This window comes from Pleurodeles waltl, chromosome 7 (genome assembly GCF_031143425.1).
Source record: "Pleurodeles waltl isolate 20211129_DDA chromosome 7, aPleWal1.hap1.20221129, whole genome shotgun sequence".
NCBI lineage: Eukaryota > Metazoa > Chordata > Amphibia > Caudata > Salamandridae > Pleurodeles > Pleurodeles waltl.
In genome coordinates this window covers 224,338,171-224,410,259 of record NC_090446.1, presented here as the reverse complement: position 1 = coordinate 224,410,259, position 72,089 = coordinate 224,338,171, and the positions used below count along the sequence as shown (strand labels likewise).

At 42.2% G+C, this 72,089-nt stretch overlaps 1 long non-coding RNA gene across 1 annotated transcript; it reads left to right on the top strand.

Annotated features, from left to right (window-relative positions):
- The first annotated feature begins 21,614 nt into the window (after nt 1-21,614).
- LOC138303983 (uncharacterized) lies at nt 21,615-46,065 on the top strand. The gene is made up of 2 exons (XR_011205479.1): nt 21,615-21,721; nt 43,135-46,065. It is a non-coding gene; the product is annotated as an uncharacterized lncRNA (long non-coding RNA).
- The last annotated feature ends 26,024 nt before the right edge of the window (nt 46,066-72,089 follow it).

Genomic DNA, 72,089 nt, shown 5'->3' with positions numbered 1-72,089 from the left:
CTTGCTCTTTCAACTTCTCTCCTCTCTCTCTCTCTCTCTCTCTATATATATATATATATATATATATACATATACATATATATATATATACATATATATATATGTATATGTATATATAAATATATATATATATATATATATATATATATATATACATATATATATCCAAAAGAATTATTCACTGCACTCCAAAAAATCCAATTATAGCGTTTTTTATTCAAACAGTCAGCAACCACCAACGTGTTTCAACTCCAAATAGAGAAGATTATATGAAACCAGATTACTTCTCAGTATCTTCCAATATCTCTTAAAGATGTTCACAACCATTTTACTTTCTTTACTGTATGTTATTATCAATCGTGGGCCACCATTTTCTTCCTTTATTTCTCCTTGAGGAGAGTTAGATGTATTATTAACTAGAGTTTGCTGAGGAGTTCTACTTCTTTACTCCAAGTTCAATATGTGCCTTTGGATATCCTCTCCGAAGGAATCTCTGTTTGACATCCACGAACTGTGTCTCCATTTCATTATCATTTGAAGAATTTCTTCTTGTTCTTAGGAATCCTCCAAATGGAATACTTTTTAATAATGGTTTAGGATGAAAACTTGCTCCAAGTAAAATGCTACGACAACTTCAGAGCAAATACATTATTAAACTTCGCACCAAGATACCGTACAGGTTGAACATGGACGAGGAACTGTTTGTACATTTATAAAGAGGATGAACTACATGATCAAGAAAATACATGTGAATATATGTTTAACTGACTGTGAACAATCTTCTCATATGGTTAGATAATTGCATTGAAATGTGAACAGTCTTGATAATTTTGGAGTCATTGTTATTATTAACTAGGTTTTATTCCATATCTGCAGAGCCATTTATCGCATTATTTATTTTGGGCACTTAGCCAGTATTGCTGTTATAAGAGTAGAGGTATAGATTATAGAATTTATTTCTCATATGAATTCAAGTATTGAATGACTGAGGCACTTAGCCAATATTAGGAAGAAATTGCAAATAATGGCACCTAAAGAATGATATTCTCACTGAATAATCTGGTTTCACATAATCTTCTCTTTTTCTTTTGCTTAAGATTGTATAAAATCATTGATATATATTGTCCTCATAAAATATGTTTATAATCTAATTAATATGATTCCAATTTGTTAGCCCATGTAACAATTTAATATTTAGAGATAATTGGTCTATCTGAAAAAAATGCACATTACTTGTTTTGCCCCTTTTTATTTAGTTTTTTCTTATTGCTTTTATGCCTTCTTTGTTTGTCCCCCTTTTGGTTATGTTTGGTTAAACTATTATACCCAGAATGCATTAGTATGGGGAGGATAGAATTTTACTATTGAAGGGCAAGAATAATAGGATTCACTGACCGTGAACAAGACTCAAGTGGAGTTGAAACGCGTTGGTGGTTGCTGATTGTTTGAGTAAAAAATGCTATAATTGGATTCTTTGAAGTGCAGTGAATAATTCTTTTGGACATAGAATTATTCCGAGGGTGGTCTCCTCTGTCACCAGCACCGGCAGCTGAGTGCGCCGCCGAGATCTTGATTCTAACCTTTTGCTTGGCAATATATATAAAATGTATATATATATATATATATATATATATATATATATATGTATATATATATATATATATATATATATATACATATGTGTGTGTGTGTTTGTATATGTATAAAACCATAGAAATTCAACAATTATAGTTATCTCAAGGAACTATAACTTGTGCCCAAACGTAACTTTAACTCATGCTCCTACCATGCAGTCTTAAAATCACTAATTTATTGCGAATCTTGCACTTATATTTATTAATTATGTCATACAAGATAGCTTTACTGATGTAATATGTGGGTTAATTAGCAGTGCATAGTGAGGGTGCGGGTTATAGTTACCTCAGGGCACATGTTTTAGTTTCTTGAGATAACTATACCTATTGAACTTCTATAGTTTTGTGTGCGTGAAATGTGAACCTAATTATTGTATAATGTCCCTCTAACCTTTGTTTTTTTAGTAGATTTCTAAGTTTTTTTTAAATTCTATTTGCTAACTATAACGTCCCTGTAAACTTTGTTTTTTTCAGTGGTCCCTGTAACCTATGCTTTTTTAACATTAAGTAATATTTAACAACCTTATGTTAATCCATCCTCCGCCTTGCATGGCCTTCAGCTGTGCAGTTTGGGGGTTGGCTGCAGGGCTTTGCCAGCGGCCTGACCCTTCACTCAAGCACAGCTGTCGGCCAAGTCCTGAGAGCAACCCCCGTAGGCACTCAACCCTGCACCATGCACACCTTTTGCCATGCGCAGTGTGGGTTGGCCGCAGGGTATGGACTGCGGCCAGGGGCTGCAGCCAACCCCCTGCAGACACCCAACCACACACCTTGATTGGCCTCAGGGTATGCTCAGAAGGGGGCTGTCCAACCCCATTTTTGGGCAAACCAGGAGGAGGGCATGCAGCCCCCTCCTTTGGCCAATTACAGCCAGAGGGGCAACTCAACCTGGGCCATTTTCGGGGTAGGGACCCCATCACCATGGCCCAGCCCATTACTAAAAGGGCAGTGGAGCCACCCTGCTCATCCCCAGGGGCCACTGTATTACTAAAAAGGGAGAGGGCTGCACAGCAACTTCACCTTGGATCGATTTTGCCCCTGGGGACCCCATCCCACAGGTCCTCGCCAATCAATGAATGCGAGCTACATAGCCCCCCTACCCTGGGCTGATTTTGGCCCTGGGGACCCCCTTGCTTGGGGTCTGGCCAATTAATTCGAGGGGAGGGTGTCCACATGGGAGCCGGCATTCCTCTTGCATTCAGGGAGCATCAAAAAATGCTTGACAGCAGGCAGTAAAACAGCTAAAAAGTCCACTCCCAGTGGGTGGGAGCAGTTTTCCTGCTCCAACCTGCTGGGATCAGACTTATTGTTTGCTCTCACTTGGTGGGAGCTGTTAAAGCCACCGCCAAGCTATAGCAAACAATTCTGACCCTGGGGGGTGGCAGTCCCCAGAGCCATTAGTAGTTCCAAGAGGGGGGCCACAAGTGCCCTCTTCCTTTGTTTTTAACGGGCTGCCCCAGGATGATGGTGGTCCCGTGGCCAAAAATGGCTTAGGAGGGGGGCTGCATGGCCGTTTTCTAATTTGAGCTTGCCCCGGGGAGGTGATTTGTCCCCAGGGCCATAAGAGGTTCTAGAGGGGTGTGCTCTGCCCCCTTCCACTTACTTTGGCCTTGCCTAAGGGAGGAGGCAGTCCCTAGGGCCTGTAAACAGCTTGGGGTGAGGGGCCACATGGCCCCCCTCCTCTTCATTTAAGGTTGACCTGGCCCCAAGCAGGGTATAGACCCCAGGACCAATATTGGTCATGGGGAGGGGTCACGTGCTCCCCCCTCCTCAAAATAAACAATTACATATGCCCCTGGACCTGGCCCACCCAGGGGTTCAACTATAAAAAAGCAGGAGATAGCAGGTTTTTTTTTTCCTAAGGTCTACAGACCCTGCATGATTTTTGTTGGAAAATGTTTTTAAAAATGCTTATTGGCTTCGGCAGGGTCCCTGGGGGACCCCACCACCAGGCCTAGGAGGTCAGGATATTAATACCCTGCACCCATCTCTTTTATTTTTTACTTTTATGCATGACTCAGCTGAGTCGGAGTCCCAAAATAGATGCCAAAACTTCCTGGTTGAAGTGTTGGCGGCCAATCAGATCATAGCATGAGATCTGTGCGATCTGCAGAGGACGTGTGTCCCTAGATATCTAGATATCTATATTTCTTTTCCTTTAATATTTCAAAAACTACTAAACTGATTTGCACCAAATCACAAAAAGAGATCTTTCTAGACCACCAAGATCTAACTTTCTGCAAAATTTGGTGAAATTCCGTCCAGCGGTTCAGGCTGTAGCCATCAAGATCCCAATGTGAAATTGCATGGGGAAAATGCATTTTGGGACTCCACATTTTTCTCGGCTCCCCACTTAACGAATCACCAGAAACTTTCAAGGCATCAGCTGAAGTAATTAGCATACAGGTTTTGAAAATTTTATGAAGATTTGTCAAACTGTACCAAAGTTATTGACAAAACAAAACATGCTTTGTCTATGGGACTTAGGTCTTAACTATAAGCACCTACTGGCAACTGCTAACCACCATTGCAAAATACAGTTAGGAGGAGATGCTTCTTTCTGGTCTTCACCTATTTGTGATAATGGGTCGCAGAACCTCTTTTGAGAATCCGAAAGATTTTTCCGACTTGTAAAACTGGATTTGTCTAGTGTCATGAAAAAGGATGCTAGTCGGGTGGGGGAGGCGTAGGGGGAACAAGGATGGCCATAGTCTGGTTGGAGGCAAAAAAAAAGCCTCGAACCCGACTAGTGTCATTTTCTGACGTACAACCCCCATGGACATGACTCCTGTCTTAGTAAAGACAGGGGTCATGCCCACCACCCCAATATCCATGCCCAGGGGACATATGTCCCTTGGACATGGCCATTGGGCCCAGTGCCATGTAGGGGGGCCCAAGTTAGCCCCCCCATGGCACTAGTTAAAATAACTAAAAAAAACTACCTGTACTTACCTTACTTACCAGGGATGGGGTCCCCCCATCCTCTTGTGTCCCTCTGGGGCTAGGGAAGGGCACATGAGGGCCCATTCCATGGTCTCTGACCATGGAAACAGACCCACAGGTCCCTAATGCGTGCCCTGACCCAGGCGTTAAATAATGGCGCTAGGCAAGCTTAGCGCCATTATTTAAGGCCCCCTTCCCCGGTGCGCAGGGGATAATAATGGCTCTAAGGCCATACCAGCACTTTTTGCACAGGAACGTCTACCTTGCATCTCGTTGACGCAAGGTAGTTTTCCACAAGCAAAAAATGACTTTACCTCCAAAACTTTGGCGCTAGATGGGTCTAGAACCAAAGTATTAATATGGAGTTAGGTTTGCGCCGAATTTGCGTCAAAACAATTACACAACATTTGCGAAAACAGAGTATAAATCTGGACCTTAGCATCTCAGTTTTTGTTTTGCAGAATGTGGAGCTTAGGAGATAGAGCAAAGATATTTTGGGTGTGGAAATGGGTCAGTGTGGTGGGAGAGGTTATTGGTCCTCAAATACATTTATGGTCTGGGTCCTACCAAAAACTATCAGTGCACAGTAGCTGTGGGACTTGAAAGGATTGTTTAAGCGTCTTACAAAGTTTTTAAAGCTCCTATCTGGGATTTCCAAAGGAAATATTTTTGATACTGAAACTGAAAGGGAGACCATGCATAAGTGTTGCGCTTTCATGTTTATGTGGTATTGATGTTTTCAGGGACATTGCCACTCTCAGCTATGACCTTTGAGCAAGGCAAAAAAGAGTTACATGAGGAAGACAGTTGGAAAACACCTGCATTCTTACAGAGTGCTTAAACAAAAAGAGAAATATAGAGCCTGTATAAATGACATTGAAGAGGATACAATAATGTGAGCATGCTCCAATAGAAGGACAAACATAAGAAATAGAATGGAAACCCACACACTACAAAGAACAAGAAGCAAGTAAATCAGATTGACAGTGAAGCCAACCAATGGACGCGCTTCAAGCCCACTGCAAGTTAACAATATGTCGCTCAACAGACAACAAATGTTCTGTATTAGGTGAGAACTAAAACCTTGTATGTTTGTGGGTATTCACATATTCCTTTAGGGAAGTTTCACACCCTGGAAAATCTCACATGTTCATTTCTGTCAAGGTCATATATTTAACAGCAGTGCAGGTAAAAGGTTATCCGCAAGGCAATGGGAAATAGGCCCAGATTTATGGACTTTGTGGTGCAGGACAGAAATTTGCACTGTGTTGCCTTACTCCATATTTTTGCAGCCATTCAAAGCAATGCAAAGTGGCTTTGTGTGGCTTAAAAAATGTGACTGAGTAGTTTGAGGCATTCATGTTCCACGCAACGTGGTGCAAGCATGGCGCAAACCCCTTATAAACATGCCCCTTAGGTCCCATGTGGATGATTATACACCAGATTTGTGTCACACTTACATATGAATATTTTTTTACTGAGTGGCATTGCTGCATTCACCACATTACACAGAGCTCTTCAGATGTTTTAGCTGTCATCATTTTCTATTATTGCTCCAGGGATTCTTAGTGGGTACTTAAAATGTCAACAGTTTACCCCAGATGTAAGATTAGTTGTACAGGACTGGATTTCAATTTATTATTGCTAACTTTTGCATATCTGATTGTCCAATAGGTGACATGACAGATGCATACATTTTTTAAATTTTTGCAGCATTCCCTGCTCAGTCCCAATTCAGGAGAGACCACTTTATTGAAGACTGCACCTTTTGTGGTATGGTGATGCAGTCTACTGTTGAATAGTAGTCATTCACTTCAGTGCTAGCTTTATAGAGTCATGTCTATGAAAGACTTCACAGTGGCTTCCAGTCAAACACCATATTCATTTTAAGCCATATTGCCTTATGCATAAGATCTATTATAACTTTGAAAAACCCTGCTCTCAACTAATTTCTCCTCCTGATTTACTAGAAGACAAGTTTATTTAAAAACCCAATTGTTGTTTATTGATCCTAGATTCCAACGCACAGGAATTAGAGGCCGACCCTTATCTTCTCTTGAAGTTGAAAAGGGGACTGCACAAAGAGACTGCAGGCGTCAGAATGAAGTTCGTAGTGGGGAAACCCATGATGGACTTTGTCTCTGGAGGGGCTGGAGACCAGCTTGGCACCATTGGCCCAAGGCACCATGGGCTGGGAGGCTTGGGTGCAGTGGTGCTCTCCGGCAGAGGTTTTGGCAGTCCAGAATTCTCTTCTTGGGTGCCTGCATGGATCCAGGGGAGCAGCTCCGCTACAGCATAGGAGTTCCTTGTGCTGGGGTGAAGGCTGGGAGTCTTCCTGGGCTTTTGGAAGTTTCAGCAGCTGGAGGATGAGATGTCTTTCTCGCAATTGACAGAAGTCCATAGACAGGCTGGCAGGGTTGACATCAAGTCCATCATGGATCTTCAGTTCTTGCCTTTTGCATCTCTAGGGTGTCTGGCAGATCTTCTTCTCTGGTGCAGGGGCTCCCCTAAATTTTGAATTTAGGGGCATTAGGAGTATGCAGGGTAGTAGCCAATGGGCTACTGACCCTTGGGGTCACCGCTCCCCCTATATGACCACCTCCTGTAGGAAGTGGGAATAAACCTGTGGCATCTCAAAGATGGCTACCTCTGAAAAATCCTGTCCACCTCACCGTAGCCTACCTTGGGGGTGGTACTAGTCTGGAGATGGCACGCCTACCTGACTAGCTAATTTTCCTACTTGGCCAGGTGCCAAATGGGCTCCGGGCGGTGGAGAGGCTTCCTCTCCTATGAGGGGAAGCCAGATTTGCATTTAAAAGGTGGAGGCCCTTTGAGGCTTGCCGCTTTAGGAAGGCTAATCAGCAGGTCATCCTGTGTTGGGGGGGGGTGTTAAATCCACTTTCCAGACAGGCTTTAGTTCTGGGACTCGTGAGAGCAGGAAGCTCTCACCCTGAGTCCAGAATGGTGTTACAGTTGGCAGGCTGGCAGAAACAGGTCAGTGAGCACACCGGAGGATGAAGGGTTTCAGGGGGAACCTAAAATGTGCCCTTTGGGTGAATGTATTGGTAAATCCAACACTGGCATCAGAGTGGGTTCACCAATATGAGTAGTTGATACCAAACATCCCTATATTCAGTGAAGCCATCATGTAGCTGTGAAACTCTTATTTACCAATGTCCAGCACATGCATTTAAACTGGCTTCCCTGATCACTTACTATGTCTGAGAACTGGAAAACCCACAGCAGGGGCATAGCTGCTGGTGCAGTTAGGCCCTCACATGTAATAAAATGCACCCTTCCCTAGGGCTGAAAGGCCTGCTAGAGGGGTGACTTACATATATTTCATGTAGTGTTAGGGGACATGGCACACAGGTTGTGTGCCATGTCATGTTTTCACTTTTGCCTACACCAAGACACGCAGCCTGCAATGGCACTCTTTCAAGTGCTTTTTGTGCTTGGTGAGGGGTCAGCTTAAGGTGACACAATTCATGCTGAAGCTCTTAGGGACCCTCCCTAGTACCCCAGGGTTGTATGACAGAACTACGCATGTAACTACCAGGCATGCCTTTACAAAGGGGTCACTACAATGCATGCGTCATTACGATGCATGAATTTACAATGAAAGTTTTTACCACATGTATGACTTTACCACGCATGCCTTTATATATAAATATATATTTAAATATATATGTATTTATATATATATATATATATATATATATATATATATATATATATATATATATATATATATAGTTTCATCAATTTCGATTTCCTTCATCAATCACCGATATTGCGATATTCCTAAATGGAACAAAAAATAAATACCCAATGTGCACTAATAACAACAAACACAAACAATGGACAGCAATATGCTAAAACACTCATAGTGGCAGTGCGGCTGCCATCTTTGCCTGGACCTGCATAATACCACATCATACTTATCATATTATACACATTATATTGATACCCATCCTTATTATATGATTCAATTTCTCACAATTTGTGAAAATAAACAATAGTAAGAAGAAAATAACGTTACATTAAAAAACCTGGTTATTACTTGTTATTCAAGCCCTAGTGGGCTAATTGACCAAATTCCAAATATAATAAATACATTTTTACTACTCAATTTCTCACAAATCGGGATAGGAAATATTCCTTTTACATGATTATTGAATTTTAACTGAACATAATTTCAGTGTGCCTATCATGGTCACGTGGGCATGCTGTTATATCACATACAATAAGGAACCTGTAATCCTCAAAGTATCCTTTTAAGACCCAACCAATAAAGGATATAATAGCTCTTTTGCAAGAAAGATCTTAATCTCATTCTTGCTGCCAGTTCCTTGCTTAACTGGAACTACTCGCCATCTATCATCATCTAAAAAACAAAAGTGAAACCCACACCAGATTTAAATCATTAACCGTTAAAAACATATTTTATTTTAGCATTCACCCCAGATATACTTCCAATACATCTTCCAAATTCAACCTAACAGGGTACAATGTATTGTACCCAGTAATAATCTTAGATTCCAGTTTTTGCAATTCCAAAGTCCTGTTGCCTCCCTTTTCACTCAGTGGGATCCTATCCAACACCATAAACTAGCTTTTCTACCTTTTTTTTCATCAAACTGTTTGAAATGCCTGGCTACCAGGTATGTTATATCCTCATGGAATATAGCCCTCATGTGTTTCAGTATACATTTTTTGCCACATGTATAGTACTACCTACATAATATTTATTACTAGGGGATCTCAGGGCGTAAACACTGTAGTCATAATTGGACGTCAAGTGCTTCGTAATGTGAAAAGCTTTAGGTGCTGTTGGGAATTCCACCTCACAACTATTCTTGCTATATTTATAAGCCCTACATTTCCCACACACATAGAATCCCTGGACTGGCGTTTTCTTACTTGGTTGTGGAACTAAGCTCTGACTCAATGCATCTTTCAAAGAAGGACTCTTTCTACAGGTAATCATAGGGTGATCAGTAAGAATTTAGGAAAATGTAGCATTAGTTTTAAGTAACGACCAGTACTTCTGCAAGATCTTTTTCACTTCCCCTGCTTGACTATTAAATGTTGTGACAAATCTTAGAGAACTACTGTCTTCCAGTTGTTTCTTCTTAGGTACCAACAAATCCTCCCTTCTTATCAATTTGACTCTTTCCAGTGCTTTCTTAATATCGTTTTTTCATATTTCCTTTCCTCAAACCTTTGGGTCATGACTTCAACCTCAGCATAAAAAGCCATGTCAGAGATAAAATTATGTCTTGCCCTTATCAGTTCTCCATAAGGGATACTACTGATTAATCTTCTTTGATGACAACTACTTGCATGGAGTAGGCTGCACTTTGCCGTTTCCTTTCTTTACAGCCTACATTCCAAACTATTATTCTCAACCATGATTTGTACAACCAAAAATTCAATGACTTTAACATTTAAATGGCATGAAAATTTCTGATTTAAATCATTCACCTTTAGAATCTTACCATACTTTTGGCCTGACTTGCGATTCCCCTTCCAAATGCAAAATATATCATCAAATTAACGAACCCGGACGACTACATGCTCCTCCATGAGTCTGATGTTACAGTCAACTTGTTCCTCCCACTAGCTGAGGTATGACCCTTCATAACTTGGGGTGAAGCAAGTGGCAGTCGCAGTTCCCTGGGTCTGGTGAAAGATCTCCTTCTTAAAGATGAAAAAATTATTGGTCAAGCATATACTAATCATATCTAAAAGCATTTTGGTTTGTAACAAATAGGACAAAGACCTTGTTCTGAGAAAATGTCACACTGCTTTTAAATCCAAATCATGTGGTATACATGTATATAGATTGTTCACATTCGAATACATCAATAGGTAATTCCTCTCCCATGATATATCATTAATGCGTCTTAGAAAACCGTCAGTATCACAAATGTAACATGTTAAGGCTTCAACAAAGAGGTATATTTAAAAGCCAACGTACTTCGAGGTATTTTCAAGGAGACTACCTTTTGATGAAACAGTGCATCTATCTGGACGATTCTCTGCATTTTTTCTATGCAATTTGGGCAGAAAATAAAGCACTGGCAACTTGAAGAATTCACATTTCAAGTACTGAAACTCCTCCCATTCAATTAAATCCTGCTATCAACAATTCAATAACCTGTCATAATATGTCTGATTAATTCTTAATACCATCTCCCTGTTAGATTTCCCATAGTTCTTACCATCATACAATTGTATGTATCCTTCCTGTAGATACATATCACATGGCCAAATGACTACATTACCTCCTTTATCAGATTTTTTGTTACTATCTCCTTATTTTCCTTCAGGGAAACAATAGCCTCTCTATGTCTTGCTTCCAGGTTGTCCAATCTAGTCTTCCTATTATACCTCAATTTTTTCAGATCTTATATCACTCCTTTTTCAAATACAGTGCTCACAGAATTCGCTACTGGTGGCAAAAAACAAATTTAATTTTAGAATTATTGGGACACCATAAACCAATTTCAAAATCTGCATCCAATAGATATAACTAGGGATCAGGGGCTGCCTCAATTACTACATCTAACTCACATAGAGTATGGAGTACATCAATGTCACTGATTGTCACTACTGAAGGTTGGCTTACATCTTCAACAAAATGATCACTCAATTTAGTCGCAAACCATTTTCTCAATTTTATTACAAAATGGTATAAATCAATCCTGCTCTGAATATAATTAGATTTGGCAGTAGGACAAAAAGAATCCCAAAGAGACAACTTTCATTTCAGACTCAGTCAAAGGAACACTTGAAAGATTAACTACCATCTTTTTATCCATCATTGTAATCCACTTCTGCCCCTTGTCTAGACATTCATTGGGCTGTTGTTGTAACCCCTTCCTAATCTTCCTTTGTAGCTGCCTTTTCTTCCTCAACCTCTATGATTTACTATCTTTTCTTGCTGTATCGCGAACCTTCCTTAGGCCAATAGGTCAAATTCCTTTAAAATTCATTTTTTTCTCCAACTGGTTCTGATTATACTTTCTGATCACTTTCACTATTCTCCCTCTCCTCATTTCGTCGACCCTTCTCAGCTATTATTTCCTTAATTGACTCTGCCAAGTTTTTTTCAGGATTTGCAGTGGCCACAGTTCTCCCCCCTACATTCCTCTGTTCTTTTCTCATTTGATCATATTTCTTTGCATATGTCAACAGTTTGTCCTCTTTTGTGATAATATGGTTCTCGTACAAGGTTCCGATGCTTCTTCGCCTTTAATTCCTCCTTTGATTTTTTCCACAACTTAGTATCAATCCTAGTCATTTCTTTTTCCAACTCCTCTTTAGTACACTTTTCTTTCAGGAGTGCAGTCATTTTCTCAATCTCAGATAGTAAAGACTATTGTCCCTTCCATGCATATTTGATGAGTTTTTTTAACATATTCAAGGAGCATTGATGATTATTAGTTGCCCCTTCATCTAACATATGGGGATCTGGAATGATGCAAGTGGGTATTACAAAAATCCCCAGTCTTCTTGGAATTCTTTCACAGTCTACATACTTCTGGAAGGTTACAGCCTCCCACCATTTGGATTGGTCCCTTTTAGATTTCAGCCATAAATAATCCAAGAGTTGTCTTTTATTTCTACCCTGATTCTCAGATCCCCCTTCACATTGCTTAAGGGCGGCAGCTTCATTAAAATCTGATTGTACAAACAACTTCTCAGCTGCCTTGCATCTTATTAGCTCCCTAGCTGGGTGTATCCGCTCCCCCTGCTTCCATTTTGATAACACAACACGTTAGCTTACTTACATTCACTCACTTGCAGCCAGCTCCTGAGTACTCCACTCGCCTTCTGACCAGTGTGTTCTCATTGCACCCGGTCCAAGGGTGTTTTCAGCATTCCATTTGCATCTGTCGTTCCTTCATGTTTATCGATGTCATCAGGGGTGGGGTCAGGGTTTAATCATGATTCAAAGCAACAACTACCGCTACAACCCCACAGTCAACAAAGCTGCAGGTCATGACGGGTAATGACTCCTCATATACCCATCAATTTTGCTTCCCTTCAGCGTTCAACAATATCATGTTGTTCCCACATGGAAAAACAGTCACATCCATTCTCATCTGATGCAACTTGTGTTTATTTTCTTAATAGTGCTGCAACAACCCAACTCGTTTCAGAGGACTTGTCTCCTTGATCACTGGTAAACTTCTACTTGTGTAACAAACAAATTAAATAACCAATGTGCACCATATGTAATAAACACAAACAAAGGACTGCAATATGCAAAAACACTCATAGTGGCAGCGAGAGGGCCTTCTTTGCCTGAATGAGCATAATACCACATCATGCTTATTTTCATATTTAACACATTATATTGATACACCTCCTTATTATATGATTCAATTTCTCACAATTTGGAGCCAAGCCACAGCAAACAGCTATGTTCCGGGGGTGGGCATGTTGGAACATGGCAGGAGCCAGCCCTGGGGGGGTGGCAGTCCCCAGGGCCATCAGAGGCTCCTAGAGGGGGGCTGCACGGCCCTGCTCCAACTAGAACTTAGTCGTGGGGTGGTGGCCCCTGGGGCCCTTTATTTTCCCCCAGGGAGCGGGTGGCCATGAGGCCCCCCGCTCCAATTACAGTCTTGCCTCGGGGGTTGGTGGTCCCCAGGGCAGTGGTGGGGGCCACCAGGCCCCCCACTTCAGTTATAAGATCGCCCCAGGGAGGTGGTGGTTCCTGGTTCAGCAGGAGGGGGCCAGGCGGCTCCCTCCCTATATTACAATAATGTCCTGGGGAGCTGGCGGTCCCAGGGCAGGGAGGGGCCACAGGCTCCCCACATTAACAAAAAAAGAGCCCGGGAAAGTGGTGGTCCCCAGGGCAGCAGGAGGGGGACAGAAGCCCCCCCACTTTTTCTTTTTTTTTCAAAAAGCCCCTGGGACTTGGCCCACCCGGGGGCATTACACTAATAAAGCGCAGGATTCCGCGCTTAGTTTTTTGCGATTTTGCGAGATATATATTTCATCTTGCCACCCAAAAAACCCTACCCATCCAAAACCCTAAAAATGGCCTTAGTACCCTAAAAGCCACAACCCACCATAAACCCTAAAAACCCATTTGCACCCAATAACCCATATCCACCCTAAAACCTAAAAATGCTCTTACCACCCAAAAACCAGTATCCGCCCTAACCCCTTAAAACCATATATATATAAACTACTTAAACGACTTAAAACACTTAATACTTACCTGTATAAACTTTACCACACATTTCCCTTTACCATTCATGCCTTTGCAAAATTAAAAAAATAATACTTACCTTTAAAACTTTTACCACACAGATGCCTTTACCATTCATGCCTTTAGAACGCAATTTGTTCTAAAGGTATTCGTGGTAAAGACATGCTTGGTAAAGGCATATGCATGGTAATGGCTTTGTGGTAACAGTCATGCGTTGTCATGACCGGGTTGTACTGGCTGTTTCCCGTGCCCTAGGGTCCAAGGGTACCATTTACTAGGGACTTACATAGAGTGCTAAAGCTTGCCAATTGGGGAGCTGGTTAGCAGGAACCCATTACAGTTTCAGTTGAAATCACATCAGAAACTAGGCAAAAAGTATGGGTGTAATCATGTCAAAAAGTGGCAATTTCCTAGAACCACCATCACAGCCTGCTGTGCACAACCCATCACTACAGCTCTCGCCTGTTCATGCTATTCTGAGCCATCTGAGGGTTCATTATGCTCCTAAACGGGATGAATTCAATGAAGACCAATACTCAATCCCACCTGCAAGGCCGTTTCGTGGGATTCATGTAACACAGACACACCTGATAAGAAAGATCTGGATCTATATCTGGCTAAACATCCCCCCGATGATACAACAACTTATGATGATTTAATAAGTAGAGCGGCTACATTCCATAACATACCACTACATACTGAGGCCATATTTATACTTTTTGACGCAAAACTGCACAAATGCAATTTGCATCAAAAAGTATAGCGCCGGCTTGCGTCATTCTGGAGCGACAGCCGGGTGCCAAATTTATGGAACCCCGCAAGCCAGCGCAAAGGGTGGGATAGCGTCTGGGAAAATTACGTTAGCCAGGTCGGGGTGGCGGTATGTAGTAAGGGGGTTTTGCATCAAAAAATTGCAGTAGGCCGTTTAGAGTAAAAAAAAAGGCTTTAACCAGCCTAGTGTCATTTCCTGACACAAAACCATCCATACCACATGACTCCTGTCTTATAGAAGACAGGAGTCATGCCCACCACTCCAAAGGCCAGCACAGGGGACAGGGGTCCCTTGGGCATGGCCATTGCACCCTGTGCCATGGAGGGCCCCCAATGGCACTTTGAAGAAATCTTTAAAATACTTACATCTACTTACTGGGATGGGGTCCCCCCATCCTCTGGTGTCCTTCTGTTGAGGGTGGGGGTGTTCCTGGGGATTGGAGTTGGCACCTGTGGGCTCTTTCCTTGGTGTTTGACCATGGAAATGGGTCCACAGGTCCCCTAATGCCTGTCGTGACTTAGGCTTTAAATAATAGCGATAAGCAGCATTAGCGTCATTATTTAGGCCCACCTCCCCAGTGCACCTTTTTTGCATTGGTGGATAAATGAGGGGCTAAGGGCTTAGAATCATTTTTTGGACGGGAACACCTACCTTGCATCTCATTGACACACTGTGGTTTCACGCATCTAAAAAATGACTATAGCTCCAATATTTAGATGGGTCTAGCGTCAAAATATAAATATGGAGTTAAGTTTATGCTGCATTTTCATAACAAAATGGATGCTAATTCAGCGCAAAGAAAGTATAAATTTGCCCCTGAGTCTACAGAGGACAATTGATTATTTGCCACCCTCACGTCCAATCAGTGCTCTGCAAAATATTTGCCAATGCTTAAGGGTTTGCTTAGGCACACTCAAGACATTTTCAACTACCTCGTTAGGCTATAGTTATCACTCCCAGAGGAAAAATTTAAACAATCTCTAAGTGACCCTACATCCATTATGGGACAGCTTACACCTGACTCCCTAGTGCTGGCTACAGCTCATAAAAGGGCAGACTCTCAGACATCTGTTGATGCCCTCCACCAGATAAGGAGCGCAAGAAAATTGACGCTGCGGGTAAGAGAGTGGCTGCACAAGCTACCATTAATTGGAGCCTTGCAAACTCTTGGTTTCTTTTTGTGCTATGATAGGGCTCTCTGGGACGAGATGAATGTGATTCTCCAGCATCTTCCTGAAAAGCACAAATAAAGAGCGAACTTATATAAAATACAACTATGCTTTGTACCCTTAATGCAGCTGACACAACAGGTAGGGGCATTTATTCAAGCTTTCTCCTTAGAAGACATGACTGGCTAAGGGTATCAGCTTTTAAACCTGAGGTTCTACAGAACTTAGTAGCTCTCTCCTTTGATAGAGAACATGTTTTTAGACCACGTGATGGCTAAGGCTATAGGAGCGTGCAATCAGCATCTCATCATGGCTTCTTTCACTGCTCCTTTTATTGTGTAGAATCCAAAACAATCTTCCCTGAAACCTCCACATAATACCATAAAACACAAATCCAAACACCCTCTCCAAGGGGATATTACAGGGGTACATACAGAGGAAACAATTCCAAAGGCGAAGGCGAAGGCAAAGGCTGTTTTACCAAACCCTTCAACCTCCCTACCAAACCTTGACTTGCCGATCACCACCCGGTCACATCACACCTGCTGGGGCGGGGGAGACAACAACAGTTCTTTCCGGCATGGCGGAACATCACCTCCGATCAGTGGGTGTTGGATATTATCCAACATGGTTATTGTCTGGTGTTTACTTCACACCTCCAAACATCTCACCTCACATACACACTCTAAACTATCTACAGAACATCAACAGTTGCTCAAAGAGGAAGTTCAGGCACATCTCAAATGAGGTGCCAGAGAACCAGTACATATACACCAACAAGGCACAGGATTTTATTCACTCTACTTCTTTATGCCCAAAAAGGACTGTTCCTTAAGGCCAATCTTGGACCTCAGACCCCTTAACAAATACATCCTCTAAGAGCATTTTCACATGCTCACTCTTCAAGATGTCATTCCATTACTATAACAAGGTGACTTCATTGCAGCACTCGATCTGAAAGACGACTAAGTCCACATTTCCAGTCACTGAGTGTATCGCCGATACCTCAAGTTCATAATAAACAACCAACAGAAAGAGCAGGATTCCTACTGAACAAGAGAAAAAAAGAGGTAAAAGAAAAATCACTCTCTTCAATGCACTACTCTATCTCAGCCTATACCTCTAACAATCTATTCTCTATCCCCACTCTCTGACTCATCCCAAACCTCATTTTACTACTATGATCTCCAAAATAACTCTTCCTTCCTCTATCCCTCCTGGCTCACCCCAAACCTCAGTTTACTACTATTATCACCCAAACAACCGTATTAAATTCTCCCTCATGTATCTTTCCTTTGACTCATCCCAAACCTCATTTTACTATTATGATCTCCCTAAGACCTTTCTACAGACTCTTCCATCCTCCATCTCTTGTTTACTCATCCCAAACCTCATCTTACTACTATGATCCCCCAATTAACACTTTCTGGATTCTTCCCTCTTCTATCCCTCCATTTTTCTATTCAATCCAGGTAAGAGACTCACATGCCCACTGCTCAAATGAACTCATATTTCCCTATAATAATACTATACTTATATTTACCTATACTAATCCCACTAATCCTTTTTTGGTTCTGGAATAGCGTGCTACTCACAGAAAAGAGCTTTGATGTCTTGTCAGGGGTAGTAAGTGCTATATAAATACGATTACAATTACAATTGATGCGTGTACAGTACTTTTGAGTGAACCAGAAGTCTGGAAAACATTAAAAAATATGTGTATAAATTGCTTGTTCTACTAGTAGATTGCTGAGACAAAGAAGTGGATAAATAGCATCTTCTGCTTTCAAAAAAATATACAATTAGAAAGAGTGTACTAGAGCCAGCCTGCTTATTATCTGAGGGTGAGATTTCATCAGAGTAGACTATTCAATGAATGAGTCATTAGAAAAAGAGGATTGTTTATACAGTAAACATAATGTGCCCAATTCAAAAAGGTAAACTAAAGGGCATTTATGAGTAGTATCTTTACGTCCGCACTCAGGGTGGAGATTCCACTCCTAGTGCAGCGAGTACAATCTGAGTGCAGAGAGTACATTCTGGGTGCAGATAGTACACTCCGCACCCAGAGTGGAATCTCTGCCCTAGTGCGGATGTATAGATACTACTTGTAAATGCCCTTTGTGAATATCGAAAGTTGTAATGTTAGACTTTTGTTCTAAGTTTAGATTAGAAGTCTAAGTTTACCTTTGTGAATCCGGGCCCTAGTTTAAAGCGCGCAATCAGCATTCCTTGTGCAAACATCCGTGCACAGAGGTTTTAGGAATCACATCTAAGACCATGACTAATGCTTTTACAGCTGCATCAGAACACAAGTGCCAGCACTTAGCTACCAAGCTGACATAAACAGCGCCATTTCATAGGCTACTTTTGCTCGTCATTCTGAGTGCACACATTCCTACCTACCCTAAGGAGACAGAGCCCATCTCCAGCAGCGTAGCCCTTTAAACTGTGGCGCTTTGTTCTGCTAACGAGCCTGGGCGTCTTAGCTGATAAACTTCTAAAGAGTTCTTTTAAATCAGTGTTTATTGGGAACATGTATGTCTTGGAAGCTATTAAGAAGAGAAGCGGGATCCTGTCTCTCTTTCTCTATCTCTGCTTGGCTAGCGCATTTGATTTAATCTGCCTCAGCATTAGCAGTGCAAATATATCCCCTCAGCCACTAAGCCACACCAAGGCGTGTGGAAGGGTGATGCAGATGAGTTCAGTATCCTGACATCAAGGTCATGGTGGGGGAAGAAACATTGATCACATCTTGAAATGCATATTTATCTTCAAGGTAGTGTCATTAAGTCTCTTACCACTGAAGAAAACATTTCACGGTCAAGCTGCACTTGAAACACTGTATGGTATATGGTCTTGGCAATCCCAAAGTACCACTTTGAGCTTCACAGCCTCGAAGGTTGGGTATACTCAGATTCAGGACCACACCATTATCCTATTTCTTCTCTGTGGTAAATTAAAGAGGTCTTTAACTGTGTGGACACTGTGTGTAAGGACCTATGTGGTCTTTCCCCTTTCTCTGACCCAACCCAGCCATTAACCTACTCTAGCCCTTTTTAGTGATTTGTTTTATGTGTACTGAAAAGTGTGGGGTAAATGTGCTAGTTGTGGCTTTTATGGTGATGATCTTGTGTTGTTTTCTTGCAATATTTCAGTCAAGGAGTCAGGATTTTGTCGGATTTTGTGTGTCCTGTTCATAATATGCATCAAAGGGCATTGTGCTACTTCAGTGCAATGAAAGTAGTTGAATCTAACTGAAACATAGGAATGAAAAGATGTGGCAAGTCCCTAGGCAAGAGAAACCCACACTACTGAATTTGGATAGAGACAAAGGTATGCTATAGATTAGTGGGCCCCAACCTTTTGATGTCTATGGACCCACACTTTATCATTACTGGAGCCCAAGGACTAAACATTGTTGATAATTTGAACAGCAAAATAATACACATAAAATACAGAAACAAGCATTCTATCAAACACATACACAAATGACAACATATTGTATTTAATTTGAAAACAAATATAAATAAAATGTTAATTTGAATAGGAACATTGGAACTTTTCTAAGTTCAATTCAAGCCATACATCATCCGTACTATATTGTGTTTGATGCACGTGCACTGCTTCCATGAATCAACCTCAGGATACTAATTTATTTTTTATCCTCCAATTTCAAATGAACTGACATTTGCAGTACGTTGGAATGTTTTCAATTGTACATTTAGAAACTTTATTTATGTACACTTCATTTATCTGTTTATATTAGATAATTGTCTAGCAGTTGTGGACCCCCGAAACAGGCTTCGTGGACCCCCAGGGGTCCCCGGATCACAGGTTGGGAACCACTGCTATAGGATGTTACCGATGGCAACTGTCATTTAGGGATGCAGTGCAGAAAATGGGATTGTGAGGGCTGAAAACAACATTCAGACCCACATTTAAAGGAAAAAGACGGAGAGCGACGCTGCGCCAAAATTGCTAGTGCCGCGCTCTGTCATTTTCACAATGCAGGAATGTGCCGTATTTGAATACAGCACACCCCTGTGTCGTCCCCTGTACTGGCGCTAAATTGAGCTGGCTAGCACAAAGGCAGACATCCTTGCATCATCATGCAAGTGTGTCTGCGTTGAGGAATTTGATTGTTTATGTGTGGGAAGTTGTCCGTTCCTGCACATAAACAATAACTAATGGCGATTTGGCACTTCTGTGTGTGCTGCAAAATACAGCACATACAGAAGTGCCAAAGCGTCATTTTGAAATGATTGTTTATGTGCAGTAAGGGACACCTTCCCGCACACAAACAATCATGTCTGGTATTTTTCTTCTTCTATGCATGCTGCAGAATGCAACACACAGAAAAAACAAAAAACGAGGAGGAATAAAAGTATTCCTCCTTGTTGCGCCTTGCTAACGCCACCCTATTTTTTTGCGCTGCCTCAAGTTTACGAAAACTCACAGCAACACCCAGCAACACCCATTGCACACCCCTTCCACGCAAAGGGCTGCATGTAAAGGGGTCATATTTACCATGTGCCATTAAGCCAAATAAAGTGGCTTAACGTCACCTTGTAAATATGGCGCAAGGCATTGCGCCACTGGAGCGTCACAAAAAGTGATGCTCCAGTGGCTCTAGGGGCTCATAAATATGCCCCTCCGTGTCTGTCCAATTAGAGCTTTAGAAATCAAAATTATGAGGAATAGCATGGAGCATAAAAACCTTAGGTGCAACCATCAACCTGTGTTCTTTGCCTGGTTTCTTCGAGGGGCGTGATTTTTTAGCCAGGACCGTACCTGTGCACTTCCCTTGTGCCCAGAGGTGCCCCTTTAACTGCTCTGACAAAGACTTGATACCAGAATATTGTTCTCAGAATATCATCAGACATAAATATTGTGACAAAAATGTACAAAAGCATCACACCAATTGAGTTAATAGAAAATCCTTTATCAGTGTGTTGATTTTTTGGTAAAAGACATTTAGGGCATAATGCATATATCAAGTGATATTTTTGTATATGCTAGTGTGACGTACAGCCAAGGCAAAACCAGTGCTAGTGGTCACCACCGGAGTGGTGACTCACCCCTGGGCAAGTTTCACGGTATCCCTATAAATGTTTCCCTTGTCAGCTCGAGTGCTACATAGCCCCCGACCCGTGAGGTGACAGAGTAGAAATGCCTGGCCAGCTCACTTGACAAGGATAATTTTTGCTGGTAAATCAATATTTCAAAAAGCACTAATAGAGAGAGCGCGGGGCTTAAATCACTGCTTGCAGTTCTTCAGCGCTATAATGAACCTCAGCACTACAGAATGATTGGCAGAGCAAAGTCTGTATTGAAGTCGATAACCATGAGGCTGAAACCTCTGAAAGGCGGGAGTACTTGGCATTTAGTGATGGTAGCCATCATCACTAGTATTATGGTGACCACAGCAAGAAAGTGTTACTTTTTGGCACTTGATGGGCAAACAGATGTATGGACATCAAACATGTAATTACTAAAAAAGAATATCTTGTATTTTCAGATTAAATATAGTTCTTCAATGAAAATCGTAAATTCTATCTTTGGGTAACAGTTCGGTTTTCTAAAACGAAAATCTTGTATGTGTGCATTTTTAGAAACTAACAAGTTGATGCTTGTAGCCAAAATATTTCAATTTGCAAATATATATTTAAAGCTACTTACTCAATGCTCATTGTTGCTGTATGAAATTGTATCCTGTGACATTGGTGTGACCCGTCTACTGTTCAAATTTCATCACAATTTAAGAATTAGCTTAATGAGGCTGTAAGCTCTGCCTCTTTCAGTTTAAGGGCAGAGATTGTGAGGTTTGTGTGTTTTCTTTTATTTTTACTACTCTGCTTATTCCAAGGAAGTCATGTCTGAAGTCCTGGGCATCTGCTTGGATTGGGCTGGATGGAAAAACGAAGGGAAATAACACGAAGAAGGGAAGAAAAATGCGATGAAAAAAGATAAGGTGCATGAAACTGTATTTTCTGAACTGTATCTACTCTGGATTTTTAGGCATTGTAAGCAAAATTGTACTGAAAATTGCACTAATATTTCCTTTTTTCATGGGGAGGGTGAACTCTCATGATCTCTAGAGAGAGTATGATGGATTGGCCACCATGAAGGTGTTTTAATATTTCATAAGCTTCCCTCAGAACGTATTGTGTCTCAGAAGTACATGAAATTGTGCTGTAATATGCACTATTTGCCTCATTTTATCACCTGACGTCATGTAAAAACAGGATAGTAGCAGGCCCAATACACACACAACACATTATAAATAATGGTTCATAGGAGCGATGATTATCATTGATCCGCGCCCGGCTAGGGCTGATGCTGGTCCTAGCGCCATGTGATATTGGGCTGATGGCGATGCTAATGACACTGTTGGTGGTAATAATTCAGGACTACAACATAATGCATAGCTTGGGGCCAACTGTTGTTAAATTATAACTAATTCAATTTGAATTGATGTAAAATAGAAATATTTTATTTTGGAAAAAACTTGAGGATTCTTCTAAAAAAGAACAAATTGATACAGTAAAAGTGCTGGTGGTATCTCAGCTGCGGTCAGAGGGGTGTGCGGCTGCACCGGAAATCCGACTTCTTTAAAAGGAGTTGCCTCCAGCTTAATCTCAGAAGCCAACAAATTAGACTCTGCTTTACTGAACAATGGGGCAAGAACACGTATGTAAACTCTCTAAGCCCAGGACCCAGAGATACTTTTCTGATGTTTTGAGAGTGCTTATAAAAACCTGTCCTTCCAAGGCAGGACAATATTGCCTGCACTGTTTACACGGATTGCTCAAAATCGTGTAAAAACATGGTATACAAGGAATATTTCTGTAGTGCTCTCCTGTTTGAGCTCTCATTGTTTAGGGCAGGTCCTCTTAGCGCGAAGATTCAGTAAGCAAACTTCAAAGCCCTTGTTTTTACTGGAGTTATTGTTGAAGCCATAAAAAGTCACTTACTCAGCCGTATAAATGCATGCACAGTCAGTGGTTGTCTCATTGGGGTGTTCTTTCACCACAAGATGGCTGACAAACCAACAACAAAAAAAACAAAAACTGCTGCTATTATGTCGATCCAGAGGTTCCCATCAGATAGGCCCAAGCTTCCCCTCAGTTATCACGAGATTCACTCGCCCTTTCCACACCTCACTCCCTCCCAGTCTCTGCGCTGATAAGCTGACAAGATAGCAGCAGAATGCAGCCGTTTTCATTGGCTGCCGCTAAATGCAGCTGCCTCACAGGATTCCACATTGTCCGGATATTGGAATTTGTGCTAAATGGGGTTCGAAGTGAAATGTCTCTAAAAAAATCAAAGTTAAGGGTCTATTAAAGTAATGGGAAAAAAATACAAACAGCAGAACAAAGAAATAGGACACATGAAATCAGTTCTACACAAAGTGGTTACGTGCAGCTCTGTGCACTGTGCAACTCTCTGGTCCAAAGACCAGACAAGTGGCACTCAAGAGGATGGACCTTTAGTTCTTCACTGAGACTGGCTTCACAGGACAACACATTTCAATAACGTGAAGCACATTTAGCCCCACAAAGACGACAGTGGACATTCCATTTGTAAAACACAAAGGGTAATTAACAGATCAGCACAGTTCAACGTTTAAATAATTAAATTAGCCATTATTCATTAGTCAGTACACAAATGCATTAGTCAATATAATTCAAACAATCCACGCTCATAAACGCAAGGGCAAACGTTTTTAAAGTTGCCACAGAATAGATCAAGCAGCCTCATTTTCCCATGGAGAGACCTACTTAGCTAAGCTAGAAAAGGTTCGGGAAAGTTGGGGTAAGTCAGGCAGAACGTGTCAGCAGAGAAACGCCTCTAAAAGGCAGAATCAAATGAATCAAGCAAGTGGAGAATATATTTGTCCAAGAGCCTAACTCTTTCGGTCGATGGGAGAGGACATCAGCTGGAAAGTGAGCAAGAAAAGCATCTCTTAACTAACTCTGCATAGCATTAGTTTAAATCATCTTTCTACGATTCGCTACAATTACACACACTTCCCCATGGAGAGAACCAATCAGGTTAAGATACAGTAATGATAAAAAAAGCTTTGTTAAATTCACAAGGTAAAATGCAATGAAGTCTCTCCTAATTGTACTTCAGCCTTCAGTATCCAAAGCATGAAATGATACTCCCATCTGCAATGCTCTCCCCAGCTGCACTTGATAGCAAACTCTTCCAGGATTGCCTAAAACTAAACATTCACATGAGAAATCAACTAAAACGCATTATTCAAGCCTGCTGGTAAGTCTCTTCTCCTAAAATGAAAAAAAGAAGACACACGACAAAGAACACATGCAAAAATGCTAATGTTAGCCTTTTTAATATGATGCCCAAGTTAACTGTGTTCAAGTAAAACGTGGAAACGTGCACAATCAGTTGTTTCATGTGTTACAGATAAATATTCATGCTTATGCAAAACATTTAAGTATGAAAAATTAAAATTGTGAAACTACCTAAACTTCAAAATTATTGACAGGACGCTTACCCAAACCCCTACCTTACCTAATGGAGGAATCCCCAAACTAGAACCCACAACTCCCAAATGATGACATTGCTGTACGTTTCAGAGACTATGGTATCAATATGTAAATCTTGCCATGTCGATTATTATTTAGGTCTGGCTTGAAGGACAGCTGGCTTCTACACAGTGTCTAACGGTAAGGTCATAAAAGCATAGGCAAATACACTAAATCTGGCCTTACCAAGCATTTCCAGTTCTTAATAATTTTTTCATTTTATTACAAATGTATAACACAAGCATTTACAAACAAAACAAAGAATACGTACCCCTGTCTAAATATGGCAGCCATAACATGTAATGAAAATTTTAAATGCGAAAATAAATTTACTATTGAGTATCATTTTAATGGGAAAATTAAGGCAATACCTAGCAGTCGAGATACATCGAGCAAGTAAAGGAACCCTCTTTAGTGTTAAGGCATTTCAAAGGCGTGAGCGCATTTTCATCCTTCACAGGATTACTGAGGTCAACTGACCTTTTGACTCAGTAAGGAGTATGGTGAACCATAATCTAAATTTTACATCAATAATGCAACCTATAATTTAGACACCATGACCAATGTGGTCACGGAAGGGAAACTCCAATATGGATAAAGTTTCAAAGCTTTATTTCACAACCACAAAGTTAGTGTCATCAAGACAGTGCGCAAAACCAAATTGTAAAGATAAATGATCAGCATCGGTTGGCCAAAGAGGCAAAATAAAATGTAATCTAATTAGCATTAACACAATTAGGCACTCAAGAATAATCATACATATCATTAATAATATTTGGGAAACAGAAATGTATCTCAGATCAGATTTTATCAACATTGATCAAATTCAATTAAGCAGAGTATGCAAATTTAGGCTCGGCACAGGTTGTCCCTACAGCTAACCAAATTATGAAATGCATGTGTGGGGAGGTGCAAACACATGCGGGCAAAATACAAAAGAAGGCCAGAATAATTTAGAAAAATATATCTCGGGTTACAAAACACTAGCTAGAAAAATAAAAAGAGTGACTATTAGCATGTTAATTCTATTATAGAAAAAGGACCTGTTGAGGGGCAATGACATTCAGCTAAGAAGGTATACCTCTCCAAGGGAAATAGAATTCAGGGAATATTCATCAGCAGAGCATCAAGATCAGCAGCAAGCGTCACCAGGAAAGTGCAGAAAAAGAAGCGTCTGCAAAGGTTTGCAATGGGATTCTTTCAGAGATAAACTTTCAAAGTCCAATACTAATATCTATCACCTAAAACAATGCGATTCCACAGTTTAATGGCACTACATCACGCAAAAGAGGAACCATCCAATCAAAAATCAATAAAATGTCAGATTGTAGCAGCCCAGTATTTTCTCAGGCTTGGTCTGGGACCATCACCTATTGCCGTGTAACTCTAATTAGTTCAAAACATTTTGTATTCCTTCACAACACTCCATTTAGTTCTCAGGTGTTTATAATAGAGTCATCTAAGTTTCATGTGAATCCTAACAGTTTGAAACAAGATGCATTCCATGTTTCTGTAAAGTTTAACATTCAAGGACAAGTGTATTTCTCTTCCACAGTTAGACAATAGTTTTTTAAAAATTGGGTTTTGCTTCTCATGGAAAAGAATTTTGAAAGAATGCTTCTTGTTATAAGAAAAATAATTACAGCATCTTTACATGACTGCACTTAATGTGAGTTCTGCAGGCCTTGTTAAGCTATCTTAAGAAATTCAAATGCATTATAGTTTATCCACTGCAATTTAATAAAGCATGTAAATTACAAACTTATAAACTCATTAGTCATTCATTAATAAAACAGTACATTTTGCTTTAAACACAACCTTTGTTAATACATAATAATAAGTGTGACAGAGAAGTGCATTTTTTATCTTTGCTCAAGTCTTTAAACTAATAAATCACACATTATGGCCCTCATTATGACATTGGCGGCAAATGTTGCCTACTCCCATCAGTGCCAGGGAAGGAATTGCCTGGCACTGATATTGCCTACCACCATGATTTCTGTGGCAGTATAGAAACCACAGAAACCATGGCGGTGGGCAGGGTCAAAATGCCATGGGCGGCCTAGTGACTCGTTACCGCCGTGGTGTTGAGTGTGTTAACTTGGCAGTTTGGCTTAGGCCAAGCCGCCAATGTCATAATAGGGGAGGTATGTACCGCCAGCATGTTGGCAGTACTACCGCCACTTTTACACCAAGCGGCGGGGTCATAATGACCACCTATGTCCTCCTTGGCGAGCAGAATGCCTAACGCAAGACAATTTTGCAAAACAATTGCTCTCATAGCAAGTATATCTGTGTCCATCAATAGCATGGCACCTGCTGTGTCAGTAGATAATTTATCTACTCCCGTTGACAATTCCCTAATCTTGATATGATTCTAGATCACTCCAATTGATGGAATAATGGCACCAAAAATATCTCCTGTAATCTCTGCAGCACTGGCTCCTTTCTCAGTTCTGTAATTTAGTTTCTCTTTCCAGGCAGTGTCCTCAAAATGTTCCACATGCCAAATTTTAGGAAATACCACTCTCAGGTAATGTATACCATACCAACCTTTTGGCAGCTTATGATAGGCATTTCTCTCACAAATGAAATAAACACCTGGTATGGCAGGGTCTTGTCCATTCAATATAAAGGTCCAAACACTCCTAAACAAAAATATGGGTCTACATTCACTAGTATCTACAAATTGTGTATCTGTCTTTGACCTAGGCCTGCATATATAAAGCATACCTACATTTTGCCAATCTAAAGCTCAATACCATTAGTTATTGCTACTTGAGGCATGTGCAGTGTCTTTCTGACAGTTTTGTAAAATGACTCCCTTTCTATTTTGGCTTTCATAGCTTTCCTTCCATCATCTACTTGTCCAATGAAGTCTTTTTCTACGGGTGTAAGAATGCAGGTTAAACTGTTTCTGTGTGTGTATGTGGTTCCAAACACCAGGGTTGGTTCAAAGAAACCTCACACAATGTCAATGTTTTTGGCTTTAGTTACACTACTCAGCTGCTAATTAATAGGCACAAAAGAAAACACTGAGTCAGAATTGAATAGAAATATTGGAACTATTCCTGCTGATGTAACAGTGTTAATAACAGGCTACATGAAATTCCATAAGTTAGTGGCAAACTATGGTAAGTAATTCCTTTTTGAACTGATGAAGGGATCTGTGTGCAAGCATAACAATCACACGCATTCATCATCTCAATGTATTCAAGCAGCAACTTATAATACACATTCAATGTTAAATCTCCTTTGGCCTGTCAGTGTGTAACAATCTCTTATCCTCATACAGGGACCTCGTTTTGTATTTAAATCTTCTAACAGTGATATAATGGTACTCTCAATCTCATGTCTCACAGGGAGACTAAATCCAACTATCAATAAAATACTCGCAAACACACATACTGCTGCTAGTCCTACATGCACATACTTACATGTACTCCTTTTACCATGATCAGGATTCATGACTTGTCTAGACTCAGACCACATATTTACTCAAGTCTACAAAAAACAAAAATTCAAAAATCAAAAATTCAAAAGCAACACAATTGTTTTACAGTATCCTTTCAGTTTTCTTTTCGTTTCTTTTCTTGCCTATTCTTTTCTTTCTTTTCCTTTTCTTTTGTTTCTTTTCTTTTCGCGGGCAAAGCAAAAACCCAAAAATCAAAAATCAATATTTACAATTATTTACAAGTTTCTTGAGCTTCTAGAAAGTTCATTCATTTCTTCTACTTACAAATGCTAATAAATCACTATTAAAAGTTTAAATGTCTCTAATATTAAACCATCTGGTAATCACTTCTGAGTACTTCCAGCAAGTAATGTCTCTGTTCATCAAGTGGCAATGTCATTTCAACGTGCAATTCCAAAGCAGTTTCAGGTTCCAAAATGGTTAGCTGGAGATGAGCTGTTAGCATAAAAGGCAACAAACTCTTTGTCCCAATCATCAGATGTGAAATAAGTAAATTCAGTATCTGAGTACCTGTGACTTGGCACTCTTTTTTCTCTTTGACTTCCTTGTCACACAACATTCAGTTTCACTGTCACTTTGCTCTGATCCTTCAGTTACTTCAGCAATAGTAGGAGACACATCTATCGCTGGGTCTGGACTTTTATCAGGCAAGTGGTCTCTAATCACATTTCCTTTCACAGGCGCAACTGGGCTTTCAGTGTTTACTGAGCTAGCAGCAGTCAACTGACTCTAGCTCTACCCTCCTTCACCTTTGACTGCCACAGACCTGCTCAGAGTTTCACTAGACAGTCCATTGTTCGGACAGTCACTTGCTCAGTCCCCAGAGCTTGGCTGACCCTGGACCTCTTCGCTCATTGTACCTAACCCAGGAACAGGGGCTATTTGATCATGTGGAGCTGAAACTTGGCGACTGTGGCTCATCCGACCCTGAAATCCAGGCCGGGTGACCTGCGCTCTTCACAGCTGTTGTAGTCACAAGACCGACTTGGAATGGCCCTTTCCAATGTCGCTCCAAGCATGACTTTCTTACATGCTTCTTCACCAGAACCCAGGCCTTGACTCAGATCATGGCACAGTTCCTGCGAGAAGACACATACTATCACCTAAACATATCTTAGTTCTTTACACACAGACATTTCAATGAAATCAAGGGACCTCCTGATCTACCTATGTGACTCAGGTTAACTACAGGGTGTTCCCTACATTCATTTGTTGACATGTAACACATCTGTAAAATACTGCTTCAGCAACCAGTCTGAATCTGTGGTTGTACCATGTTTGTCTGAATGTTCTGACCATTGCATCTCTACCAATGTTAGCCTGTCCATGGTAGTATCTTGCCACTGGGGACAAAAAACTACTTGGCAACACTGCTTTCCTTTCACGTGAAACATCATCCTTATTTCTCTGAACACAACCTGCTCTACTCCAGCCTCTTCATTCTTCCTCTTGCACTTCTTCCTACAATCTTTTGACTTCCTCCCAAGTATCAATTGCTGTCATAAAAAAGTTTTGACTTGTCTCATCAGTGCTGCTACCATAGCTCCATTCCTCATTAAAGGATGTGCCATGAAGAGCATAGTATCGGGCCACTTGGTTAGCATATGCATAATCATTTGACTTTTGATGTGCTGCACATTTCACATCAGAAATGTTCAAAGGTAACTGTAATGCTTCCAGTAATTGGTAAACTTTGTCACAGTTTCGGATAGGTGATCCAGATGAGGTTATGAATCCTCCTCGGTACAATAAATGTCTAAAATCATGAACAACACTAAAACCATACTGGCTATCCGTAGGAATGGTCACTTTAAGCTATTCAGAAACACTGCATGCTCTAGTAAGAGCTACCAATTTGGCTTCTTGGGCAGAAAAGACTCCTTGAAGTCTCACACCTGAGATTGTGAAAACTGCATAACCAGATCTGAGATTTCCATCAGCATTTCTTAAGCAGGAGCCGTCAACAAATATGACATAGTCATTTTCATCAAGTGGGATATCTTGAATATCGGGTCTTTGTTTGGTGCACAGATCAGTCACATTGAGACAGTCATGCTCTACCTCCTCCTCGTGGTGAGTTACATTTTCAGCAAGATTTGGCATGGACGTGGCCACATTCAGGACATTACAACATTTGATGTTTACATTGAATGATCCTAAAATGACCTGCTCATAATGGGCTAAACGAGCATTTGTCAGGTGGTTGTGTCTTGGTATGGGTAAAAAGAACCGCTACAGAATGAGTAACAAAAACATTCAGGGGGTTACCCATGACAATGTCTTTGCACTGTCCAATCCTGATATTCATCGCTACCACAGCTTTTAAACAGCTGGACAAAGAGGCAGCTGCAGGATCTGGTATGGCAGAAAAATAAGCCACAGGCTTGTTTGCATTTCCATGTAACTGTGTCAAAACTGACAGTGCACAACCATCTCTTTTGCAGCAAAGCAAAGAGAAACACTTGTTGTAATATGGCATTCCCACACTTGGAGCTCAGCACAGACTCGCTCTCAGCTCAGTGAAAGCACACATGCATTCGTCATCAAATGGTACTAGATCAGACACATCTTTGCGTATCAACCTCAGTAAAGGCTATCCCAAAAGGGAAACATTTGGAATCCACTGACAGCAGTAGCCAACTATTCCCAAAAACTTTCTGACATCGCTCTGTGTTACTGGTGGGTTCATTTGCATTAATACTGAGATTATCTCTTGGGACACTTTTCTTGCACCTTTCTTAATGTGGTGACCTAAGTATTTTATTTCTTTCTCACAATATTTAACTTTGCTGGGGAAACGTTATGCCCATTTTCTCCTAGGTGACTTAAATGTCAATATTAGCTCTCCTACAGGCTTCATATGCTTTTGATGCAACCATCAACTCATCAATGTACTGCACCAAAACTGAATGAAACTGCATTTTAAGGGGCTCCAAATTCTTTTTCAAAATGTGATTAAAAATTGATGGTGACTCCGTATACCCCTGAGGAGTATGACACCACTAAAAAACACAGCTTCCGAATTTGAAAGCGAGTATAAACTGACTGTCCTCATGGAAGGGAACAGAAAAAGAATGCATGGCAAAGGTCAATGACTGTGAGCCATTCAGCTTCCCATGGGATCTGAAACAAAATCACTGCAAGATTTAGGGCCTGATAACAAATTTGGAGGAGGTGTTAATCCGTCCCAAAAGTGACGGTAAAGTGACGGATATACCACCAGCCGTATTCCGAGTCCATTATATCCTATGGAACTCGAAATACGGCTGGTGGTATATCCGTCACATTTGGGACGGATTAACACCTCCTCCAAAGTTGTAATCAGGCCCGTAGTGCTACTGGACAACAAGGAACAACAATTTCATTCACTTTTCTCAGATCCTCAACTATGCAGTATTTTCCACTAGGCTCCCACAATCATAAAATAGGGGAATTACACGCACTTCCCATTATTTCCTTTAGAACACCTTGCACAAGGAAATTTTCAATCACAGGAGTTATTCCTGCATTCACATCTGGGGTCATATTTTAGGGATACGCTGCATTTGGCTTCACTGTTATTTTAACTGGACCAACTCCTTTTATGGGTCCAATCTCTTCTCCTGAAAAATCTTAGACTTCTGGTGAAACTGTCTCTTGCAATTCATCAGGCAAATCTTTAACTATCATCACTGGGAACAATGTGACAAGCGAGTACTGCTCAATTATTTGACAGGGCACATCTTCTCCATCATTTGTTTGAATCTCTATTCCTCGGGGTGTGTGGGTAATGGAACTGTTTAGCTTACACAAGAGATCGCGCCCTAACAGACTCAATGCACTTGAATCGCAAACCACAAATTAGTGCTTGTCCTCAAAGAAACCTATTTTCACTGGGACATGTTCTGTAATGGGGTTTGTCAATTGTCTGTTTGTTACTCCTACTACCTGAACTCTTTTTCCTGACAAGGGCAAATATAGAACTTCTGCGAATATGACAGTGGAACTATTAGCTCCAGTGTCGACCGGGAATTAAACATTGTGTCCCATAACATTGGCGTTTACATAGGGACAACGTTGAACTACTTCTAAGGATGCTGCTAAGGTGCACTCATCATCTGAGTTGTCACTATTAAATGTTTCTGAAAACTCCTCATCACTCAAATCATTTGCTCTCTGATTCATGCTTTGCTGGGGAACATTGAGCTGTTGCTGTGACGTCAGGGCTTATGGAGCCTGCATTTGTTGTGGTGCAAAACCTGCATTTGCTGTACTCCTGTGGAAGGAATCACATTTTGAACTCCGGTCTTTGAATTGTTTGAATGTGAACTTGATCAATGCCAACAGCCTGAGCAAAACCACCACTTTGCACCAAGGTTTTCACATTATTATAAGGACATTCCCGTCACCAGTATCCAAGATTTCCTCAAGCGTGTCATGGAAGTGCTTCCTTCATTGACTATACATCAACTATATTTCCACTCTGATCTGTCAGAACGCCATGTCCTCTACCTTTAAAATGAGGTACATCAATAACATGCTGTTGCACTCTGTAATACTATCTGTATTTAACCATCGATTCCATCTAGACCACTGACTCCATTTTGTGTTTAGCTTAGCTTCAAATGCCATCACATCAGTGGTGCAAGTACTTTTCCATGCACAGCTTGTTTTCTACATTGAACCTGTTTTCACTCTTCTCACCAGAGAAGGGAACATATCAGGGGAGATTCAACTGTGATCAGAGCATACCAGAATGAGAATGTTTATAGCAGAGAATAGTAAGGCTCTGTCTTGGAAAAGCGCATTGGGATCTGGCCAATTCTTTTGTGTTTTCAACACAGACCAAGTACAGACAGTGCTTGAATTTCACAACTTACTCGAAGGGAGGGGGAAGGTTACCAGAACCTTCCTCTTGGGTTTGTTTAACATATATGAGGTGGGGAAGCTTGGCACTGAGTCAAAATGAACCCATTTTTAATGGTGGACACACTGCTCGAAAAAAATCTGAGTCCCTTTGGGGAATATTGCTCCTGTCTCAGCTGTCCAGGGTTCCACAGCTTGACATTGGTAAGGACAAGGATGATGTTGGATTCGATCCCCATTGTTTTATTTCTTAATTATCTAGCTTTGCTGTGTGCGTGCACAAATATATACATGTTCACTTCATACATATTCATTGTTGATGTTTTGCACATTTTCTGCTTAGTATTACTTAACTGCTGTGATTATTTTAGTGTCTGCACATGTTTTGCTGCATTTAAGGTAAATGCTTACGTTAATATTTTTGTATACTCTTGTTTGAGACCTGGGAAGTGCCTTAATAAATTAATTACTCAGAACAAGGGTGCTGCATTCTTTGCATTCTTTAGCCTCATTTCCTCTTAGTTTGAAGCGAAGCAGAACACACATTTTGTATTCTAGTAGTCTTCACCATCATCTGCGGGCCCTGAATTTCTGCTTGTGCAGCTTTCAGATTCGTCACCATTAATTTCTCCTTCAGCTCTTTCTGCCTCAGTTCAATGTCATCACCACATTATCTGACATACTGCAGAATCTCATCAATCAGTTTGTTCTACCAACAAATTAAATGCTTATGAATCATTTCATTCATTTCTGGTTTCAGTCCTTGCACAAATCCAAACACAAAATGACCCATATCTTTTGGCTCCATATTCAAGTCTTCCCACATGCAGTCCTGCACGTTGAGCAACATCTTTTCTAATGAATCGCAATTCACCTTTTGTGTATGTTTCCAACTGAACCTTGTCTAATGTTCCCATAATTAATTCATTTAATTCAAATTTTAATCTGGACTAGTTCACTGATCTTTCTCTCTCAGGTGTCTGTTCTGAGCTAACATTGCCATTTGTCGCACCAATTGCACCTTGCGGCCTCAAATTATTTAACCAATCTGTCAACTGTTGTGTTGAACAACCTTGTAAACTAAAAATATTTCTCTGGGGCACACCTACTTGTGGGGTTCCAGAATGTAGTACACTCGTAATCTGATCAGGTGTGGGTATGTAAGGTAGTGGGTTTCTTTGTTGAACCCTCACATAATGAACTGCTCCTGGTGGTTAGAATCTCTAATTCTTGTAGGTGTCAAAGGTTGAACTAAAGAAGCAAATCTCTTCATCTCTGAATTGCTTGAATACACCGCTCCCTGCATATCAATTGGTGATAACCCTGCAGATGTAAGTGGAGTTTCAGGGACAGCTGAAACATTCACTGAATGGGAACTGCTTTCAGGGTTACCTGAAGCATTCTAGGAAACAACGGAACCTATAGTCACGGGAACTGTCAATGAATCAGGTGAGATAATGGGACCCATCTGATTCTGTGGAATTGTCATTCCAGCACTTTGACCTGTTAAAACAGTACTGAAACGTTTCCCTGCTCTGAATAACATTCGGAGATGACTGAACTGGAGTGAGCATAGGCATTGACAGAGGTTGGGCACAATTGTGAACAGGCTGATTCATATAAGGTGTGGACACAGTCTGACTCACAAATGGATTGGGCATAACCTGATTCATAACTGGACTTGGAGCTACTTGATTAACAACTGGACTCAAATTGGGCTGTGCTGTACTAACAGTTGGAACTGGTGGGTAGACCACAGGCTCTTGTGTTACTGAATTAGTGGGAGTACATGGAACTATCTGATTTGGGGTCCGCAGAACTGGAGCAATTGGCACATTCAGGTTATTCTTTGTCCTGCTTCACTTCTCGTTCCTTTCTCAACTGCATGAAAAGGTGGGGGACGATTCATCAATAACAGATTTATGAATTCATCATCTGAATCACTCTCCTATATGAAATGGTCTTTTCATTCTCATATTCTGCTGTGTGTTCTGCTTTTGATGTATGTTTCTTTTTCCTCTTAAGCTTAGTACCTGCTTCTTCTTCACCTGAAATATCTGGAAACATTGTCACTCTATCTAATATGTCTGCTCTCTGTATTTGCTGCTCAGTGTCCCATCTAGCATCCAAAAGTGCCTTAATTGCTTTCTGCATCCTGTTCTCATACTTTTTGGTGAATTAATTCACAAACTCTAAGGACTTTAAATTGTGCATGTCTTGAAGGCAGTTTCATCTCATACATTATTTGCCTCAAGTGATCTAAAACTCTCAAATGAAAGGTTCCATGTTGAGGAAAGGCTAAAGGACCTTCTTTCTCAGTAATTTGGCACCACTGGTATAGCCAAATACAATTCTGACATCCTTTGAGATGTCACAGTACAACCTGGGGTTTCCACACCTTCACTAACTGGAATAAATACATCTCCTCTTAACGCACACTTTAATGGTTTGAAAATTGTCATTTCTCCATGAATTCAATCAACAACAATGGATTTTGATCGAATCAAGAAGTAATTTTAATCCCGGAGTCCTTTGCTATGCCAGAGTAACCCATCCACAAACTCTAAATCAAACCAAAGTTTTTCCCACATAATCAATAGGGCAGATCTTTGTTATCAACCTGTTTTATGTAATCTGTTGTTTCATGTGAAGCTATATGCTGCCCGTATGGTAAGGTCCACATTACATAAATACCACAATAGAGTATAAAAAAAAAAAAATTACTGGCTAAAAGAAATTCTTAGTTTCAAGTAACTATTTTATCACGTGTTAGTACAACAAAAGTCTTCTTTTATACCCTGGAAATCCTTTACTAATAGGCCATGCTCAACTTGTAAAAAAATAAGTGCCATGCCCATTGCTTCTACTACAAGCGATTCTATCTAATGCTGGGATTGCTGAATACCAAGGTTGTCTTTTTATTTTACTTTATACCTTTTTCATTAACCAATGTAGTATCCCTATATGAGAAGGTTCCTTTTCATCATTGCTCTCTTCCTTTACCACTGTTTTTCTGTCTTTCTCTTCCTACTTCTTTTCCACTTTGCTGTTTTTCTCTCTTTCTTGCTCTGGGTCAAAGTCTGATGACTAAAAATAAGTCCCAGTCCTTAAAAAAGAGTGCCAGTGGGCCCCATCTAGAACCACCTTTTCAAATGAAGCACCTGCCAATAGACTCACATCCTTCAAAGGTGGTCCAGGCTCATATATGGAGCTGGTTTATATATGGAGCTCAAGCAGCAAATATGTTCCTTTCTCGTGCTACATCATCTGACAGCTAGTAATTCTTACCACACATCCAAGTGATGAAAACCTCATACATGTTACTGTTAGCAGCAAGTAGCTGCAGGAAAAAAAACAATTCACCACATTTGATCAGAGAACATTTCCAGATATACTGACTCTCATGCAATTGCTTTGTTTCCTGGCTTTTTTAGTATGATGTAAAGTTATTGTCTCTCTGCCACCTAAGTCTCTCAGGGTAATATTACAGTTCTTACTCTTCACATTTCATCTGTTGTAAGTGGCTGAAAATCGATGATCTCTAAAGATTATTTTCCACCCAGTCCTCTTTACCACCATGGCTTTCAATTCCACAGACTGCTAATTACCTCACCTTGCATTTACTGCCTCTAAGCCAGCAGAGATCACAGTGTTATAGTTTTTGTAAATCATAATGATATGGGGACCACATAGCTGGTTGCATCCATGTCTCTAAAATATATGCCTATCTCCATCTGTCAGGGCTGGTGCAATGAGTTTTGTCACCTAAGGCAAAGTATAATTTTAGACGTTAGCCGGGTGGGGGTGGCGGTGGAGGAGATGGAGGTTGACCGTCAACCAATGACGCTAGGCTGTTTGAGGCAAAAACAAGTGCCTCTAACAAGAATAGCGTCATTTCCTGACGCATAACCATCCATATCACATGACTCCTGCCTTATAGAAGGCAGGAGTCATGCCCACCACCCCAATGGTCAGCACAGGGGACAAGTTTCCCGTGGGCATGGCCATTGCACTCTGTGCCAAGCAGGGGGCCCCAAGTTAGGGCCCCCGATGGCACTTAAAAAAAATATTTAAAAATACTTACCAATATTTACCCTACTTACCCGGGATGGGGTCCCCCATTCTCTGGTGTCTCTCTGGAGGGGGTGACCCTGGGGTCTGGGGAGGGCACCTGTGGACCCATTTCCATGGTGTCTAGCCATGGAAATGGGTCCACAGGTCCCCTAAAGCCTGGTCTGACCCAGGCGTTGAATAATGGTGCAAATAGCCCCTCCTCCCACGCATGCGTCATTTTAGCACAGGGGATAAATATGGGGATATGCGGATAGCACATTTTTTTAGATTGTAACGCCCACCTTACATCTCATCTCAAGGTAGGTGAACGCTTTAAAAAAATGGTGCAAACTCCTATATTGTGACGTTAGACATGTCTAACGTCAAAATATAAATATGGAGTTAGGTTTGCGCCGAAATTGCGTTTAAAAAAAGACACAAATTTGGTACAAACAGGGCATAAATATGCCCCTTAATCTTTAAATATGCACATCTCGACTTCTACCAATAGGATTTTTGCTGTTTTGTTTTACTCAAATACATATTCTCTATTTTGCTAAACTGCTGTGGAGTCTTTTTATGGTGTCCATCAATGTGATACTTTAATTAAGTGTTGCACAAATACTTTAAACTTTGCCATTTAAGTTAAGCCTGACTGCTCTGTGCCAAGCTACCAGAGGGTGAGCACAGGTTAATATAGAATGTATATCTGATTTACCCTGACTAGGTGTGTGGTCTCTACTTGGACAGGATGCGTATCTCTGCCAACTATAGACCCAATTTCTAACATTGGTGATCAGTGGTGATGGCAGGACTTGTATTTGTACAGTGCCATACAGCAATTTGCTGTACACTACTACTCCCACCTAGACCAATTTGAATCAATTGCCTTCGATCCGCATTGGCATGTTTTTCCTTATTCTCTTCAATTGGCATTTTTGGTTTTTCAATTCTCCCTGATTGGCATTTTTGCTTTTTACTCTAAATCATATCTCTGGTTCAAGGGTCTGCATCTGCACCTGCAGAAATGGACTCTGAGCTGGCCAAATGTGATAATTACACTGTGGCCCAGCTCAAAGTTCTCTATAAGGATTTTGGGCTGCCTGCAAGGAGCAAGAAGGTTGAATTGTAAAAGGCACCACAAGCCTACTCTGCAGCCCACGCTGCAGCAAATGAGACCTCAGAGGAGACTGGGAAAGAGCTGGATGTGGAGAATGATTTCGACCATGGTCTGAAAATTGGCCTTGGGTGGCTGTCTGTGGGAGAGGTGAGCAACCTATTCGCAGGAATGAGGGCCCTTTCCAGGGCAGGGAGCGGTGTGTCATCCAAAAGCCTGTTCCCAGAGTATCTAGAGGACAGTAGGGAGGTAAGAAAGTTCAAATTTGAGAAGCAAAGGTAACTGGCCATAGAGGAGGAGGAGAAAAAGAAGTAACAGGCCTTAGGAATAAAAAGGCTTGCCATGGAGGGGGAGGAGAACCCAAAGATATTAGCTATTGAAGAGAAAAAGTTTATGTTGTCAGGAGGTGAGCCTGAGAGTGCTGGACATCAAAGCCAGACAGGTGGAGTCCAGCAGTGACGGTGGCAGCAATTCCTCTGTCCCCTCTGACAGGAGTGTCTATATATCCAAGGGTCTGGTGTCTGATTTTGAGGTGGGAGACAGCATAGACAGATGGTTTGAGGCCTATGAAATTGCTCTGCAAATGCACAAGTTCCCTGAAGCAGATTGGGGAAGTACTTTCTAGAGACACATCCCTAGTGTGTGGAAGAAATGAGGTGTCTCTGCATGAAGGAGGCCCTAATCAGGAAGTTTGGTTTGACCCCATTGAAAATAGGTAGAAATTCAGGGTTACCTAAAAGATTTTCCCAACAGACTGGGGCAAATTGTGTGGATCATTTTTTGTAAGGTTCTGGATGGTGGGTGAGGAGACGTGAGGTAAACGATTATCAGTGTTTGTACAATTTGTTTCCAACAGAGTACCTGTTCAGTCTTTGTTTTCCAGATCTGCACCAACACCTTGTTGACAGCAAGCTCACTGACCCCAGAGAGCTTGACAAGGTGGCGGACCACTGGGTTAGCACCTGTATCTTTAAGAAGGTACCTGGGAGTGACCCCAAGAAGGGTGGTTCTGCTTCCCCGCAACAGAGTGAGGTGGCGGTCAAGGGAGACTCAGGCAAGTCCTAGGTTAAGGGGGGAGAAAGGGTTCTCTTGTCTTTTCTGAGAAGAAGCAGGGAGGTTTAGGTGGGTGAAGGCCCCAGGCACCCCATTTTCAATCCCACTGCTTAGATTGTTCTCAGCTAGGACACAAGCACAGGGACTCTATTTGTCCAAAAAAGCCACCCACTGGTGGGAACTTCACAGGAGTAGCCAATTTGGCCTTAGGGGGAAATAGACCCCAGGGGCAGGTCATAGACCATGCCGTTATCTCCCTTAGAAGGGAGCTGGCCTCATAGGATGAATTGGTGAACCCATGAGGGTAGGTGTCTACCAGGTGACAGTGAATGGGGTCCCAGTCACTGATCTGAGGGAGACCGGGACTAACCATACCATGATGCTGGAAAGTCTACATTCCCCAGAACAGCACACTGGCTAGGTGTGTAGGGTGACAGCAGCCCATAGGCAGGACTCCTTATGTCCTATGGCCCTGGTATCCCTTGACTGGGATGCGGAGGTGACCCAGAGGAAGGACATAGTTAGTCCCCAGATGCCGAAAGATATCCTTCTGGGGAATGAGTTGCCCTCAGTGTCAGGGGAACTGGATTGGGCAGCTGCCACAAGCGCCCTAACGGTACAGTTTTCTGGGGGTACACCTCCAAAGCGGAGGGCACAGGACCCCAGAGAGAGGAGTGTGGTGAGGGAGAGCCCACTCATGTCTCCTGTCCAGCCTCATGGTACAGACCCCAGGCTAGTTGACCAATCTCAGGATACCACCTCTTACCTGGTGGAGGTGGAGTGGAAAAAGGGAGCAAGGCAACTGGGGTTACCCCCCACCATTTTAAGAACGCCCAGAGGTCAGAGACTCCTGGATTGCCTGGGGCCTGGTTGTTGACACTGACAGCTGTCAGTGGCCTCTGTTGGTTGTTGTCCATATGGACAGTGTTTTCCCTTTGTTGGGGACAGAAGTCAGACTCAAGGGGTGGAATGGGCCACATCACTTTGTTGGCCATGGTGGTACTGTCTGCCTACTGTGATGCATTTGTGACCATATTAAGGTTAGGTGCTGCACAGATGGGGTCCACAGATAAGGAGAAGGGTTCCTTGTGGGTCAATTCAGTGGGCCCCGAGAGTGTAGACAGAGGGATCCAACTGGGTTCAAAGAGGCATGAAACTGAGAAGTGCCCCGGCAATAGCTGACCATTGTTAGTGTTCTATAGTCCTAAGCAGGGAAGCCCATCAAGGTATTGATTAGTCTACCCTGTCTTTAGGCATGAGGGGTTGTATTTGAAATGGTCCTTTCTGCAGAGTCATACCCAGACAGTTTGCCTTCCTCCTCCTAGCTTCCTGACAATGTGTTTGTTAGTTGTAGGATTCTGGGCACTTTACCACTGCCGAGCAGTGCTAAAGTGCAGGTGCTCTGTACTCTAAATGTGGTAACATTAGCTTCTCAACAATTGGTATATTTAATTTACGTGTACGTCCCTAGTAAAGTACACTATTTGTGCCCAGGGCCTGTAAATTAAATGCTACTAGTGGGCCTGCAGCACTGATTATGCCACCTACTACAGTAGCCTTTCAAGCATGCCTCGGGCTTGCTAATTCAGAACCTGTGTGTAGTTTTAATCTGACATTTCGACCTGGCAAGTGCACTCACCTGCCAGTCCCAAACCTTCCTTTTAATTACATATAGGTGACACATAAGGTAGGGCCTAGTTAGCCACAAAGGGACAGTGTAGTGTATTTAAAAAGTTGGCCATGTGCTTCTAAGTCTAACATGTCCTAGTAGTGACAAAATATTACATTCATTTTTAACTACGGCAAGTGACAAAATATTACATTCATTTTTCACTACTGCAAGGCATATCTCTACTGTAAGTTAACAACGGGGTTACCAGGAAGCAGCTTTTAAGTATAAATTCAGATTGGGGAAAGATAGAAATTTGGAGTTTGGTGTGTCTGGACTCCCAATTTAAAAGAAAAACTTATGGTGAAATTGTTTTTTAAGATGCAAGCCTGAAAATGCCAGTTTTGGAAAGTTGGAAAAAGAACAGATGATGGACGGAATGCTGAACAATGTCAAACATTCACACTAGTCACAGATCTAGCCTAAATCCATCATTTTTTTGCCCGCTACGCCATTCCCGCCTGGATCCAGCCACATTCAAATCAGTCTTGATCTGTCTTGACCCTGTTGTCCGTGGGAACAGTCCAGCCTGAACAGTGAGGCCAGGTCCTGCCTTGACCGCATACAAGCATCCTGGGACCCGCTTCAGGGCATCACCCCTTCATCATCCAGGCTAGCTTGAATCTGGTGGCATAGCAAGCACAGACCCACATCTGGGCATACCCTTCCCACTTAGGGCACCAAATGCAAAAAGAAAGATGGTGGATGGAATGCTGAATGATGTCAAAATTCACCCCAGTCACAGATCTGGGCCTACATCCATCATTTGTTTTGCTTGCCATGCCATTCCAGTTTGGATCTAGCCATAAGCAAATCCCTCTTGACCCTGCTCCCATGGGAACAGTCCAGCCCAAACTTCCAGGCCCTCCCTTGACCAGAAACAAGCATCCTGGGACCATTTTTAGGATTTCAGCCCTCATCAGTCAGGCTAGCTTGAATCTGGTAGCATTGCAAGCAAGGGACCCACATCTGGGCATACCCTTCCCACTAAGGGCAACAAATGCAAAAAGAACAGATGATTGATGAAATGCTGAACAATGTCAAACATTCACTGCCAGTCACTGATCTGGGTCTAAATCCATCATTTTTTTGCTCACCAAGCCATTCCAGTTTGGACCCAGCCATATTCAAATCAGTCTTGACCCTACTCCCCAGGGGAATGGTCAAGCCCGAACTGTGAGGCTGGGTCCTTCCTGTACCAGAAACAAGCATACTGGGACTGGTTTTTGGGTATCAACCCATATCATTCAGGTTAGCTTGAATCTGGTGGGATATCGAGCATGGGACCCATGTCTGGGCATACTCTTCCTGCTTTAAAAGTTCATATCTGGAATTTCACTTATTGGATATTTATCACTTTGCTTCTATTTTACTCAGATAAATATTATCTATTGTTGTAAATTGATGTGGTGTCTTTTGTGGTGTATTTTACTGTTTTATTGTAATTAAGTGTTGCACAAATGCTTTACACATTGCCTCTCAAATTAAGCCTGACTGCTCTGTGCCAAGCTGCCACAGTGTGAGCATAGGTTAATTTAGGGTGTATGTGACTCACCCTGACTGGGATTGTGGTACCTATTTGGACAAGGTGCATACCTCTGCCAACTAGAGACTCAATTTCTAACAATTCTGCTCTTTATTTCTTTTTTGTACGTTTGCTGCATTCTACAGAACACACGTAAATAGTAAAAAGCCTCAAAGGATAGTTTTGTGAAGTTCTACCATCATGCAGGCAAACCTATACTATGGTGGAAGGGCAACTGCTTTGGCTCTAGGCAGCCCACAATGCGCCTGCACTAGGACAGAGTTTACCCTAAAGCATTTAGGTATTATGAGTCTTGTTCTCTTTTGCCCGAGCATGAAGAGCTGGTTCCTAATCCAGGTTCCTCAAATGTTGCTCATAAAAGGCAACACAGCCGGTTATTGGTCGAGTTTTGCAAATTATTTAATTTGAAAATGAGTAAAATCAGCCTAGTATTATTTTCTAATGCTACGTTTTAATAGATTTTACTCAAATTATTTATAGATTGCGTATTACAATGTTTTGTACAAAATGTGCAAAACAGATCATGAGTATTAGAACCTGCCAAAGGTGGCGCAAATGCGCACAAAATCCAAGTTTGCTTCATATTTGCTTGGAACAAAATGTCATTATGGCAAAGAAACAAACATATGAAATAATGAGACGTTTGTTTGTTGAGAGAATGCGTAGTTTGACACTTATAAATAATGAATGTGTGTTTTCCTAAAGGAAACTAAATATGTCTTTCTTTCCCAAAGGCAGATTGGCTCTGTTTTCCAAGAAAGATATCTGATCTCGGTTTTACCCATCTGTATTAATTTCTTGAAGCCTGGGGCAACAGGGTCTAAGCATAACATTTTCCAGTATCATAACTAGTTAAAGGGTGTATTCAGGATTTTGATTAGACAGTAGCTGGAGTTATGTGTAAATCTGTCTTAAATGTATGTCTCGCGTTACTTATAATGACCTAGAAAACATTCCACATGAGTATAGCATTTTGATTTGTTTTACTTCTGTAGGGTTATAAATTGAGATGTTTGACCATGTTGATGCATCGTGGGATGTATATCACTAACAAACCATTTTTTCTTCTTTCAGCTCTTCACAAACCTAGGAAGAAATTTAATATCCGACGATCTAAAGACAATTCATTATGCTAACTCCACCGGGCGAGGCGCCATTTTGGCAAGTCAGCGGTGCAAAACGACCCCTTGAGAAAGGATATTATAAGTCTGCCGTTTTCAGAACCCGCGCATGATTGCGTTATGCTCAAGGTTTTCTTCCATAAACACACGGTACAAATGCAAAATAACAATATAAAAAGTGGAAAAAGAGTTTTCTCTTGACAGGGATGGTAATTGTCGAACACAGTTAATCATGCCACGCAGTGACCAAAAATACTTCCTTGATTGCCAGTGTGAAAATTAATGCCATTCCTCCGAGGTCCCCTAAAAAAACTGGGATATAGCAACATTATACCGGTGGGGGCGTCAGAACTGGCAGTATATTTGTTAAAGGTATTTAAGCGTAGGATTAACATAGTGGTGGTTTACCGTTGATGGAGTAGCCACTGTTGATAATTCCGCTAGAGAAATTATGACTGCTATGCTTAGTTTCAGAAATGTCTAAATATGGTGAATATTCTGCTGAGACAATGGTTGAAGTGATATTTTTGTCAGCAGGTGAAACAAAAAATCTGCTGCCTGAATTCTTTATCAGATTCTAGCTGTTCCTTAATTTTACCTGTTTCAGTACAGTCTATTTATTATTCGTATATGTAGTGACTCACTGACACAAGCATTTCGGACATAAGGCAATGCATAATTCAAAGACGTGCATTATGCTTTCCCAAACTTGCTAGCAAGTGCCAAAATCATGCAGTTTAACAGGCTGCGCTCCCATGCCAATAGGAAAAAATTGGACTTCAACACTAATACAAAAAATTCCATTCCCACCTACCCTAACACGTTTGTTGGGTTAACACAACATAGACTTTAAGTTGGTGCACACATTCCCAACGAACAGAAGTGTTAAAATTGTCAGTGTTCGGGCGGTCTTCCCCCCAAACCTATGCCTTAGTCATAAGTTTCTGGCCTCGTTTCTGCTAAAAAGGGCTAAAGTGCTTCTGCTCTATCCTCTAACCCTGGTAATATTGGCTTATCCCCAATTGGGATATTTAATTTACTTAGAAGTCCCTTGTAAAGTGGCACTACATGTACCCAAGGCCTGTCAAATAAATGCTACTATTGGGCCTGCAGCGCTGGTTGTGCCACCACTAAAGTAGCCCTTTAAAACATTACAGAGCCTGGGTGTGCAGTTTAAACTGCCACCCAACCCAACAAAATAAACCTTTTGCCAGGCTCAAACCTTCATTTTTAAGACATATAAGTCACCCCTAGGTTAAACCCTGGACCGCCAATAGGGCAGGGTGCAATGTATTTAAATAGTAGGACATGTACTTTTAAGTTTTGCATGTCTTGGTAGTGAAAAACTCTTACATTTGTTTTTCACTACTGCAAGGCCTAGCTCTTGTATAACGTAACATTGGAGTTTCCTTATTACATTTTATAAGTGTGATTTCCAAATGGGAAGAGATGACTGGTTCATATTTGGTGTCTCTTGAATCACAATTTAAAAATCCTGATTTATGGTGAGGTTGAATTCTGAGAATGTCACTTTTAGAAAGTTGGCATTTTCTTGCCTTAGCTAGTTGGTACCTGCAGCCTGTCTCTGGTCACATGACTGGGTGTAGTTGGCAGTTGTGCATTGTCTGTTCCTCCTAGACAACCACACACAATGGGAACTTAGGTGTTACTCAATGGGGCATCACTGGCAGAATCAGAGGGAAGAGCTGGATGCAACCTCCCTTACTTCTGACTAGGCGTGACATGTCCACACACAAAGGGCCTAATAATCCTGCATTGTCACTCCAAGATTGGAGCAAGGGCAGGAGAGGCAGGGAATTCCTTGAACTTCAAAGCCAATGTCTAGATGTTTATCCAACCTTCCAGAACCAGGGCACCAAGGTATGAATACTGGACCGCAGACCAGGAGCGGCCCACAGTCTTTAAAAGGGGCGTTGGAGGAGGAAGGGGTATTAATTAAAAAACAGAAAACTGCTGCAGGCTCCCAGCCTGCCCTGCGGCTAATCCTGACTCTGCTCAGAGAAGCATTAGGATTGGCTGGGAGTGCCCAGCCAGGGCTCTCCCAGGCAGAGTGCAAGCCTGTGCCTTCTCTCTCCAGCCTGGCAATGCAGGGAGAGCCTACTGCACATGTGTGTTTGTCCAGCCCGAGACAGCCGGCCAAATATACATACGCAATGAGGGGGAGTGCTTGCCTCAGACACCACCACTTCAAAATATTTCTGGACTAGTTCTAGTTGGCTGATTTCCTGATCTGAAACCTCAGCGACATAACAGGCTTCCAACAACCTTGCATCTACATCTGGACTCTGCCATCTGTGTATCTGCCCTGCCAAGTGGTGCCACTGTAGTCCTGGAACCTTGGAAGTGGGCCTATGGTGCTCTGCCAGCCTGTGGATCCAGCGGAACTGATGCCAGACTCCGAAACGCAGCCTCGCAGCTCTTCAGAACCGATGTATCGTCCTGCCAGTGCGTTGCATCCCCGGCACCAGACTTCCATAGAAAGCCTCGTCAACAGGATCCTCAGTGTCAACCCAACAGAACCTCTCACTGCAGCCTCAAAACATCTCTGAACTGATGCATTGCCACAGCAGTAAGACGCATCTTCAATGGGGATCCATGCATGGCTCTGCAAACAGGATGTAAGGTACTTTTTTTCAGCAGGCCTAACATGGCCCCTGCAGCCTGCACGCAGTAAATCCTGGTCACCCAGAACTTCTGACTTTGTCCTGGTACAGCGTGACCAGTTATCCATGGTTGGCGGTTTATGGCTTTTGGCGCTATTTTCTTTAAAAAACTTTAAAATTCAATATCTCCGGTTCTACTATTTGTATTTTTGTCATTCTGGTCTTGTTGTATTTATTAAATCCCACTTTAGTTTTCAAAATCTGTTTTGGACTCCTTTTTTTTTTTTCTTTTTTTTTTTACTGTGTTACTATTTGAGTTGTTGCACAAATACTTTGCACATTGCCTCTACCCTAATCCCGACTGCTCTCTACCAAGCTATAGGTGGGGTTGAGCACAATTTAATTTTGGGTTGCTTGTGCCTAATCCTGGCATGGACTGTGGTTGCTGCTTGACTTGGGCTTATACCCCAGTCAACCAACAACCCAATTTCTTACAAGAAGTCAATCAGAGGTCAAGCCAGCAAAGCAATTAGTTAGCCATATTCCAATAGGCACAGTCCACAATATCCTGATATATTTAGCCACCATCTGTGACTGAAGCACACTCGCTGAGATGTGCTTCAAGACGTCAATCTCTCGCTCTATAGAAGAGCAAGTATCCATGCTACAATCAAATTCAAGTCAATTAGCACCAATCTCTGCACAGTTGTACAGCCAGGAACACACAGATAACAATCTTTTTATAAGAAGCCAAGAAAAGAGGTAGGTTCAAATAAAGACTTCAGACTTTCTGTTGACTTGGAGAGCTCTCCACACCAGACAACTAGGCATCTCATCACAAAAGGGAAAGCCACTTTTAAAAAGACTAACATCTGGGAAGCTTACAGCAGAAACATGGTGCGCTTTAAAGCAACCAAACATTGTATGAATGCCCTCACCAAACATATCACTAGCCAGTATCAGGGGATGTGCACCACCATCAACAAATACATTGAAGGAGAGATTGAAAAGATCTGCTAACCCATCAGCATTATATCTTCAAACTACATCTCCATGAAGATTCCACCTCATTGATGTTTCCACCTTACAACATAACAAAGTTGTTCAACTTCAATGATTCTCACTAAAAGAATGCAACCTTCCACAGACCCCCCTCAAAAAAATCCATGTATACCCTACAAACCATCAGAACTGATGAGTGAAAAACATCTATGGATTTGGAAGGTGTACCTTCTCCAAAGAGATCGCAAACCTCATTGTGTAAGGGAAAATTCAATAAGTAGATTTATAGCAGTGCATACGTTTGTGCACCTCTTAGTAACAAATAAAAGATTTAGAGATGTATAAAGTTTGAGTGCTTTCTTTATTATCAATATATTAATTTGTAAAACATTCTAATGGGTTAAATGCTCAGCGATTGATTATTTTTTGTTTTGAATATTTGAATTTGTCAGAGACTGGGGGATTTTTATCGTATGCATGTTTTCAAAGTATTTTAATTCCTTAACACACTAACTGAGTTTCTAATATTAAATTTCCAATATTAAATAATAAATAGTTTATCCAGGGAACAATGTTTCTGTTTGATATTGTTTCAGGACCAAATAGTTATTGAGCAAGCAATGAAAATCATGTGGCTTTGATAGATATGCATAAAGGTAGTTAGATTCCACCAAACTTCCAACGGTGAGTTTCAATAGGTTTGTATTGCACAATGGCAGGATAAAATGACACCTAACATGTACATCACAACTAATTAATTCTATTCCTCTCCTAATGCAATGCTTCCTTTGAAACAATTGTGTAAAAAAAAAAAACAATTTAGAGAATTGCCCTAGGTCAACCAGATCCATCTTCCAAGTCCCTATGTGAGCTTTAGCAGAATCCAACCCATTTGTTATTTTTGGACTCATTAATTAATTTATTAGACAGCACTGACCTTTTATCCAAGTCCATCACCCTCATAGGTGACTTTAACAAGACAGAGATCGAAGAAAGATCCACTGCCTCTTGACAATATATTTCTCTTGGCCACAACATAATCTTAAAGAACAATGAGGTAAAGAGAGGGGATGGATAGGCTCAATCCTTGACCTAGGAATGACCCACACTTTCATCCCTGAAACAATCTTTTCTTCACTTGCACACACTGCTGACTGAATATCCATTAATCCAAAGTGGCCTGACATTGTAGTAGTACTCTACTGCCCCAGGCAACGGAACTAATTTCATTGAAGAATTCATTGAACTAACACTCCACTTTTAGACTAGGGACAAAAAATGTGATCATGCAAGGCTTTAACCCCTTTGCTGCCAGGCCTTTTTCCCTTCAGGTGCCAGGCCTTTTTTTGACGGTTCGAGCTTAGGCCCTCATAACTTTTGTCCACATAAGCTACCCATGCCAAATTTGCGCCCTTTTTTCCAACATCCTAGGGATTCTAGAGGTACCCAGAGTTTGTGGGTTTCCCTGAATGAGACCAAAAAATTAGCCGCAATATAGCAACATTTGGTTTTTAAAAAGAAAATGAGAAAAAAAGGGTGCAGAAGAAAGCTTGTGTTTTTCCCTGAAAATGGCATGAACAAAGGGTTTGTGGTGCTAAAATCACAATTTTCCCAGCTTTCAGGAACAGGCAGACTTGAATCAGAAACCCCAATTTTTCAACACAATTTTGAATTTTACTGAGACATACCCAATTTTAACTATTTTTTGTGCTGTTAGCCTCCTTCCAGTTAGTGACAGAAATGGGTTTGAAACCAATGCTGGATCCCAGAGACAGATAAACATTTCTGAAAAGTAGACAAAACTCAGAATTCAGCAAGGGGTCATTTGTGTAGATCCTTCAAGGTTTTCCTGCAGAAAGTAACAGCTAAAATACAAAAATATTGAACTTGAGGTGAAAAAAGAGCCATTTCTGTCCAAGTTTACTTCTATAACTTTTTACAGCTATGGCAGATTTTATAAAGCAATATACCGTTACGTCTGCTGGCCTCTTCTGGGTGTGGGGATATATAGGGCTTGTTGGTTCATCAAGAACCCTAGGTAATCAGAGCCAATAAATGAACTGCATCTTGGAATGGGTTTTCATTGTCTACCTGGTATACATCAATTCAATTGGTGAAATATAAAGAGTGAAAAGTAGGTATCAAGAAAACCTTTGTATTTCCAAAATGGGCACAATATAAGGTGTTGGGAACAGTAGTTATTTGCACATCTCTGAATTCTGGGGTCCCCATATTAGCATGTGAATTACAGGGCATTTCTCAAATAAACTTCTTTTTTACACACTGTCTTACATTTGGAAGGAATATTTTTTAGAGAAAGACAAGGGGCAATCTTCTGCGTTCCCCCAATTCTTCTGTTAAAAATGGTACTTCACTTGTGTGGGTAGGCCTTGTGCCCGTGCCAGAAAACGCAACATGGACACATCACATTTGTACATTGAACACTGACGTGGTTTTTGGAAAGTGCATAGCTGTGGATGTGTGGCCTCTAGCTCAGCCGGCACCTAAGGAAGCCTAGCTAACATGTGCATTTTTTTAAAACTACACACCTAGGGGAATCCAGGATGTGGTGACTTGTGGGGCTCTCACCAGGTTCTGTTACCCAGAATCCCGGGCAAACCTCAAAATGTGGCAAAAAACACACTTTTCTATCATATTTCAGTGCTGCAAAGTTCGGGAATCTGAGAGGAGCCACAAACTTCCTTCTACCTAGCACTCCTGATAAAAATGGTACCTCACTTGTGTGGGTAGGCCCAGTTCCCGTGACAGGAAATGCCCCAAAACACAACGTGGACAAATCAAATTTTCCTAAAGAAAACTGATCTGTTTTTTTTTGCAAAGTGCCCAGCTATGGATTTTGGCCTCTAGCTCAGCTGGCACCTAGAGAAACCTAGCAAACCTATTCATTTTTGAAAACTAGATACCTAGAGGAATTCAGAATGAGGTGACTTGTGGGGCTCCCACCAGGTTCTGTTATCCAGAATCCATTGTAAACCTCACAATGTGGTAAAAAAACACTTTTTCCTGACATTTAGGTGATAGAAAGTTCTGGAGTCTGAGAAGAGACACACATTTTTTTCCATCCAGCATTTTTCCAAGTCTCCCAATAAAAATGGTACCTCACTTGTGTTAGTAGGCCTAGTGTACAAGAAACACCCTAAAACGCAAAGTGGACACATAAAATTTTTACATTGAAAAATGATGTGTTTTTTTAAATGCCTAGCTGTGGATTTTGGTCTCTAGCTCAGCTGGCACCTAGGAAAACCTACCAAACCTGTGCATTTTTTAAAACTAGACACCTAGGAGAACCCAGGATGGGGTAACTTGTGGCGCTCTCACCAGGGTCTGTTACGCAGAATCCTTTGCAAACCTCAAAATTCGGGCAAAAAATGTTTTTCCTCACATTTCGGTGATAGAAAGTTCTGTAATCTGAGAGGAGCCACACATTTCCTTCCACCCAGCATTTCCTCAAGTCTCCCTATCAAAATGATATCTCACTTTTGTGGGTAGGCTTAGTGCCCGTGACAGGCAATGCCCCAAAGCACAAAATGGACACATCATTTTTTTTTTATGAAAACTGGCCTGTTTTTTGCAAAGTGCCTAGCTGGGGATTTTGGTCTCTAGGTCAGCCGGCACCTAGGAAAAATTACCAAACCTGCACATTTTTTAAAACTAGACACCTAGGGAAACCCAGGATGGGGTAACTTGTGGCATTCTCACCAGGTTCTTTTATCCAGAATCCTTTGCAAACCTCACAATTTGGCAAAAAAACACTGTTTCCTCATATTCGGTGATAGAAAGTTCTGGAATCTGAGAGGAGCCACACACTTCCTTCCACACAGCATTACCTCAAGACTCCCCATCAAAATGGTATCTCACTTGTGTGGGTAGGCCTAGTGCCCATGACAGGCAATGCCCCAAAGCACAACATGGACACATCAATTTATTTTAATGAAAACTGACCCATTTTTTTCAAAGTGCCTAGCTGTGGATTTTGGTCTCTAGCTCAGCCGCCACCTAGGAAAACCTACCAAACCTGTACATTTTTTAAAACTAGACACCTAGGTAAACCCAGGATGGGGTAACTTGTGGCATTCTCGTCAGGTTCTTTTATCCAGAATCCTTTGCAAACCTCACAATTTGGCAAAAAAACACTTTTTCCTCATATTTCGGTGCTGCAAAGTTCTGGAATCTGAGAGGAGCCACAAACTTCATTCTATCCAGCTTTCCCCCACATGTCCAGATAAAAATGGTGTCTCACTTATGTGGGTAGGCCTAGTGCCCGCGACAGGAAATGCCCCAAAACACAACGTGGGCACATCAAAATTATTAATTACAAAACTATCTGTTTTTGTGGGGGGCCCAGCATTTTTGGTCCTGGGCTCAGGAGCCATCCAGGAAAACCTACCAAATGCAGACATTTCTGAAACTAGACACCCGAGGGAGTCCAGCAGCAAACCTCAAATTTAGCTACAAAATCAAATTTTCCCCATATTTCTGTGTGAGATCACAACGTCGGCACAAATTTCCTACCACCCAACGTTCCCCTCAGTCTCCCGATAAAAATGATACCTCACTTGTGTAGGTGGGCCAAGAGCCTGTGACAGGAAAGAGCCAAAAACATGTCGATATTGAGGAGGAACCAAAGCAGGTCCAGAAAGGCAGTTTGAAAAAAAACATTTTTAGGCTGACAAGTGTGGCAGAATTTTTATGGGTATAGATGTGACAATGTTGGGTGGTAGGAAATTTGTGGATTCCTGCAGATTCCGGAATGTTCCATCACAAAAATGTAGGAAAACGTGTGATTTCAAGAAAAGTTGGAGGTTGCAGGTCATTGTGAGTAAGAAAATGACGCGGGGTGCTTGTGAAGCACACCAGCCTGGACTCACCCAGATGTTTAGTTTTCAGATGTGTCTAGGTCTCGTAGATTTTTCTAGATGGCAGCGTCTCAGAGTCCAAAAAGTGCAGCCCTCAGCATTCCAAGTTTTGCGATTTTGAGAGTTAGCCAAGCTCTCATGGCCCACATGTAAAATCAAAACCCAAAATAATCAAATATCCTCTTGCTTGCCGTTGGGATAAGATATTTTAGTGTGCGGGGGGAGAGATGAAAGACTGTTGCCCCCTTCAGTTGGGGTGGGGCAATAACCATACCCATACTGTTTGGCAGCCACCACCCTACTATTTTTATTTCATTTTCTGGCATCTAGTAGGCTTTCTGCCCCCCCCACCCCCCTGGGAGAGGATCGGGAGTAATTGCCACATCTGCCCACCAGTGGGCAGAACAACTTTTTCCCCATTCATTTGGGGTGGGAGTATGCCCATACCCACACCATCTTTAAAAAAAAAAAATCTTCGCTTGTGTCTAGTGGGCTTTCTGCCCCTCCTTGGGGGCAGATAGGCCTTACAAAAATAGGTCGATCTCCCCCCAAGGGGGGCAGAAATAGCCTACAGTATTGTGCCCCTATGGGGAGCGACCCTTACCCAAGGTGCTCCCTCCCCAAACAAAACACACACATACCAATCCCTGGTGCCTAAGTGATTTCTGTGCCACTTGGGGGCAGGTGGCCTAATAGAAATAGGCCGATCTGTCCCCAAAGGGGCAGAAATGGCCTAAAATAAAACTGCCTCCAAGGGGACCGACCCTTGACTAAGTGGTCGTTCCCCATCTGTAAAATAAAAATAAAATAATCCCTGGTCAAACCCCTTGGGGGCAGACTGGATTACAAAAGTAGGCCGATCTGCCCCCAAGGGGGGCAGAAATGGCCTAAAATAAAATTGCCCCCAGGGGAGCGACCCTTGCCTAAGGGGTCGCTCCCCTTGCGTGAAATTGGCGCAAATAAAAATCCCTTGTGTCTAGTGGTTACTGTCCCCCTTGGGGGCAGATTGGCCTAATAAAATTAAGCCTTTCTACCCTCAAGGTGGGCAGAAATGGCCTTAAATAAAATTACCCCCCAGGGGATCGACACTTGCCTAATGGGTCTCTCCCCATCTGTTAAAAAAAAAAAAAAGATCCCTGGTGCCTAGTGGTTTCTGCCCCCTCATGTGGGCAGATCAGCCTAATTAAAATAGGCCGATCATTCCCCCAAGGGGGGCAGAAATGTGCTAAAATAAATGTGGCCCCCAGGGGAGTGACTCTTGCCTAAGAGGTCGCTCCCATTGCATGAAATTGACATTAAAAATATCCCTTGTGTCCAGTGGTTTCTGGCCCCCGTGGGGGCAGATTGGCCCAAAATAACTTTGGCCCCCAGGGGAGTGACGCTTGCCTAAGGGGCAGCTCCCCATGAAAAAAACAAAAAATAATGTATCCCTGGTGTCTGGTGTTTTTTGCCCCCTTTGGGGGCAGATCAACCTAATTAAAATAGGCGATCTGCCCCCAAGGGGGCAGAAATGGCCTAGAAATAAATTGCCCCCCTTGGAGATCGACCCTTGCCCAAGGGGCCTTTCCCTTTATTTGTTTACATAAAGTAAAAAAAAAGTCCCTGGTGTCTAGTGGGCATTCCTGCAGCACGATCGCTATGGGATCGTCCTGCAGGAATGCTCAGAGGGACATAGAAAAAGGAAATAAAAAACCTTTCCTTTCCTTTTCACACCTCTCTGACCTCGGCCGCCCCGTACCAAGGATAAACTAATCCTAATCAGTTTAGCATCTACTCAGATCATGCTGGAAGCATGGCTTTCAGCATGTTGGAGGCGACCTCTGATGAGGTCAGCTCGTGATCGTGCACTGACATCATCAGACGTCACTGGGGGAGGGGCCGGGGGTTGGAGGTGAAAGGGGAAGCGATTCCCCTTCCACCCCATGGGGTGGGAGGACCACAGGGGGAGCGCTAGCACTCCCCCCACGGGCCTGGTGCAGGACGTAACAGTTACGTCCTCGGCACCTGAGCGCCATGAGAGAGGACGTAACCGTTATGTCCTGGGCACCCAAGGAGTTAATATATAGGAAGAAAGGCCTGATTTAAAACATATGACAGAAGATATGCAAGAACGTGTTTTCCAGCAGACAGCAGCCTGAGAAACAAAGATGGGCAGACGATCAACCTTATTTTCATGTATGACCTTGTGACCTCTGATCCAGGGATATAACTGCATACATGGAAAGATCACTTCATCTCCACAAACCAAAACATTTTCACAACACCTAATATCCTCACATAAGTCACTGAGTCTTGCTCAAACAAGTCATTAAAACTCTCAGCAGGTGGTTAAACAATGAACTTGCCAAACTGAAATGTGTCAAGGATAAACTGGAATTGAGGTCCAAACAGGACAGAATGATAGAAGGGTAAACGCATTAAAGGGCTACCTTGGGGCAATCAGAAGGGCTAAAAAGGCCTAGCTTGCAAAATGTGCTAAATGAAGCACCCAACAAACTGAAGGACTTTATCAGCATTTATCATGATATGGCCAACCCTGATACAACCCATGAGTATCATTGTTAAGATTGACTTGAGTTGTTCAAATCCACAGTAGTTATTTGAATGCAAACTTTCCAAAATATATAAAGGCATCTCCAGCAGAGAAGATCCAACTCAGTTGGAATCATCTTGCTGTCTTCACTGCTATCTGAATTCACCTCCTTCCAAACTGCTACCAATACTTTGAAGCTAATGATATGCTTTGCCTGACTATTAAAAATGAAAGTGCCCACTCCCAACAAAGTTCAGGCATGTGCCTTAACCACTTACTTCCTGCTGTTTTGTATAAAATTACAAATGTGATAAATGCCACACTCTGATCAGGAGTCATGCCTGGCTTTCAAGAGCATGTTGATATTCTCACATTTGATTTAAAAAAAACTGCACTCCAATTATCCTGATAATTTTCCCACTCCTTTCAAACCCCGCTTTCCCTAGCAAAATCCTGGTGATAAGACAGCTCCACAGCAACAAGAGTATGTAGAACCTTGCCTTTTCCGCCATGGCCACCCATCTTTGTGTAGACCAGCCTATGGGTTCCAAAGGGAGTCAAAGAGGATGTCTCCCCAATGTACAGAACGCGGGTCCAAGTCAAACGTTTAGATTTTCATCATGAAAAGAACCAAAGGCTATAAATTGAGTCATATCCAGATTATGTCATTTTCACAGTCGGAAGAAGATAAAGATAAATTATGCAGTGCATAATCCCTCGTTTTTCCTACTCTAAGGCACTAGGAGCTTGAACATGATTTATAAATAGCATCACTTAGATGATATCCACTGCCAAACAGCCCATTGAGGGCAATAATTTACCATAGGTGTTCTGGATATCCTGTAAAATCCTTTTTTCACACTTGGTGTTCTCAGAGATTAGATGATAGAAGGTGTCTTCCTGACATATCCACTGCCTTCAGCTTGTGGGGTACGTCTTGATTGTGCTAATATATATACCACAAATATGCCAATGTTCAATGTTAATTGAGTGAGAAAACGCATCCATATATATATGTGGAAATCGAAAGTCAATAAAGCTATGGTTATTTTTGCATGAAAAATCCTGTTCATTATCCTTACACAAGTGGATGTGCCATTAGCATAATTAAAAATAGTTAATGTTAACACATGGACACGTAGGAGCAAAGAAAGCCCCAAAAAAGTATCAAAGATCCTAAAAGAATGCTGGTAGGTTTTTGTCAACCACTTGCCTAAAATGTGTGGCAGAATGAGAGGCACATGACGAGTCAAAGAAAAAAAAATCATGCAATAGGAACCTGTGGCATCCTGAATGATCTTGAAATACCTGCGCAGGTACCTTGGGCAGTATAAATGATTTGCAAGCTTGCTTGCTGGTCTGCCTGACTCTACGAGTCAATAACTGAGCAGCGTTAAGTCAGCGATAGCTCTGACCATTCGCCTAATGCCATGTGCACAATTAATAGTACACTGAACATGCTGCACACGTAATGTGGTAAGCACAGTCAGCGATACAAATACGACAGAAATGGCAACCCAAACTCATGCAAAGAAGGGTATAAAGTATATGTTATATTGATAAAGTACAAAGTAAATGCAAATAATGCACATTAAACCCAGAAGAAAGTGGAGGAAAACAACCTTCGACAGCAGACACGAAGGGGGACCTGCTGACTTTAGTGACATATTTAACGGACTGGTAGGCTATTCTTGGTGGCAGGCCTGCCCAAAAGGCTTCTGGGAAATTACATGTTTATTTTCACCTGGCTGTTTTAAGACATATGGAAAGGGCAGTATGTCAGTCTCGCCATAACATTTCTTACAATTTTTTTACTTAATGGATTAATTGTCAAATAAATATAAAGCCTTTTCGATGATCCCTTTGAATTCGATCATATTTTGGCCAGTTACCAAGTAAAAATATTGTGAAATCCATTTCTTTGGAGTTGTGGAAGAATCTGACAAAATAAGGATTACATCTGCAATAAATTCATGTCTTTCTTGCTTAATAACATGTCGTCGTTTGAAATACTTTAAATATAACGACATTTAAAAGACATTCAATTGCCATGGACAACACTTTTGCATTGGAAATGTTATGCTTAGTACGTGCACACATTGACATACAAACAAATACAACCGAAAGCATTACCACAAATAGCCTCTAATCTAAATCTCAATCGAAATTCTGAATGAAGCCGATTCAAAACCAACTGCTGCCTTAGTGTTTGAACTGAGATATTAACAAGCCAGAAAGGACGCACAGGAGCACATGACAAAACAGGGCCCCGAATTCACATTACTGCCAAAGGCTGCTCAATATATGCCACACCGCATAACATTTCAGAACGCCAGGAAATTAGAGGCGAGGGCAGCCAGAAATGAAGTCAACCAACGGCTCCTTTCCGGATTTTGCTCCAATACTGCCCTTTCCAGAGAGTGGCATCTCTCAGTTGCGTCCAGCTGTCATGTTTGCTTCCTGGAAGCTGCTAGCGGCTACTCTGCTGTCGAAGGTGCATTTACCGTTGCCAGGGAATTACGAGCAGTAACAGATGTTGTCAGTGAAAGGATTTGTGGCGAAAAGGTTTGTCAAATATCAACATGGCTGAATTCCATCTGATATATACCTATGGCTTTTTTTGCTTACATTTTTTATTTGCATTCATATACCAGAAAGCATCTTCACATTTAAGAGCCTGCTTTAGAGTTTGGTGGACAGGGTACGCCAATGCAAACACAACAGAGGGACAGATTTACAAGCCCCTTGTTCCGCCTTAACGCTGCCTTAGCGTCATTTTTATTACACTTAGGGGGCATTATAGTGACCATTCCCATGCATTAATTGCACCACCTTGCAACCCCTTGCGCTACATTATGAGTGTGCCAGGCATAATATATGCAAGGGGGGCGTTCCCATGCATGGAGGCCCGAAAAAATGGCGCAGTGAAATTTACAAGATTCTACTGTGCCATTTTTCCCATAATTTTTAATGCCTGCACAGGGCAGGTTTTAAAGAGACTTTCCGATAATAATCTAGGAGCCTCCATGGACTTTTCTGCACTAGCCCCAACATTTTTGGCTCTGGTGCAGCAAACCGCCACAACAGCATCAAATATTTTAATGCTGTTGTGGTAACGACTGCCATGGTGCGCCATATTGTAAATACGGCGCAACCATGGTGTCATTAGGGTGAGAAAGGGGGATGCAAGAAAAGTTGCGCATCTGGACCGATGTGGCACTTTCTCATAAGTATGCCCCAGAGTATCCTTCCTGCCAAAACCCTCAGTCCATTCGCCTCATATAGAGACATCTAGAAAAGGGGATTCGTCGACGGATCCACTGTTAGCTCCATCAATGGAATACTTTCTTCAATGGCCTGACGGTGTAGGGGCTGTCAGAAAAAGGACATTACAGCACCTGCCTTATTTAGTGTGGATGGTGTAATATATTTTTTTCCTGTCTGTCACTGAAAACCTAGTGGTGACAGACAGGAAAAAGCAACAGTGACCCCTGAAACCTCTTGCGGTGCAGGGGCCATTCGTTTTTTTTCTTTCAGAAACAGACTCCCATTTTGAGAGCTTTTTTCTGAAATACAAACAAATGTAAAATGTTTAGTGGATGGCTGTCAAAACAGATGGCAGCCGTCAACCAAACTTTTAGTACAGTAAGAGGACTTGCTGTAATGGTGGATCCTTTCATTGTACAGAGATGATTGCTGGGCTGGTAGCCATCTCTATTTGTCAAACATGGTACCACTGGAACAGTGGATGTAATGTTCTCTGTAATCTCAACAGACACTACTATCGAACCGTAAATCGGGCCCTAAGTCTGAAGCATGCTTAACCTCCACAATCCCTCCTTTTTAAATTCCTGAGAAGCCACACCCCACTGTACAGGGAAAAGAGGGACTTGAGTAAGTGGGGGAAAGAAGTGACTTGTAAAGAAGTGGGGGAAAAATGCTTAGAGCAGCAATCCTCACTCTACCCTTCTAAAGCTGATATCACTTTTATATAATGAATGAAGCCATTCGTTTTCTCCTCAGTGGGCTGCTGGTTAATTAAGCCTTAGTGTCATACATCAGGGATGGCATATGTTTTCCTTCAGGTTAGGCACATCAACTACCTTCATTTATCAGAAACACCCCTTTTTCTTGGATATAACTCTTAGCAAATGTCGCAAAAAGAGGAAGCCTGGATTGTAACTTGTTCACTGCTCAGTTGAGTGTGTGTTTCGAATTTGGTTGGCTACATACCTCTAAATGTTTTTCCTCTTTGGGATATTTTTCATTTATGTTTTGTAGGCAATACACATGTATCAGATGATATTTAAAAAAGACAACTCAAGAAAGGTTCATTTTAAAATAAAATGATAGTTGATCAATTATTTTAAATTATGTATTTTTCATTCATTTTATAATTTGTATTTGAAGTTTTTGTGAAGCACCATAAACAACCATCCTCAAGCCTTAGAGTTAGCACAATTTTATATAATGCCAACATTCTACCTCACAGCAACTGAGCACTGTCTTCTGGTGTATGCAAATAATTGCATACCAAAACTACTAAGGTAACATAGTACATTTTTACATACAACCAGAATGGTGTACTCCTTAGCAAACTTTAAATATCCAAATTCTAGTGCATAGCTGAAATAAGAAAACACAAACCAAAGACAGCCAAAAGTATACAGAAACCTTTGACAATATTTTCATATTGTTTAAGTTTTAGAAAGTGAAGTATATTGAACAGACAGAGAAAAATAGGAAAATCAGTTCAAATTATGATGAAGTAACAATATAATGAATACAAGTTAGTAGTAAATAATGAGTATAAAATAATAGGTATGTCTATATGTGAACATAGGAAGGAAAAGAGAATAAAAGGAGGGGGAGAAACAAGAATGTTTTATGCAGCTAAAGCCAATTTAAACTTTGAACAATCAAAATTTGAACTTGGTAGAGTGTAAACAACAAGAAAACAATAGAATATCACATTGCCATTGGTAGAGGACCGGCAAGTCTACAATCACTTTAAGGAGGTTTAGAGACTTTTTTCAGATTATTTCTTTTGATAGCAAGGGACTTTGGGGTAACATAAGCTCTGTCTAGTCTATGGTTAACATAAATATTTGAAATGATATAATAAGAGTAATTTTCCAATGTTTAATGATTTGTTGAAATGCAACTGCAATTAGTAAATCCACAATTTGTACTTTGGAGGGACAAGCATGGCAGCCATCAGAAAGGCTGCCAAAAAGTAAATTGGTGAAGGAAAAAGGGATGTGTGTATGCAATATGGAATTCATTTGCTTCCAAACCTGTAACAAAAATTGATACATCCCAAAATGCATTTTGGCGATCGCAAAAATGTTTGATACATCTGGCCCTTAATGTGTTGCACAAGATTTAGGGGGTCATTCTGACCCTGGCGGTAATTACCGCCAGGGCGGAGGTTGGCGGTAGCACCGCCAACAGGCTGGCGGTGCTCCGCCGGGCATTCTGACCGCGGTGGTACAGCCGCGGCCAGAAGCGGAAAGCCGGTGGTGTACCTCCGACTTTCCGCTGCCCATGGGAATCCGCCATGGTGGCGCAGCTTGCTGCGCCGCCATGGGGATTCTGACACCCCATACCGCCATCCTGTTCCTGGCGGTTCGCCCGCCAGGAACAGGATGGCGGTATGGGGTGTCGAGGGGCCCCCGTAAGAGGGCCCCACAAAGATTTTCACTGTCTGCTTTGCAGACAGTGAAAATCGCGACGGGTGCCACTGCACCCGTCGCACCCCTTCAACTCCGCCGGCTCAATTCTGAGCCGGCTTCCTTGTTGACGGGGCTTTCCCGCTGGGCCGGCCGGCGGTCTTCTGGCGGTCGCCCGCCGGCCCCGCGGGAAAGCCAGAATGACCGCCGCGGTCTTTTGACCGCGGAGCGGTCTTTCGGCGGGAACCGCTTGGCGGGCGGCGACCGCCGCGGTCAGAATCACCCCCTTAATGTCTTTTGGAATTTGCTTTTCTTTTGTTGGAGACATAAGTTATAATACAAACTCTAGAAGTAACTTTAAAATCATCCTAAACATTTCGAAAAGAAACATATAGAGAATCTTTAAAAAAAAATCCATTATAAAAGCATCAAAACGTGTTGTAAAAATGGGATCTAGTAAGAGGGAGGTATTGAATCATCAATGTTTTACTTTCAGAGGGAGAGGAAGCAGATCTAGATCTAAAATTGTCAGGCATGATCAGAAATTAAAATTTGTACCTATTTCAGCATGTAAGATGTATTGAGACAAAGGCTTACAAATAAAGGGATGCTCCATCCTTGATTGTGAGAAACGTACAGGTGAAAAGAATGTGTATTCTTGTAAGTATGGGTTGCAAAGTCTTTATGTGTAAATAAGAGATCTTTGTTTTATGACTGCAGTGAAGTTTTTAGGAATAGAGGAAGGAACAAAAGAAGATTGAGATGAATGATCTGGAAATGGGTCCATTATGAGGTTACAGCACCCTCTAAAATCAGGTAGTCATCAGGAATAAACATTAATTTATGTGTGATGCAGGGCCAAAATAATTTCTCGAATTACGTGGGAGCACAAATGTTGAAAATAGATAAAGGCATCTCATTCACTGTGAGTTTCAAGTGAAGGCAATGTCCCTCCTGATCTAGTTATTTTGTTAATAATGTAACATCGCAATTATTCATACAAGCATTGTAACGCCATTGCATTTTCCAGTGCCTGGTGAAACAAATGTAAATCCTACTCAATTACGTACAAGTTTTTTGGTTTCCTCATCAGTAACATGAATCTGCTGTAGTAAAGCGATATTAGTGTTTAGGTTTGGTAAATGAGTAAGTCCCCTTTAACATTTAATGGGTGAAACTAACCCTTTATCATTTCAAGTTACAACATGAAGAATCATAAATAGGATAATGCAGTAAAGTTATTATACTGTACATATACACAATTAAAAGAGCAAACATTCCTTATGTGATACAAGTTTGAAACTATGTATTCTTTAACATGGAGAGTAACAAGAGAATAAAGAATGTAATAGATAAAAGGTATAGAAGTAGTATAAATTAAGTGGAAAGTAGATGAAAAATGGGAATAAGGATAATGACATAAAATAAGAAGAAAAGGAAATGTAAATAAAGGAGAGATTAAATGTGCAAGACTTAAGGAAAAATCATAGTAAAAATACAAAGTAAGACAAAAAAATACAGAGTAGCATGATAAATAATTGGGGATGGTGTGACCAGAAAGAGGGAAGGTGACACAACTGGGATCCAGAAGCAATCAGGAGCCATGAAATCCAGATCACGAACATGAGAGGGAACAAAACCATGATACACAAAAGCAGAGGGACCACCTAAAAGATGGAGGAAAGAGAAATATATTATGATTTTGTTAAATGTACAAGCAAAATATACAACAGAAATAAAAACTCAACAGCACAGCAAACGTAATATTAAATGGTAAATGGGCAACAATATTAGCAGAAAAATGAAAACATCAATAGCAACAAAGAGATGTAAAAATGTTGCATTTAGTCATATGAACAGTTAGAAGTGTCCATTGAGTGAGTTCTACATTTGTCAATAAATTTCTGCAACAGGGATGGATCCTCGTACATTGTTGTTTTGTTGTTATATGTCACTTTAAAGAAGCATGAGCAGCAGAGACCAAATCTGACTCAAAAGGAGTGTAGTTCAGGATGCATGGTAAGAATTTCTTTCCTTTTGAATCCACAGTGTGTTTGACGAGATCTTGGGTAACTAATAAAGAATTTCCAGACCAAGTAATACAACCTTTGTTTTTAGCTGCTGTAAGAAGAAATTGATATTCTAGAATGAGATGATAATGCCACAAGGTTTTTGTGATTGTGAGGCATGTTGGGAGTGATGACCAAATCTGCAACCTTGTTGTATATTTAAACCGGTGGACATAGGTAAATCTACAATTTTGTGTCGACAAGTTTGAAAAAAAAATAGGCTGTGAACCTTCCGTGCCCTCCGTAAGACCATAAAGGGGAAAGTTATTTCACTGATTACGAGTTCCCAATTCCTCCATCACCTTTTTAAAATGTGCTACTTCTGTTTGGAGTTGTTTAACATTGTGAGTAGTGTCTTGAACATCACTCATCTGATGTTCTATGTTTGTTACTCTTGTTTCCACCAGTGTCCACTTATCATCAAGATGCTGTAGTATGATATTAGTGTCTTCAGTAAAAGGTTTCAAGGCTTGAATCTCATCTAAAATAATTTCTATTGAGACAGAGGTATTGGGCTTTATTAGTGGGTAACAAAACTTTTTAGAAAATTGTTTAGAGGAGGTTGTGAAGGTCTGTGAAAAGCATGATGGTTCCTGGGATGACGTATAAGGCAGCTTAAAAGTAGATTGTAAAATGGAGAATTAGTTTTTGGTATCTTCTGTATATTGAGAATTGATCATAACAGGTATATGAAGCTTAAAAATTCCTGGATATTCCCATCCAGAGGAAACATTGACTGAAGCAGGTTAATGAATACGGATATATTTCCAGATGACATGAAGTCAGTGAATGGCAAATCAGTGTTTGTAGGCTGTCTACCATATATATAATTATAGAAGAAGGCAGACAAAGGAATATTTTATGAAAAAGTGTGTTCCCAAAAAGCTGAAAAAATGCCTAAACTGAGCTTGGAGAAAATGAATGTACATCGTATAAATGAAAACAGTGAGGTGTGATGCAGAATTTTTTTTTTTTTTACCTCACAATGCAATGCACCATAATGTAGAAAGAGGAAAATATTATTTTGGGCCTGATTACAACTTTGGAGGAGGTGTTCATCCATCCCAAATGTGACGGATATACCACCAGCCATATTACGAGTTCCATAGGATATAATGGACTCGTAATACGGCTGGTGGTATATCCGCCACTTTTGGGACGGATTAACACCTTCCTCCAAAGTTGTAATCAGGCCCTATATGTTTTCAACTTAGCATAGAATAGGTGGTTATATATTTAAGAGAAGCAGTTTGAAGAAGTCATAATTCACCTCATGCAGGGTGCGCGTTGGTGAAGGGGTCAGCAGTATTCCTCTGACAGGTTGTTAAATGGCAGACACGACCAGATGGAAACGTGGTCATGCTTGCATCTGCAAAACACAGAGATAACACTAGAGCGCATGCTCCCCTATCAAATCCAATCAACGCCAAAGGTATTCCCCTTCATGAACAATGCAGAGAAGGCGGTACGGCAGCAAAGAAGATGAAATGTGTCTGAGATTCCCTCTCGGCTACCGCGGAGATCTGTCAATGGGTGGCCATCTTGGACATGTGATAAGCCACTTTGCGTGGATGAGGCAATGCATAGTAAAGCCATTGATTACTAAAGGATTTTTGGTAAAAGGCATTAATTGTAAAGGCATGTGGTGAAATGTCATACAAATGTCACGTCACTTATGACCAGTGACGTTAGCATCCAGACACTTGATGACTGGTGGTGAGCAAGCCAACATAGTTGATGCACTGGGGTGCTCGGTGCATTGACACAAAAGGACTTTTCAGCTAACAGCCACTATGCCCCTTTCAGCCCCCACCTCAATTATCATACATCCCAACTAATGGCCTTCTCCAAACATCCACACAAATGTATGCCTACTATATTAGAAAAGCTTAGAGTTATCGTTCTTGTCCCTGTGTGCCTTAAAGCAAAGTACCTAGTTTTTGAGCATCAATCATGTGAACTTCAAATGAACTAAAATGCAAACCTGGCTGGCACTGCAGGCCCCAGAGAGAGTGACAGTGGTAACAATAACTAAAGGACAACATCTGCAGCCTACTGAATTTCCTTACCTAAAAAAGAGCCTACCTTGCATATCCAACCTACTCGTGTTCAGCCAGGTGCAAGACCGTAGACTCTTCTTAAGCTCTAACTTTGTCTTTATTCTTTCTGCAGGATTACACCTCTTTTTGCTGACAAATGTAATGATTGCAGTATTATGCAAAACAAGAACAAGAATGATTTCAATATGTTCAGCAGGTAGACATTATACGACTTATTCTCAAAATTATTATGTGAAGAGGTGGGCAGAATTGGAGGAGCTTCATTCCGCAGAATTCCCCAAACTGCACTAAAACCCCAAAATATTCTGTGGAATTCTGCGAAGGGGAAGAATGTGCACTGCAATGTGCACTGCATACCCCTCGGTGCCCTTACATAAGTATGAAAGGGCACCAAGCAGTATCAACACCAGTACATACCACTCAGTGCCCTAACATACTTATGTAAGGGCACCAAGTGGTATGCACTGAAGTGCAGTGCATATCCCTCTGTGCCCTAATATAAGTAAGTAAGGTCACCAATGAGTCTCCACTCCAGTGTAGTGCATACCGCTCAGTTCCCTTACATATTTATGTAAGGGCAGTAAGGGGTATGCGCTGCACTGCAGCAGTGCATACCTCTCTCTCCCCTAACATTATTATGTAAGGGCACCGAGGGTTATGCACTGCTGCAGTGCAGTACATTCCCCCTTGTTGCCATTGCATAACTAAAGTTCCTGTATACAAGTTTCATATTGCACAAGGGCACTTTTTTTAATTTTTATTTTGGTCCAATGGCCTCCATTTTTACATAGTCATCGTTTACATTAATTGTAGGATAAGTTATCCCATGGGGAAGGGTTGCGGCCCGAAATGCATTGGGGTTTGTGAGCAGTCACCAGTATAGATTGGATGGACATGAATATGAACGATGGAAGTAGTACATATATGAGAATACATGACAATGATGAACATTAAATGCCATTATTTCATGACTACTGATGAAGAGTGTTTACTGGAAGTGATATATCATTTTGAGCATCAGATTGAAGTCGGGAGGAAATGCAGAGTCTCGGTTTAAGACCTAGAGTAGTGCATAGAGTGGACACTGCTCAGGTGAAGGAGCAGTGCGTCCAATTATCAGCTTCTGATGAATTCCACCGGGACAGGGTATACCTTTTTATTTTATTTTTCTGGAAACAAAGGCTGTCTATATTCAGTGCTCTCCGCTTTAAAATAGTCCTCTTTTTATTCTGTTTAAAATGAAGATTCACGTTGTAGCTCTCACGAGTCCTCTGGGTGTAATAGATCCAGTTCCAATATTGAGGAGGACTCATAGCACATCTATTATGGCTGACTGACTACCCTAACCAGGGGCCAGACTCCTATTTTTTTCTTGCTTTCATTAGGTTCCAGCCACCCTTGCTTTCTAACTTGTAGCCACAGTGGTCCAATTTTAAATAATTAATAGAGAGCAGTCCGCTGAAGGGAACATTTGGAAGATGTAAGGTGCTCAGAGGGTGCATCTGAGGGGAATTTTTCCATGCTAACAAGGCGCATAATCACAAATAATGTCAAAACATTAAGGGGCATATTTATACTCTGTTTGCGCCAGAATTGCGTCATTTTTTTTGACGCAATTCCGACGCAAAACTAACTCCATATTTATACTTTGGCGTTAGACCCGTCTAGCGCCAAAGTCCATGGAGTTTGCGTAATTTTTTAGCGTGGACACCTACTTTGCGTTAATGATATGCAAGGTAGGCGTTCCCGTCTAAAAAAGTGACTCCGAGGCATGTGCGCCGTATTTCCACTCCCGGGCAAAATTCACGCCCGGGAGTGGGCGGGTCAAAAAAAATGACCTCCGGCCGCTTTTGCGCCATTGGGCAAGGGGGCATGACTCCTGTCTTTGCTAAGACAGGAGTCATTTCAATGGGGGTTGGGAGTCGAAAAAAATTGCGCAAATCGGGTTGAGGCGAAAAATTTGCCTCAGCCTGACTTGCCCCATTTTTTGGTGCCCAAGCTCCATATCCACCTACGCCGGCGCGGCCTGGTGTACGTAGTTTTTTTTCACGCACACCAGGCAGCGCCGGTGGCTAACGCCGGCTAACGTCATTGAATAAATACGGCGCCTGCATGGTGCTTCAGAATGGCGTTAGCCGGCGCTAATTTTTTTGACGCAAAACTGCGTTAGCGCAGTTTTGCGTCAAAAAGTATAAATATGGCCCTAAGTCCAAATGGTTCCAGGATGCTAGCAGGTCTGAACGGAGCTTCTTTGCTCAATGCCACCGAAACACACAAAACAAAATAGTTCCTAAAATGCATATCTCCCGTTTACCACCCAGAAACAGGAAACCTCTTTCACTTTAAAATTTAAAATCCCATTCTTGATCTGTTTTTGTGTTCCACAAATCTGCTTTTGCCATTAGTGCAGTAGCCTAAACACTGCAGCACCTGGGCTACTTTCTTAGTTCCTGCTCGCTTCATTTCCAGTGTATATCTATAGTCCTTTTCAATAGCAGGACTTTTTGCTTCATAGAATGTTTAAAAAGAGGCCAAAGGGGAAAAAAAGACTTCTGTTTGTAGGAAAGGGTGAATGGTTATCTTATAAAGCACGGGATTAGGGCAAGTTCGAGCCTGAAGTCATACCCAGTGTGTGTATAAAAAGACAGCAATTATTGTTGACTTACATTTTTCAACGGGGCGTGTGCTGCGCTATCAGTTTGCTCAGGATTTATGTATAACATCAATTGTTTTACATCCCGTGCCAGCTCCTACACTACGACCGCATACCAGGAGCTTCTATCACTAGCTAATGAACAGATGAGATTTCACCTTTTTCAACAGCTCCACGCACGAGAGAGATGTGTCAATAAGCCAATTAACCCCTAGAAGTATCTTTGTGTATGGAAACAGGTGATTTACAAAAAGAGCCTTGCGGAGATATGCGCATAGTGCCTCATGAAAGGAGCTGGATGGCCATGAAATGTATCCTATTAAAATCTAGGGCTACTCTTCGTGTTTCAAACTGGCAAACGTCATTGTAATAATGATTGCTTCGATTTTTTTAAATTGTAACAACAAAAGGATATTGCATGTACATTTCTAGGAAACTTTAAAAATAGAAAGAACACTGAAGCACCATCCAGATAAGGTGTACGAGAAAATATATCGGTATGTTTTAACCCGCAGAGCAACAGCAGAAAACATAAAGTTAGCTGTAGTTGCGTTGCGCGCTGCCAAGAGTTTTAATCATGGTTTCGTGGTCCGCCAGACCAGTCAAGTGTCATAACTATAGCGTGATGTTTAGAGTTTTACTCGAGGCTTCTTCCTTGACGTGAGCCAAGCCTGGCCTATGCCTCTGTGGTGGGCACGTGGTCATCCTGCAATGCTTAGCGAAAACATAAAAATCTGCCTAGGGCACACAGGAGGTGAGCTTGATTGTTCACTGAAAAAAACTTCACCGAAGAGGATAAATTACATTTTATTTTTAGCTAGAGATCTGACCGAGAGCGAGATCTAATGTGAATGTGAAGGAGAGTTAGCGAGATGGTTGGGGGAGGGGGATGTAGGAAAGCAGAGAGAAGTAACACGGAACTAGAGATCAGGAGAGGAAATATGGGGGAAAGAAGCAGGGAGAGAGAACGGGTTTAAGAAAAAGAGAGAATGGATGAAACTCGAGTAAGTGTGTGCAAGGATTGTAGCAATGTCAGAGAGGGAGGAAAGAGGTGGAGAGCCGAACCGAAGGGAGGGAGATTGACAAGAGTGGGATGGAGGGGATGATGAAGAAGAGCAACATGCGGTACTTTGTAGGGGAGGAATTTAATCATAAAAAAAAAAAAACACTTACCTGCATCATCACTGCCGCCACTGCCGACGCCACTGCCTGCCACCATCACGCCACTCCTCTGCTGCAGCACAGGCTCTCAACCTGCCCTGCGGCCAATCCTGACGCTGCTCAGAGCAGTGTTAGGATTGCCTTGGAGTGACAAGCCAGCGCGCTCTCAGACAGACTAGAAGCATGTGCCTGCCCTCTCCAGCCCGGCAACACAGTGCCGTACTGGAGAGAGCACAGTGCGCATTTGTGTTTGGCCGGCCTGAGACGGCAGGCCGAACATACATGCGCAAAGAGGGGGAGTGCCATGCACTCCCCCTCAGTGCTCATCACAGCCATGGCCTACCCCTTTTACTTCAAAACAATAACAAACATAGTTTATTATCGTTTTGTAGGAAAAGGTTTGCAGCTGCTGCTGCTGGCGGGGGGTGACGCTCCTCTGCCCTAAGAGGAGCTGTGCCTGGAGGACAGACAATTATAATTTCATTTAAAAAGACCCTCAAAACCATCTCAGGGCATTTAAGCACTACAGGGCTCAAACACTTTCACCCCTAATGCCTCCCACTACAGTAATGGCTGCACCCGTTGATGCTATTCTTCGGTCATCATTGAGAAAATGTATAGTGATAATACTTCAATAATTCGAGCAGAAGTTTTGTGGTAGACAAACCTGTGCTCTGGGGGAGAGGTTTGCATTTTCCTTGCAGAAAAGGGGTTAATTTCACAAAAAATACTTATTTGCGCATGTAGGAAAGTACCATCTTGCCTGGCAGGTTACCCCCATATTTCACTGTAAGTATGTTGTTTTAGTCCTTGTGTCACTGGGACCCTGCCAGGCAGGGCCCCAGTGCTCATAGTATGTGCCCTATATGTGTTCCCTGTGTGGTGACTCAGGGCCATATTTATACTTTTTGACGCAAAACTGCGCTAACGCAGTTTTGCGCCAAAAAAATTAGCGCCGGCTAACGCCATTCTGAAGCGCCATGCGGGCGCCGTATTTATTGAATGGCGTTAGCCGACCGGCGCTGCCTGGTGTGCGTGAAAAAAAACCACGTACACCAGGCAGTGCCGGCGTAGGGCAAAATGGCGTTTGGGCGTCCAAAAATGGGGCAAGTCAGGCTGAGGCAAAAAAATCGTCTTAACCCGATTTGCGCCATTTTTTTTTGGCGCCCAGACGCCATTAACATGACAAAGACAGGAGTCATGCCCCCTTGCCCAATGGCCATGCCCAGGGGACTTCTGTCCCCTGGGCATGGTCATTGGGCATAGTGGCATGTAGGGGGGCACAAATCAGGCCCCCCCTATGCCACATAAAAAAAAAAAAAAAATACTTACCACAACTTACCTTTTCTTCCCTGGGATGGGTCCCTCCATCCTAGGTGTCCTCCTGGGGTGGGCAAGGGTGGCAGGGGGTGTCCCTGGGGGCTTGGGAGGGCACCTCTGGGCTCATTCTGAGCCCACAGGTCCCTTAACGCCTGCCCTGACCCAGGCGCTAAAATCCGGCGCAAATGCAGGTTTTTTAGTCCCGCCCACTCCCGGGCGTCATTTTTGCCCGGGAGTATAAATACGACGCATATGCATCGCAGTCATTTTTTAAGACGGGAACGCCTACCTTGCATATCATTAACGCAAGGAAGGTGTTCACACAAAAAAATTACGCTAACTCCATGAACTTTGGCGCTAGATGCGTCTAACGCCAAAGTATAAATATGGAGTTAGTTTTGCGTCGAATTTGCGTCGAAAAAAACGACGCAAATTCGGCGCAAACGGAGTATAAATATGCCCCTAAATGTCTCACTGAGGCTCTGCTAACCAGAACCTCAGTGGTTATGCTCTCTCTGCTTTCCAAATTTGTCACTACAGGCTAGTGATTAAATTTACCAATTCACATTGGCATACTGGTACACCCATATAATTCCTTTGTATATGGTACTAAGGTACCCAGGGTATTGGGGTTCCAGGAGATCCCTATGGGCTGCAGCATTTCTTTTGCCACCAATAGGGAGCTCTGACAATTCTTACACAGGCCTGCCACTGCAGCCTGCGTGAAATAACGTCTGCGTTATTTCACAGCCATTTACCACTGCACATAAGTAAGTTATAAGTCACCTATATGTCTAACCTTCACCTGGTGAAGGTTGGGTGCAAAGTTACTTAGTGTGTGGGCACTCTGGCACTAGCCAAGGTTCCCCCACATCGTTCAGGGCAAATTCCCCGGACTTTGTGTGCGGGGACACCATTACACGTGTGTACTATACATAGGTCACTACCTATGTATAGCATCACAACGTTAACTCCGAACATGGCCATGTAACATGTCTAAGATCATGGAATTGTCACCCCAATACCATTCTGGTATTGGGGAGACAATTCCATAATCCCCCGGGTCTCTAGCACAGAACCCGGGTACTGCCAAACTGCCTTTCCGGGGTCTCCACTGCAGCTGCTGCTGCTGCCAACCTCTCAGACAGGTTTCTGCCCTCCTGGGGGTCCAGGAAGCCCTGGCCCAGGAAGGCAGAACAAAGGATTTCCTGGAAATAGGTGTGAAGGGCTGGGAATGAGTAGCCTCCCCCAGCCTCTGGAAATGCTTTGATGGGCACAGATGGTGCCCATCTCTGCATAAGCCAGTCCACACCGGTTCAGGGATCCCCTAGCCCTGCTCTGGCGCGAAACTGGACAAAGGAAAGGGGAGTGACCACTCCCCTGACCAGTACCTCCCAGGGGAGGTGCCAAGAGCTCCTCCAGTGTGTCCCAGACCTCAGCCATCTTGGAAACAGAGGTGTTGGGGACACACTGGACTGCTCTGAGTGGCCAGGGCCAGCAGGTGACGTCAGAGGCTCCTTCTGATAGACTCTTATCTCTCTTGGTAGCCAATCCTCCTAACTTGGTAGCCAAACATCCTTTTCTGGCTATTTAGGGTCTCTGCTTTGGGGAATTCTTCAGATAACGAATGCAAGAGCTCACCAGAGTTCCTCTGCATCTCCCGCTTCGCCTTCTACCAAGGAGCAACCGATGACTGCTCCACGACGCCTGCAAAACCGCAACAAAGTAGCAAGATGACTACCAGCAACATTGTAGCACCTAATCCTGCCGGCTTTCTCGACTATTTCCAGGTGGTGCATGCTCTGGGGTAGCCTGCCTTCACCCTGCACCAGAAGCTCCAAAGAAATCTCCTGTGGGTCGATGGAATCTTCCCCCTGCTAACGCACGCACCAAAAGACTGCATCACTGGTCCTCTGGGTCCCCTCTCATCCTGACGAGCGTGGTCACTGGAACACAGCAACTCTGTCCAAGTGACTCCCACAGTCCAGTGACTCTTCAGTCCAAGTTTGGTGGAGGTAAGTCCTTGCCTCCCCACGCTAGACTGCAAAGCTGTGTACTGCGTGATTTGCAGCTGCTCCGGCTCCTGTGAACTCTTCCAGGATTTCCTTCATGCAAAGCCTAGCCTGGGTCCCCAGCATTCCGTACTGCAGTGCACAACCCTCTGAGTTGGCCTCTGACGTCGTGGGACCCTCTTTTGTAACTTCGCGTGGACTCCGGTTCACTATTCTTCTAAGTGCCTGTTGGGGTACTTCTGCGGGTGCTGCCTGCTTCTGTGAGGCCTCTCTGAGTTGCTGAGCGCCCGCTCTGCCTCCTCCTCCAAAAGGCAACATCCTTGTCCTTCCTGGTCCTCAGCAGCACCCAAAAACCTCTACCGCGACCCCTTGCAGCTAGCAAGGCCAAGGCCTGTTTGCCGTCTTTCTGTGTGGGAACACCTCTGCAAGCTTCATCGCGACATGGGACATATGTCTTCCAAAGGAGAAGTTCCTAGTCCTCTTCTTCCTTGTAGAATTCCAAGCTTCCTCCATCCGAGGCAGCTTCCTTGCACCTTCATCAGGGGTTTCATGGGCTCCTGCCCCCCCTGGACACTGTCGCGAGTATTGGACTTGGTCCCCCTGCCTTGCAGGTCCTCAGGTCCGGAAATCCGTTGTCAGTGCACTGCTGGTGTTTGTTGTTCTTGCAGAATCCCCCTATCACAACTATTGTGCTCTTTTGGGGTAGTAGGTGCACTTTACTCCTACTTTACTGGGTCTTGGGGTGGGGTATCTTGGACACCCTGACTGTTTTCTTACAGTCCCAGCGACCCTCTACAAGCTCCCATAGGTCTGGGGTCCAATTGTGATTCGCATTCCACTTTTGGAGTATATGGTTTGTGTTGCCCCTATAACTATGCTTGCCAATTGCAACCTATTGTAATTCTACACTGTTTGCATTACTTTT